This window comes from Pieris napi, chromosome 18, assembly GCF_905475465.1.
Source record: "Pieris napi chromosome 18, ilPieNapi1.2, whole genome shotgun sequence".
NCBI classification, from domain to species: Eukaryota; Metazoa; Arthropoda; class Insecta; order Lepidoptera; family Pieridae; genus Pieris; species Pieris napi.
Genome location: NC_062251.1, coordinates 9866882 through 9938970, shown reverse-complemented (window position 1 = coordinate 9938970; position 72089 = coordinate 9866882). Strand labels below are relative to the sequence as shown.

The 72089-nt window shown below is 36.6% G+C and overlaps 6 protein-coding genes across 8 annotated transcripts; 2 read left to right on the top strand and 4 right to left on the bottom strand.

Moving 5' to 3' along the window:
• Positions 1 to 1199: 1199 nt before the first annotated feature.
• On the bottom strand, positions 1200 to 3614 carry LOC125058906 (piggyBac transposable element-derived protein 3-like). Its single transcript, XM_047663046.1, has 5 exons — positions 3400 to 3614; positions 2891 to 3189; positions 2827 to 2832; positions 1556 to 2488; positions 1200 to 1222 (listed from the first exon to the last, which is right to left on the bottom strand). Exons 1-5 carry the CDS (start codon positions 3411 to 3413, stop codon positions 1200 to 1202), a joined length of 1275 nt encoding a protein of 424 aa, XP_047519002.1. The 5' UTR covers positions 3414 to 3614.
• Positions 3615 to 20093: 16479 nt separating this feature from the next.
• LOC125058905 lies at positions 20094 to 22043 on the top strand. The gene is made up of 2 exons (XM_047663045.1): positions 20094 to 21237; positions 21316 to 22043. Exons 1-2 carry the CDS (start codon positions 20925 to 20927, stop codon positions 22041 to 22043), a joined length of 1041 nt encoding a protein of 346 aa, XP_047519001.1. The 5' UTR covers positions 20094 to 20924.
• A 4153-nt stretch (positions 22044 to 26196) lies between these two features.
• On the top strand, positions 26197 to 33068 carry LOC125058564. 2 transcript variants are annotated; one of them, XM_047662665.1, is made up of 3 exons: positions 26197 to 26279; positions 31829 to 31964; positions 32036 to 33068. In XM_047662665.1, coding segments are annotated over exons 2-3 (972 nt in total). In that variant the 5' UTR covers positions 26197 to 26279; positions 31829 to 31963; the 3' UTR covers positions 33007 to 33068. The 2 variants fall into 2 exon arrangements, with proteins under 2 accessions (XP_047518621.1, XP_047518620.1); XM_047662664.1 differs by having other exon boundaries at positions 26203 to 26279; positions 31829 to 33068.
• LOC125058563 (MATH and LRR domain-containing protein PFE0570w-like) lies at positions 33057 to 37555 on the bottom strand. The gene is made up of 4 exons (XM_047662663.1): positions 37507 to 37555; positions 36487 to 36686; positions 35863 to 36187; positions 33057 to 35328 (listed from the first exon to the last, which is right to left on the bottom strand). Exons 3-4 carry the CDS (start codon positions 36184 to 36186, stop codon positions 33664 to 33666), a joined length of 1989 nt encoding a protein of 662 aa, XP_047518619.1. The 5' UTR covers position 36187; positions 36487 to 36686; positions 37507 to 37555; the 3' UTR covers positions 33057 to 33663.
• Positions 37556 to 41829: 4274 nt separating this feature from the next.
• Positions 41830 to 51268, bottom strand: LOC125058318. Of its 2 annotated transcripts, XM_047662381.1 has the most exons (6): positions 50796 to 51268; positions 49986 to 50079; positions 49525 to 49623; positions 48823 to 49441; positions 42134 to 42175; positions 41830 to 42050 (listed from the first exon to the last, which is right to left on the bottom strand). In XM_047662381.1, the coding sequence occupies exons 1-5, from the start codon at positions 50924 to 50926 to the stop codon at positions 42168 to 42170; spliced, it is 951 nt and encodes a 316-aa protein (XP_047518337.1). In that variant the 5' UTR covers positions 50927 to 51268; the 3' UTR covers positions 41830 to 42050; positions 42134 to 42167. The 2 variants fall into 2 exon arrangements, with proteins under 2 accessions (XP_047518337.1, XP_047518338.1); XM_047662382.1 differs by lacking the exon at positions 42134 to 42175 and having other exon boundaries at positions 41830 to 41858; positions 49165 to 49441.
• A 6443-nt stretch (positions 51269 to 57711) lies between these two features.
• LOC125058904 lies at positions 57712 to 59301 on the bottom strand (the record flags this gene model as incomplete). The annotated part of the gene is made up of 2 exons (XM_047663043.1): positions 57712 to 58095; positions 58813 to 59301. Coding segments are annotated over 2 exons (873 nt in total), but the record flags the coding sequence as incomplete, so codon positions are not given.
• Positions 59302 to 72089: the final 12788 nt, after the last annotated feature.

Here is a 72089-nt window from a genome sequence, read left to right as displayed (position 1 = left end):
TTGGACCATGATATTCCTGTTCGTAGAGAAAGGTTCATATTAACATGCATCAACTTGATTTAATAAATGTATATCATTAGCTTCTAATATTAATATATATAATTACAATAATATATTTAGAACGTCTAATTGAGTTCATTACGATTGTATGTATGTGTTTATGTACATTACGAGTATGTCCTTCTCCATAGTGGGACTGTTACTTTTTTAAGATCGTCTTCCCTTCGAATCAATGGTCTTCCTCGGTTTCTTTTGCCTTGTCTTGAATACCATTCTACAATATCTGTAGTCCATTTACCTGTATTATCTCTTATAGTATGGGCTACTCATCGCCATTTTAATTGTTTGATACTGTGTTCTATATTTTCTAGATTCATTCTAGATAGAGTTTAAGATAGATCCTTTCTTTTTCAAAGCCTTTTTTGTTAGCAGTTTAGTAGCAGCATCTTTGAGTCTATTTTGTCTGCTTGTTCCTAAACTAATTATACTCGTACCACAATTTTGAGGAAAAATATGTACCATTTCCAAAGAAGTAAAATAATTGTCAAAATTTATTTATTTATTTATTAACAGCTCAATGGCCAAACTTAGACTAAAAACAATAAAATACAATTAAGATTTACAAAATTTACAGTACAGGGTAGCATTACCCTCTTATCCCCTCCAGGTACACTCTGAAACCACAGTATACCACCCCCATAAGCTTCCCAAACAGGTCGCTCTCCGGTGAAGAATCGAGAAACCCATTAAGTAGTGAGAGTAACCGGGGAATGGGCGCTTGGTGTCGCTGGACAGTGCGAGCCGAACGCACAGCGAAAAGGTTCAGTAAACGTAATGCCTCTAATGGCAACTCCCGCGTAGAGCAAGAAGTCATAAATGATGCCAGATACACCAGCCCTGACTAAATTTTTGAAACCCCATTTATAAGGCTTATTTGGGTTATACTGATGACGACTACCGGCTTTCTTCTTCTTCTTTGCTTCCCTTTGTACGGTATAACCATTTCGTCGAGACTAAAAGCATTCTCTTCTTCTACGGATAAACACTGTTTTCGAATGCGATCAATTACAGGACATAGCTTATAATATCTATCTGATGTATCGGCTTCAGAGTTATTGGTAAAATGTAAAAATCGCCTGTAATGTTCATTATCGTCTTCATCAACTCCTCCTTTTGTTGAGTTGTAAAAATGAATAATTTTAGGCTTTTAGCCCAGATAAGCCTGAAACTAAAATTTTCTGAAAATTTTGAAAAAAGTTACATTATTTAGTTTATTAGATCTTATGCAACATAAAAAAACTTATAAAAAAAAAATTAAGTGTAAGGCTTTCAGGGAAACAGCCGTCCTATATGTAGGACAGTAGGATAATAAGAGGAAATAAAAGACCATTTATGACAAAACAGAATGTAATCAAAAAGTGTAGTTTATTAGATAACTATTGATTATATTACCCATTGTTATATGTAATTTACTAGATTAACACTATTTATGAATGATATGTTTCAAAACACTTGACACACACTCCAACATCACATTTCTTGCAACGTGTCAAACATTTTTTGTGATATTGACGACAGTGTGTTTGCTTCGATTGAGGAATAACCAGATGATTCATTTGGTCTTTACGACTATCAGCATGTTCATGATGGGAGGGTCGGCTAGGCCCTCTTTTGGAATTTTTTCTGTTTGATTCAATCAAAGCAATTGCTACCCTTCTGCGAAAGCCAAGATGATCCAGTTTTCCATGATTTATTTTATATAACTGCCATGCATTATGTTCGGCAAGATCGATCATGTGTGTGAGCAACGGCATGTACCATTTCTTACCTCGTATACCAATTCGGTAATGTGAAATATTTTCATCAGACCGATCCACTCCTCCCATATATTTGTTATAGATGGACACCATATGTGGTTCTTCTATGACAATGTTTCTCTTTTCACTTTGTGAGAAGCGTTTGGCAGATTGTTTAGGATTTATTCCTACAGCATTAGAAGCAATACTGAATATATTATTGTCATGCCATTTAGCAATAATGAACGTGTTGTCATGTGTCGTTCTGTAATCGACAGCACCACGTTCCTTTTTTTTCAGTAACTTCGATGTAATCAGAGGACAACTAGATGTCCTGTTTTCTCGAACTGTCCCAGTGCAACGAAGGCCTTTCTTTGTTATCTCTTCCAGCAAGGGCGTCCCAGTAAAAAAATTATCTAAAACTACGTGGTAAGGAAGGTCGAAGCCACGTGAAATCAACACATCGCAAAAAGTGAGAACAACGCTTGCACCCAGCCCCAATTCTTTATATATTGGATTGCACATAGTTGTAGCACCTTGGTATGGTTCCATCCATAAAACATACCCTAACCGTGTAGCATCAACCCAAGCTTTGAACCCGTACCTAATAGGTTTACCTTTTATGTGCTGTTTGCAGCCATGTCTACCATAGTAGGGGATCATGGCCTCATCTACACTGTAATGCTCTTCAAGAGGAGAAAACTCTAAGAACTTTTTATTTAGAAGTGTAACTAGGGGGCGTACTTTTGTGTATTTGTCTTGCAAATCCAGATTATCATTGACATGAAGGTGGCGAAAAATAAAGTCAAATCTATCCCTAGTCATAGCCGAGCTGATCAATTCATTCTTTGTATCAGGGGAGTTTTCCCAATACATTCTTCTACGGGGGAGCCATGAATAACCACTAACCAACAATATGCCGATGAAACATTTCATATCTTCAGTGGTTATGTCTCCAGGCAAATTCTTTTTGACAGCATATTTATTGCTCTCTGACACCAACAACGAAATAACATCTTCATCTAAGAAGTTTTCAAACCACTCAATTGGGCGCTTATCTTGGCAAGCGCCTTGAACATCTGGCCAATTCACGGGATTTTTTGCCAAGTCCCGTTTTCTCCATGCGTAGGTACGCCTACGTTTAGTTCGACCTGTAGAATCAGAAGGTTCTTCTTCTGTATCACTCACCATAATCTGCCCTTGAATCATTACTTCAGCCGGTTGAAGCAGAATGTTTCGTGGCAAATTATTCAAAGTTACATTATCTTCTTCGTCAGTGAGACAGTCAGGATCAACAGGAGGAGGTAGAATACATATCAGTCGTTCTCTATAATCTTCTTCATTATCAGAAACATTTTCTAAAGCATCTAAAATTTCATGCGCAGCTAACGGTCTGTAAAGAAAAAGTTGTATTATTGTACTAAAATCATGTATATTATCCTACTGTCCTATATATAGTACGCTAGTATTTGTAACAAGTTATACGTAATTTATTTATATTATTTTGCTAGAATATTTATTTAGTACAAAAGTTAAGGTTATCAACTAGATATTAACACAGAAAAAAACAACTCACGAGTTAAATATAACTTTTTATACATACCTGTCATTTGCCATGTCTGCAACGCACTTTTATTACACACTTATAAGGTAAAATATAAGGTAAAAACTGTTAAAATAACTGTCTTTTTATTTTTTCTAATAAAGCTGACACGTTTCTTACTGCAAATCATAAGACTAAATAATCTTAGATAAAGAGGGTATTCTGATATTTTTTTTTATTTCTACTGTCCTAAATATAGGACAGTAGGCTTATCTGGGTTAGTATCCTCGTCAACTATATTATCGTGATAGTAGTATTATGTTGTTTAATAAATAAACAAGATTCAAACACTGACTTTCTATATCCAAAAGATTGTAAACAATCATCTAAACGCTTATACCATGCCCTAGCTGAATGTTTCAATCCATAGATTTCCCCTATTTAGTTTTAACACTTTATTCTCCCTATCACGACATTCAAAATTCTCAGGTAAACACATGTATACATCTTCATTTAAATGCCCATTTAAAAATGCTGTGGTCACATACAGGTGAGTTATATCTAGGTTATATTTAACACTTAATGCAAACAATAGTCTTATTGTTGAGTGACGAACCACCACTGGGGAAAAAGTTTCGGTATAGTCTATTCCTGCTTTCTGTGTAAAACCTTAAGCAACTAACCGAGCACGATATCTTATGTTATCATCACTGTCCACTTTTTTCTTTAACACCCTTTACGACCTAAATGAACTAACAGTGTGGCTTGTGTGTGTGAGTAGAAGACTATAGCTGTGTCATTACCGAATGAAAAGAGTTTAGCATTAGTGAGTTCGAGTGAACATAAATCGTTAATGTACACTAAAAAAGCGTTGGACTAAGAACACTTCCCTGGGGAAAACCACATGAAAGGTTTTAATGTAAATGTAAATCCTTTATTTGCCAAGATAGTGGTACAAAATAAAAAAATCGAACAACAAGAAAAATCCGCACAATCAGCCATATATATAGGCATGCAAATGTCATAATAAGAAGTCAAGTCATTTATAAGTAATTGTTAAACTTATGTTCTAAATATTCGGTCACGCTATAAAAGCAACTTGACTTTGAAAACCTAATCACCTTCCCCTTGAAAACATTACATGGCAGCGATCTATAATTTCTAGGAAGGTGATTAAATATTCTTACAGCCATGGCGTAACAATTTTTGGAATATAGCGTGCCGTGTTGGATCCCTCGGTATATACAAGCAAGTTTCTTTATATGTTTTAAATAATTTTGGATGCTTCTTTATAGTCATAACTGCTTCAAAGATATACAAACTTGGTACTCTCAGAATACAGAGTTCGTGAAAAATTGATTGTCTAGTTGACTGCTCTACCCATAAACTCAAACCCTCTGCTTTCTATTGGATAGATAGGACTTAAACCAACAAGGGACATTTCCACGAATTCCTTGTCTTTCTAATTTTTCGATTCGTAGTGTCCTGGAAACAGTATCAAGTGGGAGTAGAGAAATGGGACGGTAGTTTAAAATTATCATTTTATTGCCTAATTTATGGATGGATTCAGGGAAGATACCTTGCTCTATACTAAGATTGCAGATATAAGAAATTGGTGCTGCAATAATGTTTTTTAATGAAATTACCACTCGGTTACTAATATTATCATCACCTGGGGCAGAATTAGGCATTAGAGAGCTAATAATTTTTGTAACTTCTCGCTCGTCGCAAGGAAGAAATAGAAAAGAATTATTCAAGTTAGCGGTAATTACAACTTTATAGCAAAGTTTTTGTTCAGTCTGTTTTGTCTTTAAGACAATATATCGGAAGCCAATTTATTACCCACCGAACTGAAATAACCGTTCACTAAACTTAATAAATTTACCTTTTCAGGGCACATTCTTCGGCTACTGCAATTATGCATTCTTTGATCATTTCTCCATCGGTGAATGGTTTCCCACGTTTTGAAATTTCAGGAGCCACACGAAACCTGGCACGAGTTGCAGCCTCTTGTTTGTTTGTGTTTCAGTTTTGAGTTTTGTAAATGAAGATTGCTGCGATTTCAATCCGCGCTTCATAGCTTCGAATTTTTCTCGTTCGTAATTTTGAAAATGTTTTGTTTCATAATGACGTTTAATGTTATATTCTTTGAGAACGGCTATGCTTTGAGTAACAATGGTGAGGTTTGAGGATTCGAAAAATACGTTTCAGTCTTCCGGATAATTAAAATATTGGTTGCTAATGAAAATTTGATCATCAATATCTCGAATTAAACTTAAATTATCGAATTTTATAATAAATAGAAAAGAAGACATGAAAAACATTAAAATTGTACCTAAATGTGTGAATGATTACATTACAGATTGGGTGATTTTTTCGAATAGTATAAAAGGGAAAATTAGGCAATTGTATGAGGTATAAAGTCTATCACTATCATAGTGTTACTTTGGTGGGGTTCAGTATATAATAATATTTGTTTGTATGACTCTCTTTTATGACAGGGGTCGGCGCAGGAGCCTGGGAAGGCGTTACGGTTGCCGATTTGGGTGGCAGAGGCGGGAAGGGGAATGAGTTGGGGAGGGCCCTCCGTAACGGGGGGCTTGGCCCAGGGACTAATCGGGAGGTGGGGCCGGCACGTATGTGGGCTTAGCTCCCGTGCCACGACAGGCTGCATCGCGTCCCACCATGCGCCTAGACGACGGCTTCTGCGCCTTGGGGGCTCTATAATTCGCTGGGTGCCCATGTTGCCCGCAAAGCACACACGCCGGCGGCTCAGCATACAGAAGCGTCCGCTTGCAGTCCGAGGTGCCGTGGTCGCCTAAACACTTAACCCACCGCGCCCTCGCAAAACAATTACGGGCTGCGTGAGTTGAGCTGAGAGTTGAGAGTTGACAGCGGTGGCACTTTCGGGTAAATGAATGTTTCAGAGGGGTATGAGCTTACAACACTCTCGCAAGCTAAAAATCTTTTTCCCGCTCGGGGTAGGGTCTAGGACTACGAGTACCATAATATCGTACTCTTCTTTGGTGGTCCGTTGGAGTATTCGGAAAACATCGCTTACGGTTTATCACTGCTCAACTAGGTCTGTTCGTACAATCCCGGATTCGATTTCCTTCGGGATGCACTTTATTACTACCCTGAGCGCGTAGCACGCGCTCATCGGGAAGGGGGAAAGTATGACCTCCGATACCTTCAGAGGGAAGGTATGAGATAACAAACGATGATGATCAGGTGGAAGCACCTGTATGCAGAGGCTATCCCTCAACGTTCGGGCCTTATAATTTATCGATTTTGTGTCGAGAAGTTTCGATAAGGCGGGCCATACGCCCTTGTCCCTTACGTAGATAGGCGGAGGGGTTTTAATGCGGTCCGCGGGGGCGGAGGGCGGTTTGTCCGATATAAGTGAGCTTAGGTCCCTCTTAGGAGGGTTGGGTAGGCCTTTTGGCGGGAGGACCACCGTTGGCCGAACGCATTTTTTTACGACCGACGGTTTGAAATCCGTCGGATTCAGATGACGAAGAGAGGAATTCGTCAATCGTTTCCGCTGGAGCGGATTGAGCCGACATTGCCGATGATGGACGCGCAAAATTTCCCGTCTCCTCATCGCTTACGCTTTCCACTTCAGGGAGTGGTGAGCGCGAGCGACAGCGGGTTTGATCGGATGGTTGTTTACGTGATGACTTCGCAAAAGCATTTTTCATCGTCTTACGCGGTGACGGGGAAGGCGAGCGCGGTGAAACCGCACTTTGAGACTCATAAAAATCCTTGATAGCGTCAGGAAAACGCTCTTTTAAAAATAGCAGTATTTTTCTTAAGTCGGGGGGTTGATCCTCGGACGCCATCCTGTAGGCGGGAAGCCAAACAGTTTGGCGGCGAAATTGTACCTTTTTTTTTCTATAAAGGAGGTGAAAATGCACAAATGCAGGCCCGCTGGCGTATGCAGTCGCTACAGCGGGGACTGTGGGGATGGCTTTCTCATAATCCCTCTGTTAATCAGAGGGGAGAAACCGACCCACAAAAAATTCCTCCTGAACCCTTCATACCGCCAGCATTACTAGACTACACCCATTCTGAATGAATAACGTCCAGTACCGCATTGAGCTCCCCGGGGTCGCACTAGGCATTCAACCCAGAAAGCTCAGGCGGGTATGTTCGCATAAGGGCCTGGCGACGACGTAGTTGGACCCACGTAACTATGCGTATATTGGGCCATCCTGCGCCTACCCACCCTTCACCACTGGCGGGGGCCACATAATCGGAGAGATTCCCCGCACTCACTCTTAGTCTCTCTACAAGGCGAGAGCGGGCGTTCTGACGCCGCAACTCTCCCTCCGCCTCCTCCAATCCTACCATATGAGAAGCCGCCTTTTTCGGCGGCTTACCCTTGGCAGGTGGAGAAGCATTTCCTTTGCCGTTGCCAACCGGGCTCTTAGTATACGCCCGTTTCCTGTCGCCGGAACAAGTCACAGTGCCCACATCGTCGGCACTGTCCGAGGACGACGAAAACACTAACCCTGTAGCTCGCCTCATATCGAGGTACTTTAAAATCCTAGCCCCAACTTTACAGTAGACGACGTCGTAGAGTAGTCGACGACTCTACCGTCGACGCTACCTTCGACTCTACCCCGTCTCTACCCTCGACTCTACCCAAGGACTCTACCCCTATACCCAATAAATATATAAAAAATAAATAGATAAATGATTAAAGAACTGAATATATTACACCACACAAATACAATCTTAATTCTAATTATAAAAGAGAAAAATTAAAACAAAAATTTATTGTCCCAATCCGCTTCGGTGTGACGAAATCCAATCTTCGGACGCCTACTCACTTCGGTGTGAGAGACGTCCAACCTTCAGCTGTCCACCAAGCTTGTCAACAACAAGATGGTGGACCAACGCGTCACGGAAATCCCAACCTTGGCACCAAACTTGTAAACAACAAGATGGCGGACCGACGCTTCACTAACTTGCCCGACCTTGGCACCCAACTAGTAAACAAGATGGCGGGCTGACAATTCACTTGCAATAGGCGCAGTCATCGATATAATAGCGTAGTATATGCCATGTAAATACCTTCAAAGTCAAAATCATTTATTCATACAGGTAACACAATTTACACTTATCAAAAAAGAAATATACATTAAATGCTTCTAATTTTACATTTACAGCCAGTTCTCAAATCAAGGGCGTAGGACGGAAGAGATGAACTGGCAATAAACTCTCCGCCACTCTTTTAATCGCCAAGTTTTTTGTTACACAATGTTAGTAAGAAACTGCTACATCATGTTCCACATGACATCTTAAGTAATAAATGATAATAAAATAAATTAAAAACTAAACACACAAAAAAGAACAAACTAAAAAGATTTGTCCTCTATCAGCAGGAGGCTTGGTGAAATACGAGCACGTATTTACATTCTCGTGGGAACAACACCCTACACCCAACCTACATAGTGGAAATAACTAACATCACCGCATACACGATTCAAGTACGACCAGTCTCCACAAGTAGCACCCGTTCACGAATATGACGCATGGCCAGCCATCGGCCCCCTCACCATATTTTAGGGAGAGAGATAACCCGACGCATCGACGCCGCCACAAGTAATGACATTTAAGCGAGCATGACGATCCTTGAAATGTGAACTTGGCTACATAAGAAGATAATAATACTACTTATACTGAAATAATTTGATACCACATGGATCACAGTTTCTTCCTACTTTATATTTTTCTGATTTTACTGATTTGTAAAAAAAATGTGTGGTGTGCCCGACAAAAAGGTTTTGAGAATAAATGTGTGAGAGAAATTGTTGGTCCTTCGGGGCCCCCTGAGAATGGGGGTTCTGGGCCCTGGGCACGGGCCCCGTGTGCCTTTATGGTAAAGACGGTATTGACCTATCATTTGATACTAATATTATTTGAAGTAAGTGAGCTCGCGTTAAAAACTGCTCTTAACTTAGTGATGGTACTGCTTTCGCGCAATACACCGTGATGTGGGATAAAATATGCATTTTTATTCGAATTAAACCCACATTCTGTCATATGACCCAAAGATTCGTATTCAGTCGTGAAATCGCGATACATATCATAAAGTTTTGGCTTTGTCCGAAGTCGACGTTATAAAGAGTAAATACATTGTTTAGCTCGCTGAAATGAATTACCTTAAATAGTAGGACTTTCTTTTAACGGAATTCTAACGCAAAAACTACCGTCTGACAAGCGAGTAGTATTTTTCACAAAATGTTCTTCACATGACTTTTGTTCTGTTAAGTAACTAGAACAAATTGAACTATTTAATTCTTCTAAAAGCCAACATTTTATTTTGAATACTTTGATCTCTTCGAGGCCCGGCATCTGCGTCTCCATTCGCTTCTTGAGCCCCTCTATTTCACGATGGAGACGCTCATTGTCCGCGCGTAGCGCACGCGTCTCTTCTGAAATCGTTTGCTGTGTTTCTTATGTCAAGGACGGCTTGTTTGAGGGCTTGAACGAAGCCGCCCTTTAGGTTGCCCGATTTAGTGGCAACTTTTGTTACCACTTCGAGACTGGCCTCCATCCGTTTTAATACGGTGGTTGTCTCCTCCTGATAGCGACAATGTCGATCGGGTCTTGCGAGCCTCCGCAACTGAGTCCAGTATCTCGGCCTCAGCGCGTTTTCTCTTCTCTTCTCGCTGCGCCTTACGGTAGGCTTCTGCAGCAGCGAGGCCGACGTATTCTCCCGTTGTGGGTGGCCTGACTCCTTTCTTTTTCCGGTCCTTGGAGCCGAGGGTGTCTGTGGAACTACCCTCGCTCTCTTCTCTACCTCTCTTGGGAGCTGATCTGCAGCTCCAAAAGCGGCCAGGTGACTCCCGGTCCAGTTACCCGACTTGCCTCGCCGATGGCATGGACAACACACAAACCGTCGACTCGGTATCCGACTCAGATATCCGCGCGGTTGCGCTTTCCTCAATTGCTGTAGATGTGTCTGGGATTGGCAATCGATCCAGAACAACTCGCAGCTCTCTCTCCTTCTCTGTACTTTCCTGCTTTACCTCTTTACTCCACCTCTTCTCCGTAACATCTCCTTCTACTTCTAAGTTGGTTTTGTTTTGACATTTGTTTTCCATATTTGGTGTTCTTTTATCCCCTATCTATTTGTTGGACGTTTTATATCCCCCATGTACCTAACATTACCCGGGCGGAGGCCCCTGCACCCGAGTAACCCTAATACCGCTTGGAGGTCGGGAATTATCCAAGGGTTGGCCGCTAGGAGCTCGACTTTACTGATCGAACGACCCGCTTGCCCTTTAGGCGCCCCAACGCGTGCACATTCAGGGTTATTTTATTGTGGTTTTCCTTGCACTCGGACCGGCCGGTTAAGGCAAGCCCACTAGCAAGGTGCGATCCGCGAGACATGTCCACGACAATTGCACGAAGTACCAGTTTGCCCGGCGGGGGGTCGAGACCCCTGACCGACGACGACACATCGCCGTCACGGCCCACCGCGCCACGGTTCCACCACAACCGCTAAGTGCCGTGATGTATCCACCACCTTACCACGCTGCAACGCAGTAGCTGATTGAAAACTCAACTAGTTTCCTTCCTCTTATTGCCCAATAAGGCCTCTCCTCCAATCGAACACAAACAATCACTAATTAAACAATGGTCAAGCGTCCTCCACCATACGCTGACTATATTATCGCCAAAGGATGCTGGTTTGCCCCCCAGAAAGCAGAACATACATACAATAATTGCCGGTTCCGCCGGCCTTCCACCGTGCCAAAGCACTGCGGCCAAGAAGACAACGACACCAGATGCCATATTGGTTCCCCTGAAATGCTGGTTTTCACCCCGCAGGTTCGCATGGCATGTAGCTACACCGCATCTCGCATGGTTCTTAAGAAAGAAAGAGTCGAGAGCAGCCGAGGCCCAGAGATAAGCGCGCAGTAGCGCAATGAAATGGACCCCCTCCCTAGTCAACCCCCGCACAAAGCAAAGGTCACTCAGTTTCACCTTTGAGATCAAATGATCTCTCCAGCTTGCCAGGGACTAGCGACTCGTCTCCGCTGGGCGCTGATGCCCTCTCCAGAGACCGGCCTCCAAAATAAAGGCCAGCCTGTTTTACCTCCTTATTTGCTTCCCCTTTGCGACGGCATTGCTGCGGTCGCTCCAGGTACTGGGCCCCCCCCGGCACGACAAGCCTAGGAGCCGCGGGTAAATCCATCCGCGGAGGGGGGGAGTAGACACCTGACCTAACTTAGCCTAAACTAACCCTTCTTTTTTGTTTTTTTTTTGTACTTGGGGAAACCCGATTACGTGCCCCCGCGCCTGTGTAAGTGTGAATGGCGCGGGGGGTGTGTGGGTCAAGGTCGTATAATACGATATCCCCATACCCTCTAAAACCACCAGGGCCCAATCCATAGTGGGTTAATGCAACGGATCCATTATGCGTGAAACTTCAGCCTCAGAACTGAGGTCGGTTCTTAGATGAGTATATAACTTATACTTTAGTGTCACATATAATTAATTGATTAAAATAAATTAAATAACTATTTCTCTATTTTAAAACTACTCCAAAATGATACACAGTATATACATGTCTATCGCTATCCTTTTCATTTTCAAGAACAAATAGCATGCGCACTCTCTTCCTTTAAATGGGCGGACTCCAAACAGCTGCTATGCTGTGTCCTCTTCATCGCATGGGATGGTTGGTTGGGACCTCTCAGTCGCACATTGACTTGCAGCAATATTTCACTTCAAAATTCGACAACCGTAATTCGGGACTGATTTTTCACAGGCAACTCTATACCACTGTGTTCATAATTAAAATCTTTATTTTAATTTTAATTCAATAATCAGACCGGTGCAAAATGCTAGTATCGATTTTCCTGTTTATACCAAAGCTACCCTAAGCTGGCTATCCGAGAATTGTGACCGGAAAAGAATAATAATAATATTTTTATTATAAAGCTTTATTAAATTCCATGTATTGCACATATTTAACAATACAATTTGGTACTGATTAGTCTATAATAATCAATAACAGTTGTTACGCTTGTATGAATTATTTAATTACTAATTATAAATTCATACAAGAATATAAAAAAGAAATCATTTATTTATTGAGCGGTATTTTGTCCCCCCCAGAATACGCGGGACAGCCTGAGTGAGCACACCCAGGGACGGATTCTCCTGTACCAGAAGTGCAGGTACCCTCCTGGGGTAAAATGTTCTATTAAATAACGCTGCCATGATTCGGAGAGGAAGGGGATGAGCTTCCGGGAGTCCCACAATATTAAACGAAACGCGACACACGTCCTGCGTGGGCCACTTCACGCTTGTTTTCAGTGGGAAAGTGGTATTACCCCGATCGCGTCGGCTCATTCGGTTGTTTATGCAGCATGACACTCCCACTACTTGGACTAACTCACTGCGCTGGTGGAAATAGTTGTTGTTCAAATATCCCACCAGAGGGCGATGGGGTCATCACTGCCCTACGCCTTAAAATCCCTTAGTCGCCTTACAACACCCACAGGTAGAGATGCGCAGTTGCTATTATATAAGCCGGCACAACACGGCTTAATGCATTTATTGAAAGACACGTAACTAATACATGTGATAACTCACTAGATGACGTTAGGTGTACTACTTACTACTACTATTATTTTTTATAGAAACTAACAGTATGCAACCAACATAGGAAGTGTTTAAAGTGTAAAATATATCTATTAAACTCTTCTCTTTGGAAATTGCTTTTTTTATGTATTATTACTCGTATGTCTATTTCTTCATATATTATGGTTTCTTCATTATCAGTTTTTTCTAAAACAGTCTCATTTCGTTCTTCTTGAAGAAAACTAATATTGTAGATAATCGTAAGAATCTTCACCGAAATATTTGTAGGGGTGTATGTATAGTGTATACCACATTATTTTGTATAGCGACAGTGTACAATTGGTAGCGCCGGTCATTCTTTCCGCTCGCAATTAAATATTATACTAATTATGTTTAATTTCCTACACACTAACTTGGTGACCCCGACGTAATGAAAAGGCCGCTTCCTCAATCAGCGCCAGCTACGCCGTAACTCAAGCAGCACCAGCATACCTCAATTAACATTAACACGGAACTCAACATGACAGAAATCGCCAAATTAACAAAGTGGCAAATTTGGAGAGATCTTCACGTCATTGGAACTACCGGGCGTTCACGTTCCGTTTCCCGAAATCGTAGTCGTGGACATTTAACAGACAGGCGTAATCCAAACAGTCCAGGTTGAATTTGTTTCGTTTCGGTTCCATGAGAATGCACGGAAGTGTAAGGAGCGCTGATCGTGGAAAAGCAAGGAAAACTAAAGGTGTCCTTGTCACCGCATATGCATCACGGACATAAGTAGTGGCTTAAGGTTTTTAAATGATACAGGTGCGAATATCTCAGTTTTACCTATTGGCAAACGTTTTGTTTCAAGTAAATGTAGCGAATTCAAATTATTCGCAGCGAATGGTACAGAAATTAAAACCTACGGTACTAATTCACTCATGTATATTGGGATTTCGTGATCGCTGATGAAAACAACCGATTATAGGAGCAGATTTCTTAAGTCACTATATATTACTGGATCAATTAAATTGAAAGTGCCAAGATCCAGGTAACTAAGTACGTTTTTAACGCTTGATTTCCAATCATGAAAATGGAAGTCTCTGCCTAGTCTGAGAACAGTTCCATATTTTTTTTAAATATCACAATATGTGTGTGGTTCCACAATTACTTCTAAAGGACGTATTTCTCTTTAGATTTTTCCAAATACACGGTCGAGGTATATCAGCGTATGTTTCTTGATGTGACGTGGAGCTTTTTAGCCAATATGCTAGCATTCCCAAAACGACTGAGTTTTTATTTTGCCCTCCACAACCGTGGCAAAATAATTTAACATGAAATACCGCCGAAGCAATCTGATTAGATCCTTTCGTTGCCTCGGTTTCTAACCACATGTAAATAAATGTGTTAAAACAGTTTTGAGCCCTGCGAGACAGTGCTTGACATACTGTTAACTTATACGTATACAATTGGCGGCTAAAGTAGGCACTCTGGTCTGGCACTTTTGGTATAACCAAATTCTTTTGACAGTCAAAAGAAAAAATATTTCGTTGCCACCTTGTGTTTTGAGATTAGTGTAAAAGCATTTAGCCTTGCCTGTGAATACGATACTGAACTATTTGCAGCAGTTTTTTTTTAATTTGTCACGTTATCTTTTATTAACTTCTTTTAATTGAATGCATTTAGAACATGCGTCTGTGGCGGGAGACTTAAAACCAAATTAAAATACACGTAAAAATACGTCGGAAAAATTTATATATCAATTTTAAAATTTACAATTCAATGTGAATTAACAAAATTCATAGAAGCATATCCCATAAAAATGAATGTGTTTTAAAATACAAAATATTACACGTTCCATCACATGTCTTCACTGCCTTGTTTCGAATTTGCCTTGGTGATACTGGCATTGGATTAGATTTTTTGTTGGTCATTTTCTTTAAGATCTCGTAGTTTATATTTTGATAATATTCCTTGCATTTCATCTTGTGCCTGTATGCTATTTTAATAAGTGTTTATTGTGAGCAAGGAAGACACCACATATTTTCCAAAAATGTGCAAATCGTCGTCATTTTGTTCCAGTCTTCGGTCGTTTAGACCGAATCTATGTAGCCAGATTTTTTTGGTTGTTACGATCGTCAAGGCCTTCTAAAGTTGAATTTATTAAGTTTTCTTCGTTTTCATTATTCTTAATATATTCAAAAACTATATATGTTTTGTGATGCGAGGGAAGTATTAGTAACACAAAAATTGATTTCATTATGTTTCAGATACCAAGATCTGAAGTGGACTGGAATAAAATAAGAAGAGGTTTTTTTATGAGATGGAATTTTTCCCAATAGCTTTGGTGCCATTGATGGGAAGCATATTAATGTAAAATGTCCCCCAGGCATAGGTTGAGACTTTTTTAATTATAAAAGTACATTTAGTACACTTATTGTGTTACTAGCATGTGTTGGTCACAATTATTGTTTCACATACATTGATGAGGGGGCAAAGGGTAGAAACTTTGATGGTGGAATATTTAGTAATTGTAATTTAAAGAACAAAAAATGTATAACTACACGTTGTGTAGATGCAGGAGAATCGTTGAAAATGTCTTTTAGCATCCCGATTTCGAATTTTCGAAAAGCCAATAAGTATCGATAAAGTAGTGAGTGCGCGCGCGCGCGTTGTTTGTCTGTGTTTGTGTGTGTATGTGTGGGCGAGTGGGTGTGTTACAGAGTAACAGTTATTAAATCTTCTGTTTCATCATAACTCAACGTCTTCAGCCAAGTAGTAACCGTTTTTTTACATTCATATTTAGATAGTGGGTAAATGTTAATTTTTTCATTTAATTAAGTATACAGGTAACAGCCTAGGAAACCAAAGAATCTTTGCGAGAAAGAAGTGTAATACGACAGCAAACATTATGTTTAATCCGCTTGTTCATATTTAATTCGAGGGTCGTTACATACCATTTTCTATGTCTCTATTCGTGTTTTTAATTTCTTGACATTTTTTTTAGTTGCGTTACATCAGTAACTAATTTAGATAAGGTGTCATCAAGACTTATTTTCCACTCATCCAAACACCGATATTGGTCCCTTTTCCAATCAGATAACATATTTAAGAGGTTCTTAAGTCCCCAGACTGAAAACCAGGAGAAGACGGGCCTTCGGGCGAAGAGTCCATTCTGAGTCTCTTGTTTCTAGTTGTAACATTGCTTTCACTACTATTGCTAGCACTTTCAGTTGTTGAAAGATCCGATTCCGAGCGGGCACCTGATAATGAATTTTTAGATGGCGTACGCGGAATTTTAAACATTGCGCCGAAAAAACAAAGACTATTCTGACTTGGCCGCAGTCACTCGCTCAAGTTGTCCGTAGATTGTCGTAGCACTATTGTACCACAAAGAACGGTTCGGTGGCCGTCGATACACAATTCATATTAAAATAATAAGTCCTGAGTACATACCTCGTCAATGTCTCCTTACAGAAAGATAGGCACACAATATTATCAGCCGTAATGATTTGGGATTAGGTTTAGTATGGGCACAAAAAGAGGTTAGACTGATGATGATTGATACTTTGCTACACAATAGTTCTTAAACACGCACTAAACACTCACTATACAATTTTAAATAGTGGACGTATCTATAATTAACAAAAAGTATATATGTATTATCCAAATAAAAAATGCTAGATACACGAGAACACGTAACCCGAAAGAAGCTCAACAATGACTATCAAAAAATGTGTCGATCGGCCGTGCGTAAATATTTGGCATCACCCTCATCAATTTTATAAAATTAATATAATGTATTTCGAACAACTATCATATGACCCACTGGCTTAATCCGTAGCAATATTTCGCTACGCTGACAAGTAATTTGGCTCCGTGGCAAAGCACAGAAACCAAACACCACGCGGCACCCAGTTCGATCCTCAGTTTCACAATTAAATATTTTAATTTTAATAAGACTAAACTTCGGGGTTAAGATTCGAAGTTTAGGAAAAGATATCCTTTATAGGTGTTTGTGATTCATTTAAACAAAACGATTTTTACATGTTAGGTTCTTTTAATAATTATACTCCAAATACAAAACATTTATACTAAGTTGGATAAAGTAACAAGGTTAGAAATTATCGAGGTTCTAAGAGCGCGTGTGCTCAGTAGCGTGCGGTGGTGGCTAGTGACGCGTCCGGCGCGTGCGCTGCTGCTCGGTCCCTCCCCTCGCGTCCGCCCGCTCCCCGCCGGGCTTCTTAGGGATGGGACGCGGTCCATAGACAATCGCCGTTCCCTCATGCTAGGGATGAGCTGTGCGCGTGAACAATAGGTGTCTTCTGATGCTAGGTGCTGGGATATATTCTGTATGATTAATTTCAGGATTAGAATGATGGGATTTTATGGATTCCTGAGATGTAGAAGAGGTAACAGGGATACCTTGAGTAGTGGGTAGTTCGGCAGGATTTGATTGAGAGGATCTGGATAGGAGACGGCTACTTTTCTTTATTATAATAGAAATCTTAAAAATACAGTACAGTAATATAATTCCTATAACTACATAAAATATGATTGAATAGTGAGTCTCGTATTTTAAAATTGACGTTGGTTAATAATATCGTCAGCGGTAGCTGATATTATTTTTGATTTTGATTTTAGCTCATTAGCATAAGTGTCTAAGTTTATATTTAATAATGTCGAAGGAGCCTCATTATTCAATTTTTTATTAAACTTATCTAAATTACAAGATGTTTCACTAATTATATTGAAGTCTGATTGTATATGATACGTTGTGGTATTAAGAGAATAAACATTTAATTTAGGAATTAATTTTGTGCTTTTACTATGTGCCTAACAATTATTAGGGATATTAACAATTCCAATGCCGTGTAGGTTCTTTTCAATTACATTTTGGTTTACACATTCTATAAATAGTTTATTAATATGTGATTGTATATAAAGCCAATTGTTATTAATAAGAGTTTTCCAAATATCAATTATACCATGTATGAATTCTGTTTTACAGTCTGGGAGTTTATTAATTAAGTTCAATAGTATTTCAGTTTCACAACTAGGGTTTTCAGTCGTTGAAACAGTGTTCATGACATCACAAATATAGTTGTTGGTATTAACAAATTTACTAAACAAATTTAATAAAGAGTATCTAAATAACAGTATTCTGATTTGTCTATGGTCACTGCGATATATTTAAAACTGGGAACAATAAAACTAAAAGGGGTTGGATTTACATTGCTATAGGGCGTCGGTAATGCTATTGTTTCATGTAAATAAAAACTCTTAAAATAAACATGATTTTGTTATTAAAACTATAACATGTTACACCGGATACATTCATTAAAGGGTACATGTTGTTTAATTCTTATTCCATTGGGAACCTATAATCTACATGTAAATGTTTATAATAGTCAACGAGTCCTAAGTACAGTTGTTTTGGCGATAAGACGGCCGGATGTAGGATGTTTTGATTACTAAGAATGATTGCGTACAATGTCGGAGAGTTGAAATGACAATGTTAACATGGAAGCTTCTAAGCTGTTTAGTATAGAATTAAGTTTTGATTTTTCTAATATTTGATCGGAAATTACACTTAAGTTTTTTATATGTACTGAGAATTCGTTGATAGCTTTATTAAGATTGGTTTCATTAATTTTAATTTTATATAAGGGTTCATTAGTTCATTCAACTTAAAACAGAGTGGAACTAGTGACTAATATGATTTCTTTTATTAAGGAGGCCAACCATATTTCATTAATTTCACGTATTGCGTTATCATATCTGATAGCATCGTCCTCGTTTAGGGTGCCAAAAACAATTTTAGCAAGGGATCCGATGCCACCAAGCCAGGGTGATCTCTTACGTCTGTTAGAGCTATTACGCACTGTCGACTTGCCGCCGGCGACTCGGTCGCTGGCGACTGTGAGTTTCTACAGTTTAAATAGATGTCTACGCACTTGGTCGTCGGTCGCCCAAGCGACTGGGCGACTCGCCGCGTCGTGGCGACACACAAGCGACTGCCGGTCGCTGGCGACCAATAGGAGCACGGCTTCAAATGGAAGCATTCACATTGCGAGCAACTGTCGTAACGACTGGACGTATATATACGAATGTACTTGAATACTGTCGCTCGGCTTGGTCTCCTGCCTAGTTTTGTTGTTTAGTTGCCTATGTTTTGGTCGCCGAGGCGACCGAGTCGCCGGTGATAAGTCGACAGTGCGTAATAGCTCTTACTGTCCGTTAAATGGGAAATAGAAGAAAAATCCTTACCTAGGTCATTGTATCTGACTGTTAAGGGTTCTAATATGTTTTGACACTCTAAGTTGTCTATTGTTTCTAATTGAAGCTGTCGATAGATGTATTTAACGGTAACTAGAATTGAATTTATATTTCCTAAGTGTGGTTCTATGAGTGATATATCGAAAGGTGAAACAATATCTAAATAACCGTTTAATAAGTGTTTATATTTAGCTTCCCAATTGGGTCAAAATACAGTCCAGGACGACTATGAGTGATTGGGTGTATGAATTCTCCGTAGGCCAATATATGTATTTTATATTGTTAATGAAATAAGAATAATAAAGTAAAATTAGTAAAAGGTACTTAAGTTATTAATTAAAATTATAATATGTTGTTGTTAGTCATGTGAAACATTAGCAGGTTTCACTTCGTCAAAATGATGTGTGACGAGACGCCTATTAATAAGTAAAGTAAGGTTATTTCTACCATTTTTTTTTTATTATTTTATAGGGGCCTTTCCATATAAGGGAAAGTGCTTTTCTGAGTCTTGAATGATTTTTTACATAGACGTAATCGCCTATTTTATATGTTATCGGTCTTGTATGAGAATCGTAGTATTGTTTTGATTTTTCCTTAGCTTTAACAATATTTTCGAGGGCTTTTTCTCTTCGAGTATTTTAATCTATGCATTAGCATTTTGAGATACTCAGGGTATGTGTTATCAGGATCTGTATTATAAATTGAGTCGGTATAAAATGTGTTTGTCCAACCAAAAGTTCGTAAGGGGTGTAATTAGTGGTACAATGAACGGATGTGTTATAAGTCGTAATAGCAGTGTACACATATCTAGGCCAATTATCTTGGTCTTGGTTAACGAATGATTTTAAATATTCTTTTAAAGTGGAATGGCTACGTTGTAGGGCGCCTTCCCAACCAACATTTTGGCGCTAATTTTCACCACTCTAATCGTTTGTATTGTTTTAACGGGTATATAAAAGTGTCTAGTAAAACTTTTGTTGGTTTAATGGTCATGAATATAACTAAATAACTCATTAAGATGAGTAACAGTAACAATAATACATAATATGACTTAAGAAGTTATAAAAGAGTTAAGCTGAACCACAGTAACGCTAGGTATTGTAACCTCAAGTAACAATAAGTACCTTAAGTAGTAATAAGGTTTCTAGTAAGTCTTACTATTCCCAAGTGTTCTTTAAGAGTGCTAAGTAAATGTTTTATACCACTTAACATGCCTAAAAACGTAATATTACTTAAGAAGGTATGAAGGTTATAGTCACAACCATCATAGAACCTACTCTTATATAAATTCAAGTAACGCGAAACACTTAAAGTAATATTATAGTTTCTAATAACTCTTTCTACCGACAAAAGCTCTTGAAAATAGTTGACAAAATATTTTTATCACCTAAATTGCTACAAAAGAAGTAATTGGAACTTATTTACAGCAATTTAATTTAGAAATAAGAAACCACTATATATGATATTAGTTGGTATTATGGAGTTATTTTTAGAGCCCTGTTCTTTACAACGGTGTTTGAATTTACTTTTATGTTGTTCTAAGCAATATGAAAATACAATTTAAACGCTGTAACTTTTATTTTCACTTGAAATTATAAAACATATAAAATATTACGTACTTTTACAGCTGTATAATCTCTCTAACCTCAAAATTGTGTATATGTGTGTAGTCTGATTTGCTCTCAAGTCTGTTTGCTCTTGCTTGCTTGATTTTTGCTATGAGTTCGTGGAAAAAACGAAAAAGATGTGGAGGAGTCAAAAGAAAAATATCAAACGAATACAAATTAATAATCAGATCAAATCAATCAGTGTCATCCTGCGATAAAACCACAAAACTGCAAACAGTGCCCATTGATGCAGTTCAGCATCATAGTTCTTCGTTGAAGAGAAGTATTGATGACGCTAGTCTGGGTTGTAGTAGTTTTTGCAACGAATATGTTCATCCAGCGCAGCTTAAATGCCAAAGAAAATGTTCGTACTGTCGTAGAAACTCCATCGAAAATGTCGGTCAAGTGCGGGAATTTCAACAAGGTTCCGTACAGGTTTTTTATTTATTTTGGTGAGTACTTTATAGGTGATTATAATAGCAAATAATTTTATTTTTCACAGGACTAGAAAATCATAATATGTATGTGAGCAGTAAACATGGTGAAACGCAAGATATTGAACAGGGTTCTGTACAGCGAGAGCTTAATTTTACAGTCGAGGGTTCTGTGCAGAGAGAATTTAATTTTACAGAAGAGGGTTCTGTAGAGCAAGAATTTAATTTTACAGGAGAGGGTTCGGTACAGCGTGAATTTAATTTTACAGAAGATGCCTCTTTATCTACTTATCCTCTTAGTAGTTCTCATAGCTCAGATGAAGAGGAAGAAAGCGAATATATAAAAAATTCGAATTTTAAAAATGACATAAGAATATGGGCGATAGAAAAAAATATTAGCCAAGCTGCCTTCAAAGACTTGATATTAATTTTGAATAAAAGATTTGTAAATATTTTACCATCTGATCCTCGTACGATTCTGCAAACTCCAACACAAATATGTCTCAAAAGTTTCGACGGTGGTGAATATTGGCACAACGGAATCATTATTCCACTGACAAAAATACTTCATAATTTGGAGTTTGTGCCCGAAAATGTATATTTGAATGTTAATTTAGATGGGTTACCTATTTTCAAAAGCTCTAAATTTGAATTCTGGCCTATATTGGCAAATATGCACGAGATTGATAATGTCCCGTTCATTATTGGTATTTATTATGGAAAAGGAAAACCGAAAAATTTAAATCTTTTTTTAGAAGATTTTGTGAATGAGAGTATTACAGTTTTAGAGCAATAGTCTAGTCGACAAGTTGAAAATGGAACAAAATAGAGATACTACTCCTAAAATTATGTGCGATAGCTCATTGGATCCGGAATGACGTCTAGAAAAATGTGCTAAAAGCGTGTATTAGCACATAAAAAATTGCAAAAGTTATAGACCATTAAAGATGAAAAAATAATGGCATTTAGTTTTTTGCCAATATTTAATAAACTATTAATATTTAAGAAATTTCAAATAAAGATTCTGAAAGAGGAGGAAATTTCTAATAAAAAACTCCTGACTCCCAGAACTCTATCTCCATTATTTATAATGTTAATTTAACGCTGAAAATAGGTCTGCGGGTGACATTTTTAGGATTCGCGCGTGGCGTCAAAAGCGACTACGGCACATTAATTAATTTATTTAAGGTATTGAATATTTTTGAAGTTGTACTTCTTTAGGCGCGTTATGAAAAATTGATGAGAGTGAAATTTTACGATTGCGCGCGCACCTATGACACAAAATTGGCAGTGTGATATAGCGTGCGCGAGCGAGATGGGAATAAGACAAACTACAAGTAAAAAGAAATAGAATATGCGTGAAGCTAACTTCACGCATATTCTAGCTTAGCAGCTTAACAAGAATTTTGAATGACCATGACAATTGACATCTGACAATGACATTTACCTTTTAAACAAATATAGGAGTTTTAATTATTGTTTAAAATTAATAATTATATACCTAGTTATTTTCATTATACAAAATATTTGTGAAATAATATAAAATATTTGTGAAAAAACTGTGCTAACCTTCCTGAGTGCTTCAATACAATTGAGGTTAACTATCCGTATGTATTATCGAGTATTATTGTTGATTAAAACTGAAACATGAACCATTATTCATTGCTTTTGTTTATTGCGTTTGTTACAGCAACTTTTTAGAAATTATTCTACGACCCTATATATCAATAATTGAGCACAAAGATTTAAGCACGAATACTAATAAGGAGAAAATGAAGGCTTGGAGCGATATAACAGAGAAGTAAACATTTTAATAAGTACCTGCATCTCAAAAAAATGACCACATTATTTAATCAAAACATGTAATTTTTCAGATTTAATCTAGCAAATATAAGGACAAGAGACAAAAAACAATTGATGAATCAGTGGAAGTGCACTAAATTGAATACAAAAAAAGAGTTGTCATCTTATCGCCGTGAAACATCAAAAACTGGAGGTGGAACAAAGCCACCATCACCTTCTCGAGACACAATGGATATGGCAGAGATGATACCACAATGGTTTGAAGTAGATTTCAATGAATTTGATTGTGATGGTGTCGAGGTAGGAATGTTAATTATAAATATGATGTATGGTGATGTTCAAGGTTCAACCTTTCAAGCATAGGCATATGCTTACAACATTACTTTATTCCCCTACAGGGTAGTTAGAGATATTGTAATACCTCAAAACATCCATGTTGCACTTGTAGTACCGAAACTCTGTCCTGCCAGAAGTGAGCCCATTCCCACTTATAATGGACAGTGGGTATAATACACCTTAATACCTGAGTGCGAACCACTCACCATGATACTTAAATTAATAGATGTTATTTATATATTTCAGGTTATTACAAATAAAATCATTTTGGAAACAATTGATATCCCAAAAGCAAATAAAGCCAACAATGACAAGGTAATAAATCAGTTTTGACATAACTTGAATACTAAAAAAGCCAAACAAAGGTGTGCACAACAGTGACAACATAACTTAACAATTTCATTATTTTGTAGGATTAAAGAAAGGTTAAAGAAAATCATGTCGAACTGAACAACAAGAATCCCCAAACAACTCCAAAGAAACCTACAAGGAAGACACCGGTATTATATTTAAATTATCTCTATCTCTAAATAGAATAAAAGAAAGTTGCTATCCAGGTCTGTAGCATGTGCTACAAATTATATTATTAACACATTTATATAATTATATTAATATAAATGTGTTAAAAAATTTATAATATGAATTATAAAAATTTTTAAGTTTTGCATGGACAGAGCTTAAATTAATATTCTCTTATTTGTTGCAGAAAGCAAGTAGTTTTGGAGAAGCCTCGTAGATGCACAACCAAGTAATGATTAATTTAAAATTACAAACCGAAATTCTGATGAAGTCACTTAAAAATAAATAGTATAATGAAATAAAAATGTTTTAAAGATAAATAGTGTTTTATTTGTTTAATGTAAGAGAATAATAATAAATATTTATTTAATTAATTTTTCAAATGTAAACTGAACTTTATTGACTTTAATGACTCCTTTTCCAGTCTTTGATTATTTAATTGTAATTTATTATTTGCATGCAATCAAAAACTATTTTTAATAATGCCAAAGAAGTATAACTTCTTACGCGCGTACATAAGTACACGCACCCTTTTTTTTTTTAAATTTGAAAAAATTATGGTGTGTTCTGAACACTATAATTAATTTATTCCCGTTGAAAATTTTACTTAAAGTTAATTTTTCAACAAGTTAAATAATTGTTAACTAACGAAATTTTCTCGAACGACCGTCTTAATTGTAAGTGAAAACAAATGTTTAAATAATGGTCGTAAAAATATTTCGCTTCGTAGAGCCTTTCTTACATACATACTTAACAAGATCGTGCCATAAAAGTTAAAAAAATATTTATACTTTGTTTATAACAATTTTTTTTCTTAAACAAAAACTTAAAAATCCATGTAATGATGTTAAAAAAAAAATTTTTTTTCTCAATCATCATATAATCGTTTTTTTATTAATACAAGATATTTATTGATTTGCAAAAAAAAAAATTCCCGCCATTTGTTGATAATTTTTTTTTAAACAAATTGATTAAATCAATATTTTTTAAAAAAATTTTAACACAACTTTATTACATTAAAATTTTTATGATTTAAAAAAAAAAAATTTTTCCTTAATAACTATTTTTAATTATTTATAATCGTTTTTTTTAATTTTCTATTGTTTAAATAATTAGTTAAGAAATTTTTTTTTTCCTAAAAATCATAATTGACAGTCTTCTATAAAGTAACAGAAATTTTTTTTTTTTTAATCAACAATTCTATTGTTTATTAACTTACCAATTTGCTATAAACAAATATTCAACTTTGGTTTATTTTTTTTCTAAAACTTCTAAAATTAACAAAAACAACCATATATAACAAAGTATAGAAAAATTTTTTTTGTAAATTTTTTGATTATCATGAATATTACTTTTATTTAAAATTAAAAAATTTTTTAAAAAAAATCATAAAATTTTTAATGTAATAAAGTTGTGTTAAATTTTTTTTAAAAAATATTGATTTAATTAATTTGTTTAAAAAAACATTATCAACAAATGGCGGGATTTTTTTTTTTTGCAAATCAATAAATATCTTGTATTAATAAAAAAACGATTATATGATGATTGAGAAAAAAAATTTTTTTTTTAACATCATTACATGGATTTTTAAGTTTTTGTTTAAGTAAAAAAATTGTTATAAACAAAGTATAAATATTTTTTTAACTTTTATGGCACGATCTTGTTAAGTATGTATGTAAGAAAGGCTCTACGAAGCGAAATATTTTTACGACCATTATTTAAACATTTTTTTTCACTTACAATTAAGACGGTCGTTCGAGAAAATTTCGTTAGTTAACAATTATTTAACTTGTTGAAAAATTAACTTTAAGTAAAATTTTCAACGGGAATAAATTAATTATAGTGTTCAGAACACACCATAATTTTTTCAAATTTAAAAAAAAATATTCAATACCTTAAATAAATTAATTAATGTGCCGTAGTCGCTTTTGACGCCACGCGCGAATCCTAAAAATGTCACCCGCAGACCTATTTTCAGCGTTAAATTAACATTATAAATAATGGAGATAGAGTTCTGGGAGTCAGGAGTTTTTTATTACAAATTTCCTCCTCTTTCAGAATCTTTATTTGAAATTTCTTAAATATTAATAGTTTATTAAATATTGGCAAAAAACTAAATGCCATTATTTTTTCATCTTTAATGGTCTATAACTTTTGCAATTTTTTATGTGCTAATACACGCTTTTAGCACATTTTTCTAGACGTCATTCCGGATCCAATGAGCTATCGCACATAATTTTAGGAGTAGTATCTCTATTTTGTTCCATTTTCAACTTGTCGACTAGACTACAAGGCGTTTGTGTAAACGGCATTAAAGTAAACATCAAAATAAGATGTTTTATATGTGATTCCCCTGCTCGCGCTTTTATCAAAGGTGAGTAACTTTCATACATCGAATAGTGTCATTTCATTAGCCATTTTATTATTATCATAGGTAAATAAAATCTAGTTCTATAAGTAAACATATTTTTGTGATAATTGAAACCTAAAAATACAAATATCTCAAAAGGTTTTATATTTTATTTTTTAATGTTTAAACGAAATAGAAAAATCTTAAAATATTGCTGAAAATGTTTAAGGTTTTTTTTTTTTTTTTTTTTTTTTTTTTTTTTAAATCTTTAAATCTTACATTGATATTAACTAATATTAAGAAACAGATATATTGTCGCAAGGAAACATTATAAGATTGTGAGAGACTGGTGACTGAACTAAGCAGGGCTTGTATCTCAGACCACCAGCCTCTCCCCACATGGTGTAAAAAGTAACCAGTAACAAGAGTAAATTATTAATAAGGACATTTTACAGATGTAACATGGAGAAAAGAGGTACCTAATTAAAATATGTAGGTGTGCAATCGCGCCGATATAACATCCGTGCTAATTATTATATATATTATTATTATATATATATATATTAGTACTTAGATAAATATATATATATTAGTACTTAGATAAATAGATAACAGTACTTAAATAAGTATAAAAATAAATAGTAAATCAAAAATAAGCTATAAATTGTAAGTTAGACCATTGGTTGGATTAAGTTTTCAGTCTCATCATAGTTGAGACCTTGTATGTAGGCAGTGACCTTCTTTTTATAACTGAAGGATAAGAGTAAGTGAATATTCAGCTTGCGATTTAGTTTGTTGTAAATAAAAGGGCCGAGGTAACAGTAGAACCGGTGGGAAAAGGCAGTGTAGAGAGAAGGAAGGTGAACAGGGGGTGGGCGGCGAGCAGATCGAGAGGAAGAAGGACTAGGTTTATGTTCGTGATGCTGTTTGAGGGCTGTGTTTAGGATGAACAGTTGACGTACTGTAAGTATCTGAGCTTCCTGATAGAGGGTGAAAGTAGGGAAAAGAATGGGTTTGAATAAGCAAACTTTTAGAAGAGCCCTCTGGGCACGTTCCAGGGACAGCAGATGGGTTTTGGCTGCACCACCCCAAGTGGTGATAGCATATAATAAAACAGATTGACATAATGCTAAATACATCATTCTGACTATATGAGGCTCGGCAACATGACGAATTTTCTTAAAGATAAACATGAGTTTGCGGACTCTACCACACATATTCATAAGATGGGCCTGAAACGTGAGTCGACTATCTAGTGTGATGCCAAGATACTTAACCGTACAATCTCTCTTCAATGTAGCGCAAGAGCATGGAACAGAAGGAACAGAAGAATGTGTATGGGCAGTTAAGGAATACGGGATTAAGGCTATGGGAGGAGTATATATGGAGAAGGTAAGATAGCAAGTTTTCTCTATATTAAGAGTTAATAAATTTTGGCGCAGCCAACACGAAACGATATCAAATCCGGTCTGTGCATAAGAGAAAGCTTCCCTCCAGCTTTTTGCAGAGAAAACAAGAGCAGTATCGTCGGCGTAAGAGACCAATTTGCAATTAGGTATTTTCAGGGAACACAGATCATTCATGTACACTAGGAACAGCGTAGGACCAAGAATGCTGCCCTGGGGGACTCCGAATTCCACTGGAAGGTAAGAGCTGACATGGCCATCTACCACTACACATTGACTCCGACCGCTGAGGTAACTTTTAAATAAGGAAAGTTGAACTCCTCTCACTCCAAGCGCTTCCAGTTTCTGTAGAAGGATTTGGGCCGAGACAGTGTCGAATGCCTTCGCGAGGTCTAAGAATATGCCCAGACACTTCCTATGGCTGTCCAAGTTCCTAACTATGTGATCGGTTAATTCATGGATGGCATCCGATGAAGATCTTTTAGCTCTGAAACCGAATTGGTTCGGAGAAAGTAATTGTTTATCTTCCAGATAACTAACGAGACGTTTGTTTATTAGGCGTTCAAGGATCTTGGACAGTGCTGACAGAATAGAGATGGGGCGATAGTTGTCGACACTGCCACGGTTGCCGGATTTGAAAATGGGATGCACTATTGCCTTTTTAAAAGCGGATGGGAAGATTCCCGTACGCATACTTAAGTTACATACATGGGCGATTGGTGTAGCTAATATTTTAAGGTTGCGTTTAAGTATGGCAGACGTGATGTTGTCCCAACCTGCAGCACAGCTTTCTTTCAAGGAATTTATAGTGATTTCGACTTCTTCAATAGAAGTGTCGAGCATGACGAATGATTGGAGAGGAAAAGGAGGATTTGGCCGTAATGGAGGTGGAGAGTCGTGTTGATGATTGGATTGTATATTTAAGGCAAGCGATTTTCCGATACCCACAAAGTGAGAGTTAACATGGTTTGTTGAGTCTTTTGGATTCGCTCTACATTTTAGGAGGTCACTTGGTCTATCATGTTTTTTATTAAGATTACTAACGTCTTTTATAGCTGTCCAAAGTTTTTTGGTGTTAGTTCCTGCATTTAGTAGTAGACCTTTTTCATAATTCTTTTTTAATTTCTTCAGTAGACTATTACAGAAGTTCCGGTATCTGTAGTATGTTTTACGCAGAATATCATTTTCAGGTTGCTTTTTTAGTTTGTAATGCATTCTATCTCTATTACGTATACATTTAAGTAAGCCTGGGGTCATCCATGGCTTGATGATTTTAGTGCGGTGAGAGCGAGTCATTACGGAGGTGTGCATAGAGATAACTGATTGAAGAATTTCTATCAAATTGTTGGTTGCTTCTTCACAGTCAGTGTTATTGAGAACAGATGAAAAATCTGTATTCAGGAGAGACTGTGAGAGGCTATCATGATCCACTTTTTTGATAGATCGAGTAGGAGCAGAGTAGCGTTTCTTTATATCTAAGGACATTACTACTGAACTATGATCAGTGATTGAAGAATTGATGACAAGAGTAAGAGCAGTAAGAGGTGATTTAAGAATACCGTGATCAAGACACGTAGAAGAAGGAAAACGAGTAGGGAAGGTATGAGTTGGGAGAAGCCCATGGTAAACCAACATGTTAAGATAATCTTCAGCTTCTTGGTTAAGATTCTCTGGAGTAATATCAATATTTATGTCACCTAAGATTATTATATTTTTGAAACTTTTAAGAGATTCTAGCAAGGTATTTAGAGAGTTAATAAAGTTCGTTTTATTTTTGAAAGCACTTGGTCGATAAATACCTAAAATTGCAGTATCAATATTAAGTTTAATTAAGAGAACGCTGGCTTCTGCTACAGAGGGTTCTTCAATTGAGATGCCTGTAATACAATTTTTATAGTAAACCAGGACTCCGTCATTTTTATTAACTGGGTTACAGGAAGAGATGCTGGAGAAACCTTTTATGGTTGGTATTACCGGGTTGCTTTCTAGAAAACATTCAGTGAGAATGATAATATCCGGGATAGTATGAAAATTTGTAAGTAAAATTTCAAAGTTCGCGAAATTTGCCGATAAGCTCCGAATATTTTGCGTTATAATATTTAGGACTTTATTATGTTTAGGTAAATAGTTTCGGACTTCATGTGGATCACAGCAATGGCTTGAAGCAACCGATACATTATCGATGTTGTTTAATAATTGTCTATTATTACGATCGAATTTTGAAGCCTTGAGTAACTAAAAGTAACCAATTTGCTAGCACAATACAGTTATTAAATGGGAATAGCAGTGTAAGGTCAATGAGTGCAAGCACAGGTTTACTAAACTTAAGGATATATGCACGCATTGGAATTAGAGTACAATTTAAATAGTATATATCAGTGAGATAGTCATAGATTATGTATAAGAGAAAAGTGTCTACAATATTTGTGTGTGAATAAAGAGGTATGAAATTAATTACGTGAGTAACAACTCTAGGATAATATTTGAAAATTGAGCCTAAGGAACCAAATACTATCAGAAATGCTAAATTATATAGGTATATTATATGTGGAAATATAAAATATAATATAATACATATGTAAAGGCGCGTCGGCACTATAGCACAGTTACAAACAATGATTTTACCTAGTACTAATATCATAGTAATTAAAAAACTAAATCTAATCATAAACAAAGACGGAAATACGTCGCAAGGATCTAGTTTTTTGGCTGGGGGCCAACCAGCTGACTTTCATTAGTAACAACAATGAGTTTGGTGTGGTCTGCCTGCCTCAGCAGCACTCGGCCTCCGGAAGTCTAGCAATACTTATATTTTTCCGTCTTGGCGTATTCTCGAGCTAGATAGTATAGGCGGCGTGCCTGTGCCGTCAGATGCTCGGCGATGTAAATCGGATGTTGCGGACCACCGACGATGGTGGAGTTGAGTTTGTTACTGCCTCTGTTATGTTCTTTGAAAGCCTTCAGAATTCTTCCCCTCGTAATAACTGAATTCAGGGTGCATACCAGAGTGATACTATCAGACTTTGACGGGACACGGCGGATATCAAATATCTCAGACAACGAGACTTCCACCGATATCTCCTTGAAAAGCCGAGTGACAACAGATATCTGCTCATCCTGAGACAGAGTTCTTTTTGCCAGCCGGATGTTACGAATTTCCAGGGAGCTCAGCCTAGAACGACGGTCCATATCCTCTGTTGTGTCTTCAACCTTAGATACACGCTCAAGGAAAGATTGTGTTTGTTTTTGATGTGAACTCAATTGTAACAGCAAGTCATCATACTTTTGCGACAAAAATTCTATAGATTTTTCTGTTTCACTCTGCGAAGCCAGAATTTCTGTGTTTTGTCGCACAACATCCTGCACGTACGTTTTTATTTCTGACAATTTCTCATCAGTTTCCTGTCGCCACATATTAATCGTGTTTAAGAATTTATCGATTTTTGACTCTTCCGAAACTCCACCACATTCGCACCGCCTTCGCTTCGAACGTTGAGTAATGTTGTCATCAATAGTGCTAGTATCACTTAAGTTTAAGTTTGGAGCGGAGCCATACTGTACATCTTGTTTACATGGACTTCTAATCATTTTGTGATCGCAAACAGAAGAAGCTATCCGTGACAGTGCAAAAATATAAAGGCGACAACACTTAAAGTGATGTGCGATTTACTATTAATCTTATGGTATAATTAATAAATCACTATTGGGCCTAGTACTAGCCACGCCTCCTTTAACTTGCTCGTACGCAGGTGGGCGTTACTGCTAATTAGCCACTCGAATTGCGGGATGCGTAACGACGAGATGCGCCAAATATAATTATCTCACTCACTCATATGCTGCGTTACTTGAGTGGCCTCGGAGCTTGGTGGGAGAGCCGTCAGTCACCTCGCAGTGCACGAAGCTTGTCTTGAGTATCCTCGGGAGTTATGTGCGCCTAGTACTCGAATCACTTATTTTTGAATATATTAAATTTAAAAATATTTTTAAAATAATTTTATAAGGTGTAGCCGTAAAACACGTCTAGTCAGCCAGACATCCAAGGGGGGAGAGGAGTTTTTTCAGTTAGTTGTTTTCAGTTATTCCAATTATTGTATTGTACATTATTTTTACATTGATCAACAATATTTTCTTAATTTTATATTTATCGTATTTATTAATTATTTACAGGTGTTTGCAATTTCAATGGAAAGCACGGTTGTCTAAAATGCACTACAGTAGGAAATTACTCGCATAATACCCATACAGTAGTATTTTCGTCAAAAATATCTCCTCCAAGGACTGATGAAGATTTTAGAGAATTGAAGTATGGTGCCCATCATAAAATAGATTCACCATTATTAAAACTACCTATTGACATGGTTGAACAATTTCCAGTGTCAGACTCGTTGCATTTGATTCATTTGGGCATTATGAAAAGGCTACTTACGGGATGGAAGGACGGCAATTTCTTCAAGTTAAAGACTAAGTGGTGTGCACGAGATATTGATCATGTTAATCTATTTCTCGGTAAGTGTAAGTTGCCTTCTGAAATTCATAGAGCAGTAAGAACTCTAGATTGCATAGCATACTGGAAAGCAACCGAATACCGAACATTCCTTCACTATTTGAGTTTAATAATTTTGCAAGAAGTCTTACCAGCAGACGCATATCATCACTTCTTGAGCCTGTTTTGCAGCGTCACAATTTGTTATTCTCCAAAATACAACCATTTACTTCGGTTAACTAAAGAAATGTTAGAATATTTCGTAGAAAATTATAAAAACTTTTATGGTGCCGATTATATTACAAGCAACGTGCATAATTTACTACATGTTGCAGATGAAGTTGAAAGATTTGGCCCATTGCCAACATTCGATGCATACCCTTTTGAAAATAAACTTTTTTTAATAAAAAAAATGCTAAGACATGGAAACAAACCACTGTCTCAAGTAGCCAAAAGGCTATCAGAACAAAATATAAATTCAAAATCACTGAAAACAAAATGCTCGTATGAAAAGCCTTTTTTATCGAGACTTAGTGACACTGAGGTGCTTAACTTTGAGCATTTTATAATTTCTTGTAAAGAGAGGAATAAATATTTTCTATCATCAACTGATGATATTATTGAAGTCCTAAATATATCAATTAATGCTAAAAAGATAAATATACAAGGTAAAAAACTTATGGGGAAAATGCTAGTATTTGAAAAACCTCTTCGGTCATCGTTCCTAAATATCTACAAAGTCTGCGAAATAAGTTTAGAGAAAATTGATATCGTTCTGAGCCCTGATGATGTAAACTGTAAGCTAGTGTGTATTGTCCACGGCGGATTCCTGTATTTTATACCACTTTTACATACTTTATAATTTGAATATATAATATAGTGTGTTTATTTAATGTATAAATAAAAACAAGCTTTTAAAAATAATTGTGGTTTTATTCAAAATATCTTATCACTAGATTCACTAGTCTGATCAAAACAAGTTTAATAAACTAAGACAAAGATACTGCATATACAACGCGTAACAAAAAGGGTTTATCAATCCGAAAGGAGGTGAACCTGCCCATGAAAATGAACAACTTTTCCGGCGCGGAAAAGTTGTTCAGTTTAGTGCGCGGCTACCCCGGTTGAAGTACTACCTTGTCGAAAAAACACCTTAAAAAAATAATTACAATCATAAAAATTTCCAATCAAAATCCTTAGAAAATAAAACTTTTTGAAGGTATAAGGAAAAAATGGGACATTCCAGGCTAGAAATAAAAAAGAACTAATAAAATCATTTAACATTAAGACATTCTAAAATCAAAATCCTTCGGGGAAATAGGTAGTTTAGTCTACTTTTCCCTTTTAGTTATGATTCTTCCTTCCAATTTTTATTTTTCATGTATTTTTTAGATTTGGAGTGTGATCCCCTGTCTCCTTTCTTTTGTTTTTTCTGATTTTCCACGATGTTTTTATTTTCTTTGTTGGTGGTTTTATTGTACCATGTACTTTTTCTTTTTCCCTATCTTTATCCTCTTTTTCAATTTCTCCTATTATTGAGTTCAAATCTTTTTTTTCCCTTTTCTTCCAATTTATCATTCTTTTCAGCAATTTTTACGTTTAATGTGTTCGAAACTTCTGCATTTTTCTTTTCGTAATTTTTTTCTTCATTAATTTCCTTTAACGGATCTAAATTTTCTTTTGTTGTTTTTTCGCTTTCGTTATCAATAGTTTCATCTTGTTTGTGATCGATTTTCTCTTCCTCAGTTTTATTATACGTGTTAGCATTTTCTTTAAAAATTGCACTTTTTTGAACTTTCTTTTTCTTGAAAGCGTTCTTTTCATTGTCTTCTCTCTCATCGAGGTTTTTTATTTTATTTTTTGTGATATTTGAGTTGGGATAATTCATCTTCTCTTTGTTATTTTCTTGCTCCTCTTCAATTTTATTTTGAGTGATGTAATTTTTTTCTAAAGGTCCATCTAATTCTATTGTACTTTCTTTATCATTTGTAGTATCTCCCTCTCTTTCGTGATCTTCGTCTTCTTCCTCCGTGTTTTCATTTTCATCGATATTAGAGACGACATTTTCTGAAGTTTCGTAATCATTTCTTCTTTCATGATCTTTTTCGTCGACACTGCATTCATTTTCTTCAATTATAGAGTCTGAAGTCTTTGCGTTTTCTTCATCATTCCCTTTTTCTTCTATCTCTTCTTCAACTACGCCTCTTCTGTCAACATATTGCTTAAAATAAATTTCGTCATTATTTTCATTTTTTTCTACTTGTTTTTCCTCTATTTTAGCCTTTTTTGCAGTTGTTACAGATGTTTCTTCTTCGTCAGATTCAATTTCGTCGTTTACAGACTGGTTTTTTGATCGTTTTGTGCGTTTCCTTGATGTAGACGCTCTTTCTTTTTTAGCCATATTCCTCTTTTTGGCATTTTTTAGAATACTTTGGAAAAATTCGACATTATGTGAAACTGTGTATTTGTTATCCCAAGTGTGCACCATCTCCCAGAAAAAAGACAAAATGTTTTTATAAGCTTTCCAGGCTATTTTAGCATCATTGTTACCCCGGCTGCCTCCACTCCAAGAGCATTGGCACAGAAACTTTCTCGAAAATAATACATCAGCTAATGTGTAAGCACAATCAATACCTTTGCCACCAGCGAAAATAACAGAGTACAATTGCTTTTTTTGTTGCCTATTGGCACTGTTTGACAATTCCAGTTCTAATTCATCCAATTGTTGAACAGTTTCAATTGGCTTGATGTTAAAAGCTGTATTACTTGGATAAGATTTGCATGCGCTCAATGGCGTGACTTGTAAGTTTTGGGAATGGTTATTAATTTGCACCATAGCATGGTCTAATTGAACGGATAATGATGCTATTTTCTGAATCGTAGTAGTTTGTACATTCTGGATAGAGTTAAGTTGCTCCAATATTTTTGTTTGGTTTGTTAAGAGTGTATTTTGACCTGTTATGAGCGTTTCTAAGTTTTCTACATTCACGTTAGTTTCACTACTACACATGGGTATAACGTACTCATAGGATAATTCACTGTTTAAGTTTTCTGCAGCTGGTCCTACTGTTGTAGCATTTGTATTTTTCTGGTTTAATACTACGTCATGATGATAAGTCACAGAACTTTCTTGAAAAGTGTTGGTATTTCTTACATTTTGCTGGATATTTGGGTATAGATTCACCTGCAAGAAAAGGTAATGACTAAGTTTTACCCGATGAATAGTTGAGCTATTAATTTATTCGTTATAAAGCTTCGTCGACGTATTTGTATGTTACATGTACGAGCTAAGTCAGGACAGGCGTTTAGGCGGCTCTTCAACTCTGTCAGCAGGGCTTGTAAGATCAGTTCTGGATTTTACAACCCAGACAATTAAAGAACTGTATTCAAGAGGGAAAAATGGCTACTACTTATACTTTTATTATCCCAACGTTGAAAAAAGATGTAAAGTAAGTTGCCGTTTCTATAATATCTTAGTTATCTTTTAATAAATCAAACACATTTTATTTATCAAAAATTACCATTTACTAATTTTAACCACAAACGAACGTAAGCATAGCTTTATTTGTTACATACTCAAAAAGATGTCCTAAATAGGTAAAAACCTGTTTTTTATTAGCCGGCAATTTTGATTTTGGGCTCAACTTTGTATTTGTATGAAACATATGTATTTTATTGACTTTTATTTCTAAAATATTAACAACAAAAAATAACTTACGATGTCATCAGCGATGATATTCATGTTTAATTCAGGTTTGGACTGCTTAGAAGTAGCTGAATTGGTGGTATCATCTTCAGTGTCAGTATGATTAACCATTTCTTGAAGGACGTATTCGGCTGTCTCGTAGCTTGGTAACTCTCTTCTTTTAACGTCACATTTTATTTGTTTCCAGTCATGTTCTGGTATTGATGTCCCAATTTTCAAGTACTTAGTAATGTTTTTTCTCGGATATTTTAGAATATTGTTATCTTCCCATGTTGATGGTACTGCTAACAATCTATGTTTATTGTATTCCCAAGTCTGGACTATTTTATAAGACATTCTGAAATAAATTTAAAAAAAATCTTGTATTACTTGAATATACAGGTGTAGTGTGTGTGTGTGTGCTAGTTACAATTAATAAACCCGAAAAGTAAAAAATAATAATAATAAATGCAGGAATCTTTTTTGTTTATTTATTTATTTAAAAATGATTGAAACTTCTATGATGTAGTGCTTATTATTTCTACATTATTAATGTAATGGAATGGAATACAACCTATTATTTTAATATAAACCAGGCATTGTGGGTAGACAATTAGTTACAAGGTTAAAAAATAACTATTAAACGATATAACTTACGTTCAATCCAAGCATAAAACAACGCTGACTTGATATGAATGCGCACACAACCAACCACACGTCGAAACAATTCGATCCAAACTAAACCAAAATGAATGCCGCTGCCGCTGCCGGTCTCAACAAAGCGCGGGGCGTTGAGGGGGGGGGAGGTGTTGAGTAGGTAGTCTAGGACTCTACGTAAAAGATAGGTAACGAGAAGGCTGAAAAAAATAACGTATTTCTTTGTTTATTACTTGTATTATAAATAGCATAAGTACATTAATTCTTTGTTTATATGTAAGCTAAATACATTCAGGATAATTTTGCTATACGTATCTCAATAAATTTATTTACTAAAAAAGGCAAAGTATTAAGGTGATTGCAGAGCTCACTAGACTTTAAAAGAACACTTGCTGAATATGCGATCTCACCGATTTTATCAAAAAATCTTTAGCATTTGATCTCAATCTTATACGTTTTTACTTCCCTTCCTTGATGGAAGGGTTTTATCAATTGAAAAACGTAACCCTAAAATACTACTACCTTTACATCTAAGTCGAACCATTGTAAAACCAAACACTTCAAAATTGTTCTCTTATTACCTTTAAAACTCTATTCTGGTATAACAACTGCTACAATAGTTCTAACTACAACCTACCTAGCACTTCTCGTTCATAAATAGTAATAATAGGAAATTAGGGTAATTAGAAATAGACGCCATGATAATTCAAACATAACCTCAAAGTAATTTAAGAAAAAACTAGTTTAAAACGCAATTTTTACATCATATGCTTATTTTAAAACTAATTTTATTTACTAAAATACACAACTACTATAAAAGACAAATCAAATAGACCGTTTTTATCTAAATGTAGATTGAGTGTATACCCCTCCTGATAAAATACAAATCATTTTTACTTTAAATACCACTTATTTTCAAGTCCCAGCAAAATTGAGATGCAAAACATATATGATTCTCTCAATAAAGTAACCCTCGCAATAAATTTTAGGTATGCATTGTAGAAATCAAACTTGACTTACCGAGTTATAGACAATCCGTAACTTGTTATTCACTTTCACTTTGGCCGTCTAGACCAGTGCAGATAGCCTTTAAAATAAATAAAAAGTGAAAAAAATTACAGTAGGATGAAACCCATTAGAAAAGGAGGGGAATATGATCAAAATGAAAGGAAAAATAAATTACGGTCGATCTGAGGTCGGGAAGGGAAGGGGGGGGAGTTTTAAGGGTAAAAAACGGTTTATCTCGATTTCCGGCAAAACTAAAAGTCCTATCGAAGAAAGTTAAATGGCAAAGTTGTAGGTAATAAAAATATCTAAAACTTTTGTATTCACACATTTTTCACATAACCTCAAAATTTATGTGAAAAATTCAAAAAACCAAGTTTTTGGTTTTTAATTTTTATCTTTAACAAAAATAAATTTTTTTTAACGAAATTTGGTGAAAACTTACCTTTCTATGTCCCAAATACGCTGTAATTTATTTGATTAAAAATATTTATTTGTTCACCTTATTTTGAATTAATATCGAAAAAACACCCTAATTTTCAATCGAAAATTCTGACGTCAAAATTTCAGCTTTTTTCAAAAAGTTGGTGTGCTTTCAGTTCGTTGAAATCTCTACTTTCCTATGGTAAAAAAATATATATATATTACCATAGTAAATCTTCTCAGAAAACGCAAAAATCGTATGCAGTAACGACCAGACCTGTCATCCCCTTCCTTACTTCTCTATGAATCTTCTTTAAATTATAATCAGATGCCTATTTATTACTATTTTAAGATAACTTATATATACCTGAGTGACCTAAAAAAAAAAATTAGCCTTTAGATGGGCTAAAATTTTCGTATTTCATAGAGAAGTAAGGAAGGGGATGACAGGTCTGGGCGTTACTGCATACGATTTTTGCGTTTTCTGAAAAGATTTACTATGGTAGTATTTATATATTTTTTTACCATAGGAAAGTAGAGATTTCAACGAACTGAAACCACACCAATTTTTTGAAAAAAGCTGAAATTTTGACGTCAGAATTTTCGATTGAAAATTAGGGTGTTTTTTCGATATTAATTCAAAATAAGGTGAACAAATAAATATTTTTAATCAAATAAATTACAGCGTATTTGGGACATAGAAAGGTAAGTTTTCACCAAATTTCGTTAAAAAAAAATTATTTTTGTTAAAGATAAAAATTAAAAACCAAAAACTTGGTTTTTTGAATTTTTCACATAAATTTTGAGGGATTGTGAAAAATGTGTGAATACAAAAGTTTTAGATCTTTTTATTACCTACAACTTTGCTATTTAACTTTCTTCGATAGGACTTTTAGTTTTGCCGGAAATCGAGATAAACCGTTTTTTACCCCTAAAACTCCCCCCCTACCCCTTCCCGACCTCAGATCGACCGTAATTTATTTTTCCTTTCATTTTGATCATATTCCCCTCCTTTTCTAATGGGTTTCATCCTACTGTAATTTTTTTTGGTTTCAAAAATTATCGGCACTGGTCTAGTCATATTGAAACAATAACACAAATTAAATAATGACAGAAATAAAGTAACACTTCTGGAAGTAAAATTTATATGCAAAACTATAGAGGAATTAAACGTGCTAGAGCCCTGAGTTGCTACTCAACACGGATCAAGATATGTAAAGCAAATCCAAGATATAAATGACCCTAAAAAAGAACTAAAATATAACCATAAAAATTATACCAACAGACTTTAGAACTTGTATACCACCAATAGTTTTTATTTTAACCATAGTACAAACTTTAAGGTGCTTCAGATGGCAAGATTTATATTGTACCACCATTATAGAAACAAGAAATTGGTCGCAACTAACGCCATTCTATAACTCTTATGTAACGTTCAGTGTTAAAATAGTGAAAATAATAACCAATTTTATTACTTATAGCGCTAAAAAATGGGGCCCAATCGAGGGGTAGTAAGGGGTTAGAGCGTGCTCTAACACTAATCGCTAAAACTTTTGTATAACTCTGGTTTGCCGAAATCACTTATGAAGAACTCTTTTATCACCAATTCTTATTACCAAAATGTTAGTTGGGTTGTGTCTGTGATTTTTTTTAGTGATAATGTTGGGACTTAAAGTTGTTTAATTCTCATGAAATCACATATTTTCTTGAAAAGATTTTATGTAAAATTTGTACCTTGATCTGTAAGAATATTTTTAGGTATACCGAGGAGAGTAATAAAATGTATTAAACAGTCACTTGTTTCTTCAACCGTTGTAGAACGGATTGGATATGCAATGGAGAACTTGGTCGATTCCAATCCTCAGCTATGTCAACCAACCCAACACGTCAACCATTAACCCCACAAAAGCCAAATTTAATTAATACAGACTCTGATGACTCAGTAACTCCTAATAAATTCAGGTTCTGTCCAACCCTTGATGTAAGTGACTTGGAAAACTCAATTACACCACCAAAAGTAACACCAAAAAAATGTAAAGGCCGTTCATTTTTTGATTCGAGTGATGATGATATCTTTTAAAATCCTTTTTTTACTTTGTATTGTTTATTATGAATAACGTCCGACACTGCCGTAGGAGTTCGGGGACTTCGCCCTGACGCATCCAAACGTTGAAAAGAGCCGCCTTCATCTTATCGGGACCTTTGCGCCAGTCCTCCGGCTTAACGCCTTCGGGACCCGGTGCAGACTTCAGATTGACCTTTGCCTGCTTCACCTCAGATGCTGTGAAGGGGTGCCAAAGAGTAGAGAAGTCAGGCACATCGCCCCCGTATTGCCCACTAGATCTCAAGCGATCCAAGGCTTCCGGTGTAGGCCCAGAGGCGCTCGACACCCTCTGGAGTAGTGGTCGCCAGTAGGTTTCCATTTCCTGCAGCTGGTGCTTCACGTCTCTACATGCGCCGTCGATCACCTCCTCAGGAACCCGGCTAGGGTTTCTCATCCATAGTTCCTGGACTCGAGCGTACTCCATTCTTTGCCTCTTTCGCCTATTAGGCGGTCGCGAGCCGTTAGAATGGTCGGTGTACTGCCGCTCCTCGTACTCACCCCTCCTACAACGGCCCCGATATGCCTCTCTCTTCCTCACTCTCTCGAGTAAGTCCTCGAGTGCATTCGTTGCACACGCTTCGTCATTGGGGTTTTCGGTTATTTCAAGCGGATCCACGCGAGATGGTGGAGTGCTCAACCGCTCAACACTTGTGGACTCGGGTTCGACTGACTGAGGTTGCTGTTCTGTATCATTTAGTATTTGGTCTGCGCTTACTGGTGATGGGATTAGATATTCAATAAATATTATGGGCGTTCTGACGATATGCTTGCACCATATCTTTGTACTCATTTTTGCGCCTTTGCCCTTTGATGGCTTCCAGTGTTCTACCAAGCTCTGAAAGGGCATTAAACAGCTCAACATTCCCACACCGACCCAACTCTCTAGTCAGCCTTGCCTCGGACCTTGCCATGAGAGCGATCTCCTCCTCCCGCCATCTGTGCTTCACAGCATTTGGAGCGGCCTCCACATTCGCCTCAAGGGGATGCGCGGCACGCTTGTGCACGCCTAATCCCCTGTTGGTCCGAAAGACCCTCCCACAAACAGGGCAGGTGCAACCAGGCGTCGCCAGCCCGGAAGCGGCTTCGCCCGATCGACCATCCCGCGGTGGGTTTATCGCCGACCCCGACCCCAGTGAGAAGTCGGGGCTCACGTTATAATTTTCTTCATTATTGGTGCCAGCAATATATGTTCAACCCCCAGGCTAATCCAACGCCCCAGGTACGCCCGGTAATTTTCTTTATACCCCAATCCGTAGATAACTACCGGACTTGAGTGCTCGCTTAAAGGTCTGCAGCTCCATTAGGGGTAACACTGAGAATTTCGCCCAATGTCAACACCTGGATTAACGTCAAGGTTCCACGCAAAATCCTAAAGGAAAATCATAACATACCCATTGCAGGCCATTTAGGCACTATTCGCATGGTCAATAGGAAAAGTTTCACTTGAAAGGTATGCGTAGTGACATAGAAAACTATGTAAGATCCTGTAAGTTATATCAGGAAAATAAAGCATTGAGAAAACTAAATAGAGCACCGATGCATAATACTACTTATTTTACTATTCTTTTCCAACGCATCGCAATGGACATAGTAGGTCCCTTACCTGAATGATGAAATTCAGCCAAGTCAAAATCGACGCGAGACGAGCTACACAACAACAAAATGCGTCTGTGTGCGTAAGCGCTATCTCGAACGTGGAATAGTAGGATAAAATAATATTGATACTTTGATATACACGGTCACGTGTGTGTGCCCCCATGAAACTTTTTAATTTTTATCAAACTAGTATTGGGTAAATGATACATCATAAATTACATTTTTAGATTTTATTATTTACAAACAAGTGCTCCTGATTGGCATCGACCGGCTTTTCCTGGGGTCGATATATTCAGGTAAGAGGCACTTTTCGTAGAAATTGATTAATTTCGGTTTCATTTTTTGGCACCAAAAACCCTCGTCCCTTGATATTACTTCCACTTTAAGTGGAAATTGTTGACCAGTCCACACAGCAAAAAGACACAATTTCTTTTCGCTGAAACATAAAAAAAAATGTGAGAATGACTATCGTTACATTCACGTTAGACCCACCAGGCACGCCGTTTGATTTTTACCCACCAGACTTCCCGAGGGTTAAAAGATGTACACCTTTTTAGGGGCGTTTAGTTCAATTTACGATTGGTATAGCTCGTGCAACGAAACGCGCCTAAACGGTATATGGATAATATGAAAAAAATATTAACAATGCTGCAGTTACCTAATGTGAAGCTGCCCCTGAATTTGGTAATACCAATCGTGGTTGGTATTAACGGTGCCGTCCAATTTCCAAAATTTAATTTTGCGCTGCCTTATCGCTTCCTCAGCATCCATGTTGCGTGCAGAATATGGACATTTTATTTCAATAATTCCCTGGTTGTAGAGACCATCGGGAGATGCACCCAAGAAATAATGCTCTTTGTCGATGAAAAGTCCACACTTTTCCACAACGATGTTTTCTTGTTGCTGTAGTTGGTCTATAGCAGATTTTTCATTACTTTTACCATATTCTATGGCTGGCACTTTGTCCAACGAATACGAGTATACGATGGACTTCACAAGAGGTGCTGAGCTTATGTTGGGTCGTCTCTTGCAAATCTAAAAAAAAAATAGCTTAGTACGGATAGCTGAGTTATATTCCAGGAAGAAACCTGCGCTTATATTAATATTTAAATTACCTTGCTGAATGATGAGGCTGTCAACAGGCATCTACGGAGCTCTAGCTACAACGCACTTTCAGCTTGTAATACCGTGTCACGTTCAACGGCATGACGATTTTCCACAAGTTCTTTTAAATTAGACAAAAACAAACTTTTGGCTATGTCGTACTGCTCTGGACTCAAATCTGGTTTTTGGCATTTCTCTCCGTAGTCTCGGTTCTCATTACTAAATATTATTTTCCTTTTAGGACCTTGACGGCGGCGATGAATATTGCGCCTACGCCGGCGCAACTCCAGATTTTTTACAGCTTTCCTCGGACTTTGTTTGAAGTTAGTTTGGTATAAATTGTACTGTGGTTTACCGGTATTAAATGCAACAACCGCAGCATGGCACCTATAATAATAATAAAATATCCATTATCCACAAACAATATGCTACAAATTCTATTCTATTCTACTCGTAATATAAAGGAAAGAGCAATTAGACATTTCATAATACCTGGCAGTATAAGAGTTTTTTAAAGAAAAATTTATTCTTTTTCCCCCTATATGCTTAGCCACAATGCTATTAAACTGTTCGGCTCTGTTAATATATAATATAATAATATAATAATCTTTATTGACATATTTGTAATTACAGAAATCCTATGAAGACTCTGACACCTAAACTAGGCTTTAGTGCCTGTATCTCAGGAGTCAGTGGCTTCTCCCAATATAATTCGTAACAAGTGTCAAGAGAGCTTATTCAAAATTTTACAAGACAATACTTTTTATAGACATTTGTAAATTCCAGATATTACATCTAATTATCTTCTTACACATAATATACTTAAACAAAATAACATATATTAAAAAAAAAAAAAATGTTTCAGTATAAATTACAATGAATATAATAGGTAATAAAATAGGTACATACACATAAAATACTAAAATACATAAATATACATAATACATAAATATACATAATTATACATTTTACATATGGGTATATGTAACACTAGTATAAATATATAAACTATACACATAATTAATGAATCAAAATAACTAAAATATTATTGTAGCATGTTAGTTAAATAGATCTTCTGTTTCCTCATAATTTAAAGACAAAAGCCAAGTCTTAACAATTGATTTGCAGTCATGTAGTGAAAGAGGGTAGAAATTTAATTTTTTGTTTATTTTATTATATAGAAAGACTGAGAGAAATGCTCGTTGTCGCCTTGCGAAGGTAGTACGGAATTTTGCTGTGGGGAGTACATTTGGTATACAGCGTTTGTTACTGCAAACCTCTGGGTTATAAGGGGTATGGACATGTTGTTTGGCTATTATATTAAAGACGAATAACTGTCTAACACTGAGGAGCTCACACTGTTTATATAAAAGTGTGGTTGAAAATCTGTAGGGTTTGAAAGTCATTACTTTTAGTAAAGATCTGTGGGCTCTTTCAAGCTGAATTAGATGTGACTTGCACGCTCCACCCCACACGCTCACGCAGTATCCAATAACCGATTTTACTAAGGCAAAGTAAACAGTGCGGAGTAGTTCAAATTCCGCGGCATAACGTAATTTTTTGAATGTCCAGATTAGTTTTCGCGTGCGTGCCGTTATAATCTCAATGTGAGGAAGCCAACTCAATTTATTATCTAATTCGATACCGAGGTATTTAATGGTATTGGATTTTGTTATATTAATGCAAGTACAATTGCGCTCAGAGACACATATGTGTATTTTAAGATTAATATCAGTCATATGGGAATTAATAGTTTGGAACTGAATATACGAAGTTTTAGAAATATTTAAAGTAAGTAAATTTTCCCTGAGCCATCTAGCCACCTTCTGCAGTCCGCTTTCGGCAATATTTTGTATCTCGGTCCAGGTGTCCCCATAAAAAACTATAGCCGTATCATCGGCATAGGTAAACAACCTGCAACTAGTTAGGGACATATTACATAGGTCGTTTATGTAAATAAGAAAAAGACTTGGACCAAGAATACTGCCTTGCGGAACTCCAAAAGTTACATTTGCGTCGGAACTAATATGATTATTAATCTTAACCCTTTGCACCCGACCACTAAGGAAATCTTTAAAAATAAGCAGGGCTGAGTCTCTTATTCCAATTCGCTCCAATTTGTCCACAAGTATAGGTATTGAGACGGTATCAAATGCCTTGGCAAGATCGAGGAAGACACCAAGGCACTTTTGTTTCCTGTCAAGTTTTTCTGTGACAAACTCAATCAAGCTACCCACAGCGTCTTCTGTTGACATACCCATTCTGAAACCAAATTGTGAGCTGGACAGAATATTGTACCGATTTAAAAACTGTATTAACCTCACGTTAAGCATCTTTTCTAGGATTTTTGATAGTGCTGTAAGCACAGAAATCGGTCTGTAGTTTGCAACACAATCCCGTGCCCCACCCTTGTGAACAGGAGTAATGAGAGACCTTTTAAAGACTTTTGGAAAGCAGCCTTCCCTAAAACATGTCTGAAACAAGATAGTAAGCGGCGATACAATGACATGTCTTACCATTTTTAGAAATCGAGCTGGTATAGAGTCCCAACCAGTGGCACAATCATTTTTTAAGCTTAAGATGAGAGATTCCACCTCAACCTCATCTGGTGGCATTAGTACGAAGGAGTTAGTCAAGCAATTAGATCTTGTACATATGTAGTTATACTTACACCCTGTAAGTTTTTCAGCTAGCTCTCTACCAACATTAGAAAAATAACTATTTATGTCCTCAACCGCATCCAATGCGTTACAATTCCTAATTAACTCATCGGCAGAAGATTTTTTACTTGAACTATCGGTGACATATTTTATTGCAGCCCAGGTTTCTTTATTTGATTTTGCACTTTTTAATAAGAATTTATCGTGTTCGCGCTTCAATTTTCTAAGTAATGAGCAACAAAAATTCCTGTACCTTTTATAGGTTATTTTAAGAATTTCATTTTGGGGGTCCCTTTTTAAATTAAGATGCAGTTTATCCCGGTGACGGATACAGCGAAGTAGGCCCGGAGTCATCCAGGGCTTAAGAGATTTTTTGCGCCTGGGTACACGGACTTTTTCAGTGTTAGCTTTAATAGCAGATGACAGAATTTCAACAAATCGAGTCGCAGCAGACTCGGCGTCTTGCTTGTTAGTCATAAAAGTAAAATCAGCCAATTCAACATATTTTATAGCTTCACTAAAATTTACTCTTTCAACAATGGAAGGGCACTGAGTATTAGTCCGTTTACTGTTAAGGGATAGATTTATTAGAATAGAGTCGTGATCAGTTACGGTGGAATTTATAACTATAACACTAGTTTGTAAAACAGTTTTAACCATTACATGATCGAGACAATTGCTTAATCGTGTTGGATATGTGTGGCCTGGCAGAAAACCCAATTCGCTGGTTAAATTTAAGTAAGAGTTACTGTTTCTGTCACCGTTTCCAGGTTTTATATCGATATTTATATCACCTATTAAAAATATATTCTTAGATTTTATAGATTTAACAATATCATTCAAAGCATTCAAAAAGCGCTCAGTGTAGTAAAAGGATGGTGATCTATAAATAGCTAAAAGTACAATATCTGGTACTATTTTAGCTAGCAGAAAGTTAGCATCTTTAGGATTAGGTTCTTCAATTTCGCAATTTATATTTTGTTTAGCATAAATTATAATACCGTCATTTTGATTTAAGCATTTTTTTGTGAAATAAGAATTATAATCCTTGAGACTGGGTATGGGTTTATTATCGTTTAACCAGCATTCAGTTAAAATTATTATATCTGGATCAAAGTACAGACGAGCTATATGGGCCAAGAATGCATCAATATTTTTGTAAACGCTACGGATATTTTGTGTTATAATTTTTAGGGAGTTTCCTGATTTTTTTACTAAATCATTACAATTATTTATATCACAACTGTAGGCAGTTGCCACTGTTATATTATCAATATCATTATTTATATTATCAATAAATCTAGCCATTTGTAAAATATTAAGCTTTTTGTCGCAGCTACTCGTGTCTGAGAAATGCTGACATTTTTACAAAGATAAGATCTCGATTTCAACATGATCACTAGACTAAGAATGTATAATTTTTTAGTTATGTAAAATACAATACAATGAACAGAGTATAAGTATGTATATAAAGTAAAACAATAATATAATATATAAAAAAATAAAATAATATCTATAAAAACAATAATTAAGTGCCGGATTTTCACAAACAGGAAAGTTATCGTAGGCCGGCGGAGTTTCCTGGGGGCCTCAAAAAGTCATTGTTTTAGACGAAGTTTATTTAAATCACCCTCACTATCAATTCTAATATGCCGTTTACCTTCATCTTGTCTCAGGTAGGTTCTTCCAAATGAGGTCCAGCAGAATTTATATCCATTTTCCTGAGCAAATGCACGAGCCAGATAATTTAATCGTTTTCCGCAGGGTGATAGACATTCTGAAATAAAAAATGGCTTTGCTGGTCCTTCCAAACTTAAGTGTGCCGTGTTCAATTTGTTAGCAGAATTCATTTTGTTAAATTTGCGTGCCTTTTCAATAATACCATCTTTCAATATAACGCTGCCCAATTCCACAATAATTGCTCCATGTCCAGTTTTACTTTTTGTACGATAAATATCCTTAATATCCTGTTTCTGTATGGGAAAATCAATAACATCTGCAGCTTTTGAAGCAATTTTACATAAACTATCCTTATTTTCACCGGTAATCTTAGGAATATTTCTTAGTTCAAGTTTAGTTGAGGCAGACGTTCGTTCCAGCGACTCGATTTTCTTTTCAAGCTGATCAATATGCAGACGATCTTCATTCCTCTGTTTTTCCAACTTCTCGTATTTAGCTTTCATATCTTCGTACTGCTTAGAAACAAAAGCAATGGAGTCTTTTATTTCTGTATTTTGTGTCAAGATTTCTCTCATGGAGGATTGCAAGGAGGTGAATTTACTTTCATTTTGAGAGTTTGCTTTAGCAAGCATATCCTTAATTTCGGTTATGAATTTTTTAATATAGGACTCATCCTGCTTGCGCCTCATAGTTACATTGCTTCGCTCCTCATTAGATAAATCTGGCGCGGAGCCCGAAAAAGAAGCTTTCGGCGCGTTCAACCTAGCTTCCTTTAAGTCTTCGGGAGTGGGGGTGCTGGGAGGTGTGCGCTTAAGAGGCATATTTCTGACAAAAGATGACACCAGAGTACACGAAAAAATAAACTTGGACCAGCCCCCTATAAATTTCCGCTACCCGCTATCGCTTATGAATTACGGCAACTTACAAAGCTTGCGTATCGATGATGCGCGCAGACGGAGCGTACAACTTAAGCTGTCTCACAAGTGTTGTCCCGTTCGCACAGATGCACTTACTGCAACGCAACTCATGCGCTCCTGGTACACACCTTAATTTATTCGCACGGAATTTATTTTTAATTTGATTTTTAAGTTATAAAACAAATAGAATGCACACGTCTAAACGCTTCCGCGGTCCAGGTGTTGTTGTTGACATTCCAGAGTAAACTTTTAGAATGCAAGGCTATTTGGGACACGTGAGCTATAAGTTTACCAAACAAGTTTTTTACAACAGGAACTAGGTTCTGCTCTTTTTTTTTATCCTCTGGACAATAATAATTTTCACATGCACTGTGGTCGCCAAAAACATGCTTCGGACTGTTGATGATGTCGTCTCTTAGTTTTAAATTTTTTTCAGAGTTGCTTGTAGTTTGAGCATTGCGAAAGCGAGCTGCTGCTCTTACCGCTGTTCAGAGACGAGTGATGCGTTCGGAAGTTAATAATTTGCGCTCAGTAAGAGGAATCGAAGTATCTTTTTGCAGTTGCATTAGTTTGCTACAGTAGTTTCTTAATAAGTGATTGGAGCATTCAATTTTCTGGACTTGAACATTGGCATAGGGCCGGCTTTCCAAAATTTTTTTGTATGTGCTCGCATCTCCATCGGCGATAAGCGTCGAGTATATTAAATTGCGCTTTTCAACTGAGTTTTTGAAGCCTTCGACAATACTAGCTTGTTCCATGCTACTCGAGGAACCTGTGTGATTACGAGCACATTTATGATTTGGAGGCGAATTATTGTTCTTCAACGATCGGGCACAAATTATGCAGTATTTATTTTTTACTTCCATATGTAACACCTTCCCTGTTTTAATTCCAATAATTGCGCCTGCTCCAGAAGGTGCAGAAAAGTTACTTTTGTAGGACCGTTTCGACCAACAAGCATCGGCTACTACTGTGATTGAAGGAATTCCTGTTATAACTTCACCACCTTCGATGGCTAGCTTTGCTTCCTCCTCAGCAGCCTCTTTCATTGATGCCTCTGCAGCAACTGCCCACCACTTGGATACGTCATTATGGCAAGTTGCATAAGATTTTTGACCTAAATTTGGAAGATCTATAGCACTCAAAAACTCATTCAGGTTGCTCCAACCACAACCAATTAACATGGCACCAGTCACTGCAGCATGGTTTGTGGTCATCTCTTTTGGAAAATTATCATTGCATAGTGTGACATTAAATTTCTTGTTACACATTGTACATTTGAAGTGGATTGTCGATTCTAAGCCATTAAGTATTTCTTTGACAATTTCAACATTACTTATTGAACAACCGAGTCCAGGATTATGGTTAGCTACAATTTTGATTTGATCAAAGAAATACATGAAATCAACAATCCTTCTTCCTATAATTTGATATGGAGGAATGATATGTTTTTGTGGCTCCACTTCCTGAAATCAGTAATCAAGATTAATAATTGAATTACGCATGGCAGATAGCGTGACTACGTGATATAGTGACCAACGTTATATACCAATTCAAACTCTTCAATATTTGCCGTTTCTTCTAAATGTATATTTTGTTTTTTCTCATCTATTTTTTCCAGATCCGATATGAGTGCATCAAATAATTCCCATTTTAAAAAAAATAAAGAACTGGATTAACATTTTATTTTAAATAATAATAAAATAGTAGGAAAACTTGGAGATACCTCCAAGTTACATTGCGTACAACTTACTTGGTCACCTTACCCAAACATCACAAATCCATAAATAGGTATCTGATTTAATATAAATGACTACACGACATTCAGCCATCTGGTTTAATATTGCGCTCAATTACTTGGCTGGTTATTAGACAATGATTTAATTGGAAACCGGGGTTTAGTAAAAGCCTCTAATTTACTGATTAATTTACCCAGATGACTGCTAAATATATACTGATTTAAATTTAAGTATGAATAGCTAATTATACTAGCTGATAGTAAATACTTACATTGTCACGATTATTATTTTTTGAATCAACACAGGAGTCGTTATTGTCAGGAGATTCATGAGTACGTTGGTTTTTTTCCTCGTTAATCTTTCTCCTGGAAAACGTTTTATTATTATAAAATTATTAAAATAAGTATTTAAACAAACATTTGTTTGTTTAAATACTTATTTTTTGACGTTACTTTTATAAATATTGGAAATTAATTGAAATATTTTTATTTTATTTTTAAATGTAATACTATTGTATATGTAATGAATATTTACATCACAGATATAGATTTACATAGAAAACGCAAATGCATGTACTTCGCGTGTCCGAACCCCGACCAAGCGTCAAGGTCGATCGCCGCTAACTTCAGTCCACGCGCGTCATAAGAAAAGACTAACGGTATAATGTAAGCTGGTAGCAAAGCTAGTAACTAGTGGCATTGGCGGCATCGGTGTCTTTGAATCGGTTTGGATTTCCCGTCACTAAATTTCGGCTGTGACGTCACAATAGGTATTAAAAAGTCGGCACGCTTGGTTTCAATACAAATCGTGATACTTGCGTTATCTATGTACATCTATATCTGTGATTTACATGCTATTATTTTAGCTAAACATGCGAACTCTGTTGATATTGTAACACCAATTTTATACTATGTTTAAAACTAATAAATTATTCTTATTCATCAACCAAGATATTAATATATTATATTGTCTTTGGTTGTCAGTACGCCGTAATTGTTTACTAAACAGTAACGATGAACAGATTTTACTTACATACCAAATTACCTGTAAATGACAGAAAAATATCGCGAAATTAATTTACCTTTTTGATTGCCTGGCGTTCGCTGCAGACGTCGCATTTCTACTGCAACTATATTTTTTGCGTTTGTTACCCATGCCTGTAATAATATTATTTTTTAGCAAAATTGCGATATGACAACTCGAAAGAAACATTAACTAGAAATTTTACTTACTTAAGTATCAAATCCAATGACGCACTATACTCCTTTTGAACCTCGGTCGTACGTAAGGTCAATCAACTTTTAGACGCGCGGGAAATGAGCGATACGTCCACCCTCTGGGATGACCCGGCGCGTACTAAATCACATTCGCCCGTGCGCGTAAGGCCATTTTCAATAATAGTTTGTAATAACTATCGTCGTATAATAATTATGTAAATTTACTTTTATTATTTATTCATCCTCAGTTAATCGATACAAAATAGTTTTAACGAATAAAATCGGGCTTTTCTCATAAAAAGCTGTTTCCAAAATCGTATAATAAGTCATTTATAAAAATGGGTGGGTAATTATTAAAATATATAATTTTTAATATTTTCCGCTGTGGTTCACCAATAGACTATATATTCTGTCCTACGAAAATATTTAAAAAAATGTATTTACATAGCTTAATGGTAATTTCATATCTCAAAGTGAGCTCTGACGAGCGCTTTTGAAATTTTGCTTTAAAGAAATGTCAAATTAAACAAATATGTTCTATTAAATACCAAAATTTTCCTTTGCAGTACACTTCTATAAGACTTTATGTTTACATAATTGTACATTTCTTTATTTAATAAGCTTCGATTATGTGAAAAGTAGCATGTCAAAAGTCACTAAAATATCGAAATCTCGCCTTCTCACGGCTGCACCCTCTTAAAAGAATATTTAAAATCATTCGTCAACCATGACCAAGATAATTGGCCTAGATATGTGTACACTGCTATAATGACTTATAACACATCCGTTCATTGTACCACTAATTACACCCCTTACGAACTTTTGTTTGGACAAACACCTTTTATACCGACTCAATTTATAATACAGATCCTGATAACACATACCCTGAGTATCTCAAAATGCTAAAGCATAGATTAAAATACTCAAGAGAAAAAGTCCTCGAAAATATTGTTAAAGCTAAGGAAAAATCAAAACAATACTACGATTCTCATACAAGACCTATAACATATAAAATAGGCAATTACGTCTATGTAAAAAATCATTTAAGACTCAGAAAAGCACTTTCCCTTATATGGAAAGGCCCCTATAAAATAATATAAAAAAACGGTAGAAATAACCTTACTTATTAATAGGCGTCTCGTCACACATCATTTTGACGAAGTGAAACTTGCTAATGTTTCACAATTGTTTATTGCTGGTTTTACTTGCTGCGACTGATGGTAGACTGTTACTACGGTTTGTGATGAACATACTTTTGTGAAATTGCTGTTGGATCATATTATTAGGATTATTTGTAGTTTAATTGGTTTCGTTCATATTGTTCCCACGAGTGAGGTCGAAATAAGTAGTCACTTTAAGGGTGACGCCTATTCCTTCAAGAAGGCTCATACAACAACGTTTGCCGGGTCCGTTAAGGTTGGCGCTAGCAGCTTACTACCCGTAACCCATACATCCTCTCGGCGCGCTTCCCACCTTAGGATTAGGGTGAGTTTTTAGAGAGGCTTTCTAGCTCGTGACACGGGCGGTGAAGCCAATGCCCCCGGCCCCATAATACAATGGAGTTGCGGGTTGTGGAGGTCATTTCCTACCCCCAACAAATCTCAAAATTTGAATAAGGTAACGGGCGATAATCTAATGACTTGTGAAGAACAGGTTACAACTTGTGACAAAGTTGAGGCTTGTTTAAATTCTAGACCTTTTTCATTAGTTAGGGTGGGTGCATCAACAAATTTTGACGGACACGTAACCTTTAAATATGGCGCTAACGAACGACAAAAAAAGTGTTGATTCACCATCTATGAACGCTTACGTTCGTTAAAAAGTTACACTTACGTTAACCAGTGCTTGAACCATTGGTAATTGTTAAATTTTGGTTTGTAATGTGAATGGAATCAATTTTATTTAATACTTTTAAAGGTAGTTTTTCGAAGAAGAAAATAAAGTTCAAGTGCTTGTGAGAAAAAAAAAGCGAATTTATAGTTTTAATTTATTTGAAGAAAATGAATTTATTGATAGATTCCGGGTTACAAAGGAGGTAGCAATTTATATAACAGAATCAATTAAAAATGAAATAACAAGTAATACGGACAAGTAAGTTAATTTTTGTTTATTGTATTGTACTTAAAGGTACCATCTTGGGCCTATATAATTTATTATATTTCAAATCAATCGCGTTACAAGACAGTATTCAACATTGTTTCTCGCAGTAAAACCGATTGATCAGTTCCTGGTTACCTTGCAATATTACGCCTCAGGATTCTTCATGAGATGTGTGGGTGATATGTCTGGACTCCACAAATCTACAGTGTGTCGAATAATACAGCGAGTAACACTTGCAATCTCAAAATTACGCCCTCAATAAATATATATATATATATATATATATATATATATATATATATATATATGCCAAGGACTGACTAAGAAAGGAACAAATGGCTACAAAGTTTTATAATATAGCCACGTTCTCTAAAGTGTTAGGTGCCATTGATTGTACCCACATAAATATTTTATCTCCAGATCAGTAACATGGTACCTACTCGCACCTGTCTTTTAAGCCACCAACGCAATCAAAGCACCAGAGGAGCGGCGGTACAACCCGCTCATTTCGGTTAAGGGTCAGGGATCTCTAAAGAGGTCCCTGAATTCGGGCAAACTGTATAACGTGGTCCTAGGCATGCTGGAGTGCTTTTATCGACTTAAGACTCGATTTTTTTATGAATCGATTTATCAGGTTACGATTCGAATCGATTTAAAAATCGATCTTTTTTGGAAAGAATCGCCATCCCTAAATTAACTTAAATTTTTATTAAAGGTATTTACGCCTGATAGACCAGTGCCGATAATTTTTGAAACCAAAAAAAATTACAGTAGGATGAAACCCATTAGAAAAGCAGGGGAATATGATCAAAATGAAAGGAAAAATAAATTACGGTCGATCTGAGGTCGGGAAGGGGTAGGGGGGGAGTTTTAAGGGTAAAAAACGGTTTATCTCGATTTCCGGCAAAACTAAAAGTCCTATCGAAGAAAACTAAATGGCAAAGTTGTAGGTAATAAAAAGATCTAAAACTTTTGTATTCACACATTTTTCAAGTCTATCTGCACTGCATTTTTATTATTTTTAAAGGCTATCTGCATTGGTCTATGATGAGACTTGTTTCCAGTATAAAATCAGAATCGGATTATACTCAAGACTCGATGTCAACGGTGGCAAATGATTCATTGACAATACATGACCACCCAGGACAAAGAAAGAAACGCATGAATCCTGTCGATATTGAGATTTTAAAGATTTTGCAGAGTTCAAATGAAGTGCAGAAGAGCAACTCGCCTGAGACAAAAAGGCTAATGCCATCGGACGAAGATGAAGCTTTCTTGGTCTCCATATTACCGTCTATAAAAAGATTACCAGAAGATGATAAAATGGAATTTAGGATACATGTGATGCAATTAATAAGGAAATACACAAATCGTATGCGTATACTCCTACAGACACGGGCACAACATTGATAGTTGAAGATGAGAATTTAAGAAAAATACCACAAGGTGAAAATAAAAATATCAACTTTGATTCTCAAGCTAGTACTTCTGTTGTCAGTACCAATATTGTGGAAGAATCAGAAACGGATGCAGCAGTAAATTCGATTACGAATAATAATTTAAATAGTATTTCTGAATTTCTACATCAAGATTTTGAAAACATATAAGAATTATTAATAATAATTAAATTAATTGATTATTAATTTTAAATACAAAAATAATGTGATTGGTTGGTTTCTATAATGTAAGATTAATAAAAAACATTAATGTGTAAAGGTTACTGACTGCCTAGACGACAAAAACTCGTAGCAATAATTCTAGTTATATTGTTATAATTTGTTTTGTTATCTGTGAAGTGTTGTGAATATGTGTGTAATGGTGAATGTGGTATCACAGAACAGATTTTTATTTCTTTTTACTTATGTAACTTTCATGACGTTGTGGTTTATGACATTTTCCTTTGAATTATTGTAATGTAGAGGGAGGGTAAAACTTGCTGAGTTTCTTGCCCGTTCTTTTCAGAACAAGGCCTCCTGGTAGTTTTGCGAACGGATGGCGTAGTGTTGCTCTTTCGCGAATTTTGTAAACGTTTTTGACATTCATAAGTGTAAATGATACGCACAGAGGTCGGGTAAATACGGTTTGTCGACTAACAACTTTATTGTAAATAATATTAGCACATAGTCTAGCAGATGGAGCTAGTAGGTATATGACATTTTGTTATACATTTCAACATCCCCACTTAACTAAATAAAAGATGCAAACACATAACAATACATACATAATATATCCATTACATATTATTTTGTGTTGTTGCCAGTCCGTTCATTAGTTCATCGAGAGGCGTGAATGCTTATACGAAGATGTGTAAAAATGGAGGACGAAAAACTAATAGAATGTGTACGTAAATATGAGTTTATATATAATTTACAACATCCGAAGTATATGGATAGTTTAAAAAACAGAAATGGCTTGGAAGGATATTTCGGAACAACTAAAACAACCAGGTATGTCAATTATTATTCAAATATCGTTTATTTGAGTAAGTAATTTAATTGCAAAGTAGATATCCAATCTAATTGCCCTTGAGCCGTTTGAAAAAAATCAGCAAATTTATTGCGTACTTTAAAAGCGGTAGAAACTGCATTACCTCCTTGGTGTCTTAGGTTGTTAAACTGTACAGGAGTATTAGTTTCCACAACTAATACTCCTTACGTTACAACAACCCGCATACAATTGTTCTGACAAAACTACTTCGAATTATCCTCACTTAACTTCATTTGTATTAAGAGATACTGACAATGATGAGGTTCTTAATGTCCTGATGGGGTTAAAATCAAATAGTGCTCCAGGCTGGGATGGCATTCCTACCCAATTCTTAAAGCTAACTGCTGATATAATTGTCCCTATTATTGTTCATTTGATCAATCTATGCTTTGCTCAAGGTGTCTTTCCAGATGCACTGAAAATCGCTGTAGTTACCCCAGTGTACAAAGGAGATGATAAAACGGATATAAGCAATTACAGGCCTATTTCTGTTTTACCACCTATTGCCAAAATACTGGAGAAAATAATTAATAAACGTTTAATGAACTACCTTAATACATTTAATATCCTCTCCCCAAGTCAATATGGCTTTAGACGGGATTTATCGACAGAAGATGCCGTGTTGGATCTCACATCACTTATTACTAATGCTGTGGATAAAAACAAAAAATGTGCTGCAGTGTTTTTGGATATGAAAAAGGCATTTGACTCAGTATCAATTACAGACCTTATCGACAAGTTGGAGAAAATAGGCATAAGAGGAATTCCCTTGAAATTATTCAAAGACTATTTATGCAATCGAAAACAGAGTGTAAAAATAGGAAAACACCAAAGTGAACAATGTGAAATCACCTTCGGAGTTCCGCAAGGAAGTGTATTGGGGCCCACTCTATTCCTTGTATATATTAATAATTTATGTAACATGGATATAGAAGAGGGAACAATGTTCACTTATGCTGACGACACTGCTGTCGTTTTTGTAGCTGACACCTGGGAGGCTGTTAAAAATAATTCCCAAAAGGGCCTTGCAAGAATAGCTAAGTGGCTCAGCGATAACCTTTTGACCCTCAATACCTCTAAAACTAACTATGTATGCTTCTCCAATTATAACTCCTCTCAACCACCTCCGACGTTTGCTATTCAAATACATACTTGTGGCTCACCTCATTCTATAATATGCTCATGCGATTTTATTAAGCGGCAAAACTGCGTAAGATACCTGGGTACTATGGTAGACCAACGCCTATCATGGCGCGATCATATAGAGCTAGTTATGGCTAGAGTAAGAAAACTCATATGGTTATTTAAAAATCTAAGACACGTAGCTGACTCGGCCCTCCTAAAACAAATTTATACTGCTCTTGCGCAGTCAATATTAATATACTGCATTCCGGCCTGGGGTGGTGCCATTAAAACAAAATTCCTGGAACTGGAGAGAGCACAAAGGTCACTACTCAAAGTTATCCATTTTAAGCCATACAGATTCCCTACGGAAATGTTATATGCGGTTAGCGATCTTCTGTCAGTACGTAAGTTGTATGTACTGCAAACTACTCTTAGAACCCATCGACATATTGGATATGATCCTAGTATTTTGAACAGACGTAGAAGGCATAATGTGGCACCTTTACCAACTTTTAAAACTAAATATGCTCATAGACAGTACTGCTACCAGTCTGCTAACTTATATAATAAATTAAACAAGGAATTAAATCTATATAATATGAATAAATATAAATGTAAAATAACTATAAATTGTTGGTTAAAAACTCAAACCTATGAAGAAGTTGAATCTATTATCTAAGAATTACTATTCTAAAGTCTACTTTTATCTTACACTCTAAAAGAACACACACACTCAAACATATGATACAGACATATACACACATACCTCATACACACTCACTCACACACACTTACACTCTCACACATCAACATACACTTAACTGAATACAACGAACACCCCTCAATTTATCACTCATACACGATGCATCTTTTAACTTGTATAAATATTGTTTTGTTTTTGTAATATTATTCCCTTTTGTCTAAACTTACATACCTAATTAAGTGTACCTAGGAAGAGCGGATACTCCAAACACAAGTATATTATACATACTTAAATGGAGGCTCCAGCCACATGTTGTTATCATTGTAAGTGATTGAATAAATATTTTTTTCATTTTCATTTTTTCATTAGTTTCCGTCAAGGATACAGTCGCCGCGTCTTAAAAAATTATGCAATATGCAAGTAGTTAGTACAATTTTTTCGGAATATTCTGGTTTTAAATGCATACGTCTATTATAAATACGAAATTTTTGACATAAAATTCCAAAAGCATTTTTTACAACACGTCGTGCACGGCAAAGGCGATAATTAAAATGGCCTTTCTTGCTATCGTTTATGGACTGTTGTGAGGGATAAGGTCTTAGAAGATTGTTTTTTAAGGAGAAAGCTTCATCTCCTAATATTACACACGGTGCACTGACATTAGTCCCCGGCAAACACCGATGGTTTTGTAACCTCCGGAAACTCAGTGAGAAGAATGTGATAACGTGAATTGGCATGAGGTGCTTCCTTTAGTTCTTTTAGGCATACGTAGCGCATGGAAGGAGGATATATCGTCCAGCTCTGCTGAGCTGTTATACGGTGAAGGTCTTAGATTACCTGGAGACTTATTCATATCGTCGGGTACTGAAATCACCGATCATAGTGACTTCTTGTCGCGTCTACGACAGTATATCAGCCAGTTGAAGCCAACGCCTGTTATGCGACATGGTAAGGCCAAAACATTCGTGCATAAGGATCTAAAACACGCAACGTCGGTATTCGTAAGGCAGGATGCCGTACGTAAGTCTTTAAAACCACCATACTCTGGTCCGTACAAAGTCCTTGACAGGACAGACAAAACCATGAGAATAGAAATGGACGGCAAGACAACAACGGTATCTATAGATCGAGCGAAACCGGCACACATATTGACTGAAGAGGAGCCTATCAATAACACCACTGCAGGTCCCAGTATGCCCCTTGCAAAGAAGCCTGATTATGTAACTCGTTCAGGCAGAAGAGTTCGATTTCCGCGCCACTTTTACGACCTATAGGTCTCCGGGGGGGCTGATGTGGGGACTGGCAACACTGCGCGGGAGACGCTTCACGCCAGTCATTACCGAGCTTCGTCGCCGGCAGGTCGTACGATCGTAACTACGCCACGTATCGCGACACAAGCCAACAATAATAGTTAAACGATACATTGTATTAATTTATTAAGTGCAGTGAATATACATGTGTGTTTAAATATATGGGGTTTCATTTATACCAACTCTACACCCCCATAATCTATTACTGGAGATATTAAATTTATTTTCGAATATAGCTCTGCCCATTTTTGATTTTGACAAAATACCCCCATCACTATCTTTGCCGAAAGCACCAACGTTAACAGCTATGAAGTTATAATTAGCGTCAACTAAAGCCATAAGTACGATAGAAAATGTTTTTTTATAATTAAAATACAAAGAACCACTGTTTGGTGGTGATAAAATAATAACATGCTTTCCATCTATAGAAGCTACACAATTAGGAAAATTCCATTTATTCCAATATTCTTCTATATTTTTTTCCCATTGTTCGATGCCAGGCGTCGGGATACTTTCTCGCAGTACATTTTTTATTACAGCATCACAAACTTCTAACACGGCACGTCTCACAGTACTGATTCCCAAACGATAACTAAAAGCAATGGTTGTAAATGAATCGCCTGTTGCTAAGTACCTGCAAACAAAATATCAATATTAATCGTGTAATTATTTTTTACAGCTGCAGCTTGCAAACAAAGATGGCAAGGGCTAAGGGATGCATACAGCATTAAATAAGAAAAAAGGCAAAAGTGGACAAGCAGCGAAAAACATTAAGAAATGGAAGTATGAAGATGAAATGGCTTTTGTTGCTTCGTTCTTTGCCGAGAGAAAATCTTTAGAATCCGTTGAGCTGACAAGTGACGATGAAGAGTCACAGCCGAATAGCGATACAGGAACTGAAATTCAGAACCATCACTTCAACAATGAGATCGATAATACTGTTGATATTGCTGCTGCAGAAAATATTACAGCCACCGAAATTCAGAACGAAGATGACATTACTGCCAGTAATAAATCCTCACAACCACTACTCAGTCAAGCAAAAAAGGCCAAGACAATAAAGAGAGGTAAAATTCAACCACCACAAACAGCATCCGCTGTATTGATGTGGAAATTGTTAGAAGCGCAAAATAAATCTCCACGGCAAGACGATGATTTTTTTGCACATATCAGATACAGTAAAGAAGTTTTCTCCTTACTTACAAGCCATCGCAAAAAACAAAATATTCAGTTTAGTTTCCGAAATGGAGTTACAACAGCTCGCACCACCTAACTTTGCTACAGCGACACCACCGTATGCCTATGCTTCATCTCCAGCATCGACTTCTTCGAGTGTACAAGCGAGTGCTACACCTATGCCTCCGTCTCCTGAGCTTTGGAACACTACCGAGTGGAATAATAATAATAAAGCATAGAGCTTTACCATGAATACTGGATCAAAAGTTTCATTAAATATTAATAATAAACAAATTGTTTTTTACTTACCGTAAACACACAGCAAGCTTTTCTTTAGGTAGCAGGCATTCTCTAAAGTTTGTGTTTTTTTTGACAATGTCATTGTCAATTTTTTTCAGCAAATCGTTAAATTTGAATGTACACATTCGGAAGAACTGAAAAAAAATTTCTTCGTCATCAACTAAGTGCCTGAATAATGTCCAATATTCTCCTTCCGTTTTTCGTTTTTTTATAGAATTGTGAATCCAGTAGCGTCGAGTGTTTTTTAGGTATTCCTCTTCCTCTTCATCCAAAATGATGCGCTGAGCAATCATTGCCTGTTGTTCAATCGTTAGTTTCCTTATAAGTAACTATTTCAATATTTCACCACATAACGCGTCTACGCAACACTGATATTTGTACGAGAATGAACCGTTGCCTTACGAGTGTATTGAAAAGATTTCTGCCGTGTCACATACGGGCATCATACAGATTAAATACGGGTTGTAAACGGGTTACGCTGTCGGCCCGCTTCAGTGGGCGAAATGGAGCGTACCGGATTGCTTTCCGTGCTGGATACGTTCCTAGCACGGTCATGGTATGCTACGGGATAGTGGGCAGACACCTTAAGCAGCAGCTAAATATCGTCTACGGTTTGCTTAACCTTCAAATAAGAGAGATAGTACCTAGGGAGAAGGTTTAGGATTTTGATGACCTTTTGAAGCAAGCACGCAGCTCAGAGGCTCTACTAAAAGAGAAAGCAGGAAAAGTAAATATAATAGACACCAGCGAGAAAACCGAAGAAACTTCTAAAGCTGAGGCCACAGCCCCGACACGCACAAGAAAGGTGGTCCGGTGTAATTTCTGCAAGAAATTAGGTCACGTCTTAGAGGAATGTAGAAAGCGTAAGAAGACTATGGAAGCTAGTAACGAGCAAACGGATACAGCGCCATCTAGGTCCAAAGATGTGAACTTTTCGTGTTACGGTTGTGGTACACCGAGGGTTTATCAGAGTAACTGTAAGATATGCAACAATAAACAGACCGAGGTGCCAGACAAAGATGGTTTGGAATTCTGTGCCATCAATATACAGCTTGACAAGGGATCTCGTCCCATGGTGTTTATTGAGGTCAATGGTATTAAAGGCAGAGCTTACGTAGATACGTGTACCAAAGTAGCGTCACGCCGTTTGAATTATATCAAATGTAAAAGGCTCGGGGACAAACCTTCTCCGAGGAAATGGCTACAGTCACGTTGGCGGATGGATACTCAAAAGTACAGAGAGTGCTGACATTCGAGGCCGATTACAGATTGCAGATACGCAATTGGATGTATGCAAAAAAACTCTTAAGCACTGTGTCCGTCAGTGATCATCAGAAAGATGGCTAGGACTACTGGAGTATTAATTCCAGATCATAGAGGAAATCACTCAAACGACCCTGTAAAAAAACAGAGTCTGTTATAACCAGTGTGTGTGACCATATCAAGAGTTTGCAGCCAGTTGAGTCACATTTTACTAGGCAAAGGTCAAATAAGTTATATTTGGATGGAGATTTAAATTTTCATAAATTATTTGAAATGTATAATGAGTGCCTTCTATCTAATATACATGAAGAGAAAGCTAAATCCGAACGTCTATAACGAGACATTGTAAATGAAAACTTTAAGCTCAGTTTTCATATTCCTAAGAAAGATCAGTGTGATCAGTGTCACATCTTCAGAAATATTAACGGTCCAACAGAACAGCAAGTCATCGATCATGAAATTCACGTCACTAACAAGAAGTTATTCCGACAGCTTATGAAGTCTGACAAAGAAGAAAGCAAATCTTCTCAAGGTAAAATTGCTGGTACTTTTGATTTTCAAAAGATTCTCAATGCACTCCATGGCCAATTGAGTATTTTATTTTACAAACGGTAGCTGTCCGTTTTTAATTTTACTTTATTTGATTTAGCAAATAAAGAGGGTCATTGTTATATGTGGCACGAGGGAGAAGCCAACGTGGTTCTAATGAGGTATCATCAATCTAATGAGGTATTTCTCATTTTATACATAAAATGCAACAAGGTGCAAAAGAATTTAGATTCTGGTCTGACAATTGTGCCGGTCAGAATCGCAATCATATTGTGTTTGCGTTTTATATTTATATTGCTCATAAGCTTAATACAGTGAAACTTGGTTAAGTGGGACCTGGATAAGTGAGAAACCTCACAATAATCAACAGCCAACATTCCAAGATTTTATAAACGTCGATGACGGTTTAATAGTTTCAGGAGAACTTAATGAAAGCGGCATTGTTCATGCCTTCTCGTCTTCTTCATTGGAAATGAAGAAGTCATTTTTTTTATTTAAACTCATTTACATACATAACACTATGTATTACTATCAAACATACATTTCTTGAAAAAAGTCACACCCAGGCAGAAGGTGATAGCGTACATGCTCTAATAGAACGTTCGTCCTGTTAGATATTTTGTAGACTAAGTTGGCAACACTGGCCACCATCACCATCGCTAATTTATCAGTGGCGAACGTGGAAAAAATTCACATAAATGTAAATATTAATAAAACAGTGTTGAGAAAAATATAATGATTGGATAAATTAGTGCATTCGATGTTAAAAACGGCAATTGGTCGGCGTATATTGAACGGGTTGAGATGTATTTTATGGCGAATAAAATAGAAGACGGCGTCAAATTACCCACGCTTATAGCGGTAATGGGGGAAGAAAGCTACGACTTGCTATCTACGTTGGACAGTCTGAAAAAACCTTCGAGTCTAACTTTCGAAGAAGTTGTGAGTTTAATGGAAACGCATTTGCAGCCGAAACCTTCCATATTAGCGGAGCGTTACAGATTTCGGAAAAGAAGGCAGCAATAAAACGAATCGATTGCCGACTACGTGGCAGACTTAAAAAAATTATCACGGTTTTGTGATTTCTCAACAACACTAGAAAATAATATTAGAGACCAATTCGTGTGCGGGCTAAAAAGTGAATCTACAAGACAGAGGCTGTTTGCCGAGGCAACAACAGTTTATTCTCCAATCACACTAATATTGTTAACAATAAACACAAGCAGGTAGATATAGCAGAAAGATAAATTATAGCGCTAGCGGAAAGATTATGTTAGCGCAGTAAACAAGCGTGCGTCTGCCGTGAGAGTGCGAGACGGACTAAGGACAGCGGGCGCGCGCATCACTGCGCCGGCGATCGATCTAGGCTTCCATTGTTAAGTGGGTGATAGACGTGCGAGTACGGAGTAAAGCCGGGCGCATACATACTGATTCCGTATCAGGGTTTCAGATTCGGAAACCTGAATGGTCCGCGTGCATACAAAATGTTCGACAAGGCGCACACCGTTCTTACTTTTTCCGGACAGAAAAAAAACCTGACGTTCGGTTCGGAAGAACGGAAAAAAACCTGATGACGTCACCCCGAACGCAGCATTCGCATACATTTTGGCTCGATCGCCGCACACGTACGGAAATTTACATTCAGAATCGCGTTGGCGCTGTGCCGAGTAGACGTACGACGTGTAACGCTCTCCGTCAGCTGTCAAAAAAAATGTGCGAAGCCGAGAATTTGATAATGAGTGTTGAAAAACACCAACGCATATGGGATATAAATCACGCGGATTATCATAACCGTGATATGAAAGATTTGGCCTGGGAACAGATATGTAAAGATCTTATTCAGGATTGGGAAACGTGCACAGATAAAGTAAACAAATGTAAGTATTTTAATATTCCTTTATTGTTGAATCAATTTGGATTAATAATACTTTCATTGTATTGGTATGACAGTTCTCCTTCCAGCGAGACGAATTACTCGGCGAAATTATCTCGTATAGTTCTGCCTCGGTTTGTAGATTGTCGTGCAGAACGGAATGGAAAATCCGCGAAGTAATGTGCCAATGTATCTTTAAAATTATAACCATCTCGTCTGCGTACAAAATTATGCAATACGCATGCTGTCTTCGTTATTAGAACAGCAAAATCTGGTGGAATTGTCATACTTGTATGAAAAATCTCCCACTTATTTGAAAGAATGCCGAAAGCACATTCAACTATTCGTCGAGCTGGACTCAATCGATAGTTAAAGATTCGACGTTGATTATTGAGGTTCTGTCTTGGATAAGGTTTCAAAAAATTATTGTTCAGTGGAAAGGCCTCATCACCTAAAAACACAAATACGGTAGAGATGGGCCATTACTTCCTGGCAGAGGTTTGGCTTCAGGCAAATTAAGGCGATTTTCTTGTAACATTTTCCCAAAAGCCCAATTTTTTAAGATATTACTGTCACTGTCTCTGCCAAAAGCACCCACGTCAATAGCTATGAACCTTAGGTCTGCGTCTACTACTGCCAACAAAACAATAGAGAAATAGTTTTTATAGTTATAAAAAACATACCAGGCAGAAGGGAACTATCCGACCGAAGATGCAGAATCTACTCAACCACAACAACAATTAGAAACTGAAGAACAAAATATTGAACCGGAAAATATCAATCGTGTGGAGTCACCCGTACCTACTTTACCCTTTAGTCAGTCAGAAAAAAAAGAAAGATGTCCCCAATCAAATACTAAGGCCTACAACGCACTAGCGGCTGGCCGCGATGCGGTGTGCCGCTGCGGTTGCAACAACTAAAACAGAAAAAATCTTCTGCTAATATTGACGAAGATGACGACACGAAATATCTTCTTAGTTTCAGAAGCTATATGAAAACAATGAATGCTCATCAAAAAAATAATTTTAAGGTCGGTATGCTTCAATTGGTAAAAAAGATAACCATGGGAAACGAACCATCGCCATCAACGTCCCGGTACACTTACAGCTATTACCAACAAAGTGACGATTCTTCAGGATCGTTTCCAATGGCTGGAAATAACTTATCTCCATCACCGACTTACGTTCCATCTTATCAAAATATACACGTGCCCAAAGTTTCACCAATATATTTGCAGAGTCCATCTCCATCACCACCAACTTTTTATCCAACAAAGCCCCAAGCAAGATTATCCTGTTGAGATATCTATACCAAATACTAGTGTTGAAGATAATGAGGCTACACAGTTTATAGTTCTCCAGCCTCAAGATTCACAGGAGGGAACAATGCAAGAATTCTTAAACTTTAAGTAAGTTTAAAGCGTAATGTTTGTACAATATCTTAATTTTTATTAGTTATTACAATAAATACATACATACCTTAATGTTATGGTCAATTTTTCTTCTGTATCCAAACACAATCTCATGTGCGTATTTTGCTTTTTTATTTTATCTCGTATGCTATTATGAAGCTCATCAAAGGATTTCATTGAAATCCTGTAATATTTGAAGAATTCTTCTGGGTATGCCCGAAACTTTGCTCTTTTGACATAGAATTGACTCTCAGTTAATCTTTGGGTATTCAGTGGATGCACCCAATAACGACGTTTTATGCCCTTTTTGTCTAGCGCCAATAAAAGAGCAATGAGCATCAATTCATCTTCGTCGTCCATACTCGTGCGTTATCAGAAGCGTCTATGATCGAACTGATCGTTTAAATTCCGAATGCAAAAAAACAGAATGTGTGCGCTCTCCACACGGAATTCTTGATTAGGAAACCTGATCAGGAATCAGTATGTATGCGCCCGGCTTAAGCGGCGGCATCAGTGGTGGACGTATTTAGAGTACAGTAAAAGCTCCCTATTCGCGCTTCCTTTATTCGAGTTTTCTCTGCTCGCGGATTATTCGCGGCAAAAAATTTCTTTATTCGCGGATCTAAAATTTCATACAAAATTCCAATCGGTGTTTAACGCAATATCATATAGATAATATGGACTGTAATCCTGATATGAATGTTATGGAATGCTGGAAGAAATTTGACATAGCAAAATGCATCGTAAACATAAAAGAATCATTGGACGAACTGAAACCACACACATTGAAGTCATGCTGGAAAAAACTATGGCCTGCTCTGACTGCGGAAAATGACGAAGAATCCGTTCAAGTTCAAACTTTGACTGCAAACATAGCCAAAATTGCAAATGGAATAGGACGAGATGGGTTCGAACGGACAGAATCAAGTGACATTCAGGAATTGCTGGAATCGCAAGATATAGCTATTAAAAACTGTCAAGCAAGAGAAAATAACAAAATTCTTCAAACCATTGCCTAAGCATGAGGATAATGATTACATAATCAAAATGTTCAATAACATCAATAAAATTGATTTTCTTATATATTTGTGTTTTTTATTTCGGCACCTAGGAACATAACCCCTCCCTATAAACCCATATAAATTACCATTCTGTATTCACGGTTTCTGTATTCGCGGCATATTTATGGAACGTATACCCCGCGAATAAAGAGATTTTACTGTATAGTGCCGCCGCGCTGCCTATTGGTGCATGCAATTAACATAATAATACAACATAGAAGTACACATAGAAGTAGGTAGTTAATCTATCACTGAAGTAAGTGTATCAATTTCAATTAGTTTTCAGGTACTTAGATAAAACTTTGTGCATTCGACCTCCGTGGTTGGTGGAAACTTCATCAGCTTGTCAGACTAACCGTTGCCATGCCAACCACGAAACTGTTAAGGGTCTGATCGACGGACGAGAAAGACCGCGGTTTTATGGCTCGTCGGTAAAGCTCGCCGGTCTTTCATCATTGCAAAACCACGGTTTTAAATACCGGCGAGCCTGGCTCGCGGCTCGTCGTCGTGCTATATTTTTTAGTCGGCTCGCCATGCAAAACCGCGTGTCGGTCACGGCCGGCGAGCCGAGCCGTCACTTTTCGGCGACAGCGCTAGAGGACGGATGTGCGCCAGAAGAGCTGTGTACCTACCTACTACAAACTTCGCGTGCGCAGTTCGTGTCACAATAATGGATCTACGTACTTGCAGCCACGATTTTATAATACAATTTATAAATGCCTTTCGAGACTGTCCCTGTTTATGGCAAACTAAATCAAGCGAGTATAAAAACAAAGCAAATAGGCCTGCAGCATATAATAAACTCGTGGATATTGCAAAAAAATATGAACCAAACTCGGATATAACCGATATTCCGAAATTCAGTCACTACGACCTTCCCACAGGAAAGAACGAAACAAGGTTAAAGCAAGCATGAGAACCGGCTCCGGAGTTGAAGATTTGTATCAGCCAAAGTTGTGGTATTATAAGGAGCTAGAATTTCTCAACGATCCGATCGAAAGTAAGTATATAGGTAATATAGGTGCGTACCTATTAATTTTACTATAAATAAATAAATAGAAAAATTGGTTATTGATTCTTCGGTGAGATCTTGCGTTGAAGTGTCTTCTTCTATTAAGTTTGACTCTCCCGCGGTGGGCATATATTCGTCTTTCAAAAATGATAATTGTTCAAAATACTTCCACTGACACTGATAATCTGATCCTTCATCTCCAGACTGGAACGTAGGTACTTTTTTGAGTTCTTTTCGGTAGCCGTCTTTAAGGTTCTTCCATTTTTGAAGTGAAACTTCTTTATCGGGGTTGGAAAAAAATTTAGTGTAACATTTTTTCGTTACGCGTCACCATTTTCCGTTACGCGCCATCTTTTTCTTATCCCTACCACAAGTGATTCGAAGTATACTTTCTCCAGCGATTTAATAATTAATTAATTTGATAATAAGAGATTTTAATATCAATTTTGCATCATTTGCATTAGTGCAAATTATAATTTTTTTTTTCATTAGTTTTACAAGGACTGTCAGATGCAGACTACAAGTTTATTATTGTAGAAGTCGGTGGGAAAGGCAAACAAAGTGATGGTGGCACTTTTCATTTTTCAAGATTAAATAGATTATTAACAGAAAATAGATTCAACGTTCCACCATCGCAGAGATTACCTGGTTCAAATCTTATTTTACCATGCGTGTTAATTGGCGATGAAGCCTACCCTCTTAAAAAATATTTGATGCGCCCATATTCATCTGGTGATTTAAATGCGGAAAAAAAAAACAGTCACAATTGAGTGCGCGTTTGGTATTCTGACAAATAAATTTCGTATTTTTACGAGAAGTATAGAGGCAAACAAAAAACATGCAACAATGATTATAAAAGTTTCGTGTCTGTTGCACAATATTATAAGAGAAAGAGACGGAGACAGAGATGAAGATTTTCAGCAGTTTATTTCGCAGTTTGCAGACTCGAATAATCATATGAATAAACGTACGCAGGTCAAGACGGAATAATCGAGCTACGATTCAAGCAACTACAATACGAGATCAATTCATATTTTATTTTAATAATTCAACCCAATAGTAGTTTCTTCCTAATAACATAATCTAAACTACAAATCTCTTACTCTCTTACTTACTGACGGGGACTGTAAGTTTGTTCTGCTTTTTTCCTTAAGAAATTGTGCAATACACAACATGCTTAAACCATTTTGTTAATATTGTGCACACTGGTATTTATAGGCTACCGAAAAATGTGGAATCTTCCCGCCAAAATTCCAAAAACATTTTCTATAATTCTTCTAGCCCTGCACACTCTATAATTACATATCCTCTTACTTGAGTTAGTCGGTGATTGCCCTCGTGGGTATGGTTTTATAAAATCTGTCCTCAAAGCAAAAGCCTCATCGCCAATAAATACAGGGGGAATGACGGTCAAGGACTGGAATGCAAAGATGAAAAAAGGCCAGGCATACAAGTTATTAGTTGAAGTCCCCTATGAAGAGAGTGATGCCATATCTGTCTGGAGAGACCTAAAGGGGCAACTGAATGAGTTCAATACTCCCATTTACCCCTCGAGGCTAGATCGCGATATAGTATGAGCAAGCTCCACGTGTGTCACCGACGTCGAGCCTAGTAGGTCTTAAAAACCGCGTTTGTACGTCTATCACCCACTTTACAGCGAGTAGCGAGACTTGGTGCGCGCTTACTCGGTTGTTAGTTTTAATTAATCAATGTATTGTATCTACGCCACACTGTCAACCCAAAAGAAGTATCACTAAATTTACTCTTCAATCCAAAATGAAATTACAGATAACATTCCTGATATTGACATAAGTATTTCAGAGGTTATTGATCAACTATCACACGTACCATCAAATAGGCAGCGACCGTCAAATACAAAGCCTACAGAAAAGTTTAACGTAGAAACAATAAGACCGCTTCCAAAAGCACCTCCACGTGTCGAATCCAATCGAAAGCGTTTAAGGAAATCAACGATTCTCACTGATACACCCGAAAAATTGGCCTTAGAGAAGGAAGCAACATTAAAATCATCAAAAAAGATTTAAACTAGTCTGACTGAAACTAAAAATAAGGGTAAAGGCAAAGGAAAAGGGAAAAGTAAAGGTAAAGAAACCCGGAAAGTAGAAGTAGAAAAGGTTAAGGACCATATTCTGCAGGATGTTAATGAAGAAGATACTTGCTTCTGTTAATTTTGTGCCGAGTCTTATAATGAAGATACATCTGGACTCGACAATGTATTTTATGCAAAGGATGGGATCATAGCACCTGTATTAGAGGTGCTACCAGAAAATACATATACCTTAACTGTTTCTCAGGTGATGAGAAATCGTATTCTAACTAACTATCGCCTGATATGAAGTACCTATTTCCTGTCTAAGTCTAAGTACGTAGTTAAAGACTGATTAAACTAGTTACCTTATTAATATACCTAAAGACTGTCTGATACTAAAAAGTATTAACACTGTGACAATTGTTGTAAATATCAAGTAGATTTAAAATACTGTATTGTTTGAGGTTCTTTAAGACAGTTAATACTAAAAAGTTTATGTGACTCATTATTTAATTATTATGTATAGACTATGAATCTAATTCATGCCTGACCGTGGCTCGGCCGTGTCCTTACCGTGCGCCGCCGGGACTCGGCCGGGGCACGGCGTTGTAACGTGGGTGGGTATTGTTTCCCGGCTCCGGCACGGTCCGGCCCCGACACGTCGTAACATGAACGTAGGCGCCCGGGCACCCGCAGAGCAGTCAACGTCAAATCATAGTGAGGTCTGCAGCTCAACAGCAAAATGGACGATGAAAAATTATTAGAATGTGTACGCAAGTACCCTGTGATTTACGAGATGAGCCATCCTAAGTATTTAGATAAAAAATACAAAAATATTATATGGAAAACCATTTTGGACGAAATAAAACAATCTGGTAAGTAAAGACTTTAATTTAAACTTATATTTATAATAGTTATTGAAGTGTCACTAATTACTAAACGACAATATTTAAGTGCAATGTGAGTGGGATTATCGGTTTTAGTAGGTATTTTAGAATATGTTAGGTAATTGATAAGAAGTATATTTTAGTCTAAGTAGGTATTTATGCCTGATACTGTTGCCTTATTAAATTACGTCCCGCTGTTGACGCTAAATATTCTTTAAACGTTTCTCTTACCGCAAATGCATCATTAGCTGGCCTTCCTGGTCGAACGTTCAATGGATTTAATAAATGCGGTTGCGCATTTTGTGCACTATGATTGACAAGCCCTGTGTAATCTTTTTGTTCACATAAATAATTATGCAGTACGCATGTAGATAGAATAATATAATCAACATTTTTGAAGTTATACTTCTTTAGGCGCGTTATGAAAAAATTGATGAGAGTCAAATTTTACGATGCGCGCGCACCTGTGACACAAAATTGTCAGTGTGATTATAGCGTGCGCGAGCGAGATGGGAATAAGACAATCTACAAGTAAAAAGAAATAGAATATGCGTGAAGTAAGCTATGCCAAGAATTTTGAATGACCATGACATCTGACAATGACATTTACCTTTTAAACAAATAAAGGAGTTTTAATTATTTTTTCAAATTAAAAGATTATACAAGTGCGAATTTTTTAAGTGCGTCTGAATTATAATCAGAAGTGATTTAAATTTAATATTTAAATCAATACGTAGAAAAAATAGCAAACGATACAAATAAATATGCAGAAAAGTATTTTGAAGACCATACAGAGGACATAAAAGCAAAATCTCGTCTCAAAGCAAGAAAGAGAAGAGAAATGAGAAGATTTTTTGGGGTCATGATTGTTATGGGTCTAAACAAAGTTCCACATATTAACGACTATTGGTCAAAAAAGACAATATATCGAAACGAATACATTTGCTCCGTAATGCCCAGGGACAGATTTTTAGTTATATTACATTTTTTGCATTTTTGTGACGAATCAGTAACACCGGGGATAAATTGTATAAAATTCGCCAAATCCACATGTTGAATACTCGATTTTTTGCCGATATGAGCCTGTTCTTATAGGCAAAGATGCCAGCAACTTATCCATGACAAAAACGGAAATAGAGTCCGGTAAAGAAGGCTATCAACTACACTACATGCCAACAAAATACGCTAGCGACATAATTAGTAAGAGCAGACTGATGCTCAAGATGAACACAAAAGTTTGGAATCCAAATGACACAGGCGAAAACGGGTGCGTCGATGTTACCCGAGGAAAGGTTTTCAGCTACGCACTGCTTTATCTACACGTGAGGGCTGTAAGGATGTTGATACTAGCCCTTTTAACGGTAGTAGGAGATCAACCGACCGATAGCTAGTTACAATGTCACACATATACCCAGAACGCACCATAAGCGTTAATGCAATCACTACGACGAATGCTTAGTTTTATTATTCTATCATGTAAGGGTTTTTAGCAGTAAGAATAGAATTATATTAAGATCATTCTAATATCGACCACCGTAGTAATAGGGTCTTACATCGACCACCTTAGAATTAAGTCTAGAATTGAAGTCTAACATCGACTATAGTTAAGAATACTAATTGTAATATTCCTTAATAAAGTTTACTTTTTAAAAAAACCTTTTATATACCGTCGCGATTTGACTGGCGCAGCCGGTAGGATATCCGTCGTAATCCTGTGCCTGTGAAGACTAAAAATCAGTCTGAGTGTAGGGTTGCGCGTGTGTTTTAACGCATTTAACGGATATTTTACGAACAAACAAATTAGTCATTATTGATCGCGTAATTCGACGGTAAAAGGTTAAAAAGTGAAAG

Excerpts from the sequence above, each read along its gene's own strand:
- LOC125058906 (XM_047663046.1), bottom strand. Across the intron at positions 1,223-1,555 it reads TCGTCAATATCACAAAAAAT|GCTTATCTGGGCTAAAAGCC; the intron begins GTTTGACACGTT and ends TTTTAGTTTCAG.
- LOC125058905 (XM_047663045.1), top strand. The coding sequence starts at position 20,925 with ATGAGTTCGTGGAAAAAACGAAAAAGATGTGGAGGAGTCAAAAGAAAA. Across the intron at positions 21,238-21,315 it reads AGTGCGGGAATTTCAACAAG|GACTAGAAAATCATAATATG; the intron begins GTTCCGTACAGG and ends TATTTTTCACAG.
- LOC125058564 (XM_047662664.1), top strand. The coding sequence starts at position 32,017 with ATGGTTGAACAATTTCCAGTGTCAGACTCGTTGCATTTGATTCATTTG.
- LOC125058563 (XM_047662663.1), bottom strand. The coding sequence starts at position 36,186 with ATGTCTTATAAAATAGTCCAGACTTGGGAATACAATAAACATAGATTG. Across the intron at positions 35,329-35,862 it reads ATATCATCGCTGATGACATC|GTGAATCTATACCCAAATAT; the intron begins GTAAGTTATTTT and ends CTTTTCTTGCAG.
- LOC125058318 (XM_047662381.1), bottom strand. The coding sequence starts at position 50,926 with ATGTTTCTTTCGAGTTGTCATATCGCAATTTTGCTAAAAAATAATATT. Across the intron at positions 49,624-49,985 it reads AAAATAATAATCGTGACAAT|GAATTATTTGATGCACTCAT; the intron begins GTAAGTATTTAC and ends TTTTTAAAATGG. Across the intron at positions 49,442-49,524 it reads ATATTGAAGAGTTTGAATTG|GAAGTGGAGCCACAAAAACA; the intron begins GTATATAACGTT and ends TACTGATTTCAG.